Source organism: Vicugna pacos, chromosome 2 (genome assembly GCF_048564905.1).
Source record: "Vicugna pacos chromosome 2, VicPac4, whole genome shotgun sequence".
Lineage (NCBI taxonomy): Eukaryota > Metazoa > Chordata > Mammalia > Artiodactyla > Camelidae > Vicugna > Vicugna pacos.
This window is the reverse complement of record NC_132988.1, coordinates 78521305-78593393: the sequence shown is the minus strand read 5'-3', so window position 1 is coordinate 78593393 and position 72089 is coordinate 78521305. Positions and strand designations below refer to the sequence as shown.

Below are 72089 nucleotides of genomic sequence, written 5' to 3'. Positions count from 1 at the left end.
ATATAGAAATAGTATTTCGTGCCCTGTCACATTGTTAAAAACAGTGCTGTCCAGACTCTTTCAGAAGCATCTTTGCCATCATCAGATACATTCTCAGAATCATTACCACAGTTTGCCAGAGAGTATAATCTTCTCGCTCATCTAAATTGTTTTAATTTACATACTTTTTGAAATGTATGTCTACTGTATGCTCTCCTTGGAAATTCTATTCTAAACCACAGTTTGATAAAAGTCATTTACTCTGTGTGTGTGTTTCAAGTAGGTTTTAAAAGGCTTTTTTTTTTTCAGCATCTAACATGTATTTGGGAGAATATTCCTCAAGAACAGTGATAAATTGTGTTAAATTTTTTGACTTTTTAAAAGTTTTTTATTAATTCAGTAAGATATCCTCTATGAATATTCAGAACTAGTATTGGTTGAGATAATTATAGGATAAAATGCACTCTTTATTAAGAACAACCAGTTATTCAAAATAAAATAATTTAAGGGGTCCTTTACATATATAGGAGATCTTTGAAAAAGATTTCTAAATAAGGTGATTCTTCCCCTTTGAGAATTTTAGAACAATTCTTCACCTGTGTATGTGGGTGTATGTGGAGCTTTGAGAAAGCATACACTCCTGGTTGCGTTTATGCAGGTGGGAGCATGGGATGGCTGATAACAAAGAAATGATCTCCGTATTCTTTATAAATCCTGACCAATACAACCATTGGTCACTGGGCATATTTACCTCACAGTAACATCAGACATTGAGATAACGTATCATGCGACTTTTCCAAATGCTGCATTCTCACACATAATTTGAAGAAAATGCTGACTATATAAAATTTATGATATATCAGTGTTGCTAAAAGCAACATTTCAAGAAAAAAAAATGCAACAAGGCGCCCATCAGAAATCAGGGGTTTAAGGAAAACTGCCAAGTGAGTAAAGTTGTAGAGACACACGACAAGAAATGCCAGGGAAGAAATTGAAACAATGAGGTGAGTTTTTAATAATCATTGTGAAGACTAGTCACACTAATTTTTCAACTTTTTTTTCCCTCGACCTGTTTAACGAGGTTCATTTCTGCCAGAATGAGGGTGACTTTCCCCAGGCAAAAGGCTGCTAGTTGATTGTAAATGAATCAGTGCCCATCAGTTTCTCAGGAAGCAGCACCCCAATCAGATTGGTTATCAGGGGGTTAGATCTCTATCTTGCTGGATCTTTGTGACTCCTTCAGCTTTGGAAGGGAACTGAGCTTTCCAAGCCGAGTTGTTTGGTTTCCTCTGGAAGCACTGCAATGCCTTATTGATCCAGGTGAAGTGCAAAGTTTTCAGAAGAGACAGGCTCCCTGAATATCTAAACCACTATTAAAAAGATAGCTGATTTCAATGAAAACCTTCTGAAACACACACACACACTTCCTTATTAAACAGAGTTCCTCCAGAGTAAATGCCTCTTTTTGTTGGGTTTCGGTCACCGTGTTATGGATATCAGTGACTGTAACATTCACTGGAATACAGAGATGTTGTGAACCACAGTAGTGGCCCACCTCCATGACTGGCTCTTTTGGGTGGTCTCATTTCATGCCATGCCACCAGCTGTCCCTTCTCACTATAAGGACTTCTGGTAAAATCCTTCAACCCTCTTGTTATCTGTTATTTGCTGGTGATTATGATGGTGACTTCATGTGCCAGGGGAAGTTCAATAATCCAGCTTGGGCAATAATCCAGTGGGGCAACATTTTTTATCCTTACTCTGTTACTTATTAGTTGAGTGATACTAAGCTGGTTTCTTTACTTCTCTAAGCCTTGGATGCCTCATCTAAAAACAGCATAATAATGCCTAATCTTCAGGATTATAGTGAGATGTATAAATGTATATTAAATGAGATAAAAACAAGTTCTGAGGTCAGTGCCTGGCCTATGGTATGGGTTCTATAAATGGTAATTTCCACCAAAAAGTCCCAAACCTTTCCTTTATCAACAACAGTAAGTGAATAGTCCCCACTCTCTTCCTGCTAGGCAAAATAATAGAGCTTTACTAGCAAGCTCGACATGAGGCTTTGGGGAAAGGAACATGCTGGCCTGGTCCATGCTCTCATGGTGCTTCGTGAGTCTAGTGTAGAAAGACAGACAGGAAACAAATAATTATCCAACAAATTATTTAATTCCAATTGTCTTGAATGCTATGAAGGAGAACAGAGTGCTGTATATAAAAAGAGAGACTGTCTTGATACGGAAAGCCAGGAGAAACTTCTTTGGGGTACTGCATCCAAGATGGGGACAGAAAGACAACTAGGAGTGAGCTGGAAAGACAGATGACTGTCCTAGGCTGAAGGAGAGGCATTTGTAAAGGCTTTGCAACTTGGAATTTTAGAGAGTTGGGGAGCAGAGATAAGATGAGGGTTTGGAGCTGAGCTGAGGCTGATGTGGTACATGGGTCAGGCCTTGGGGACTATGGCTAAATTTTAGACTCCACTCTGAGAGAGATGGGGGCCAAAAAAGGGAATTAAGCAAGGCTGATAATCCAGGAGTTTGCAACTTTTGGCAAAATCTTGAAATATCTTGGTAAATAGCTATACCCTGAGCCTCCTACCACCTATAACCCCTTTGCAAATGCACTCTCCCTATTATCCTTCTCCACCCTTTGGGGTTGAGAAAGCCTCCAGGACCTTCCCAGAATTGGTTCCTATTGGTTGGTGGCCAATATCATGTAAGTTGCTAAATATATTAAATATTATTTCTGGTTAGAAGCAAGAGTCCCTCCTGCTCGAAATTTTCTCCATTACTTATGAGTTTATAGTTGTGTTCAAAGTTGTTAATGAAAACTGAAAATATTACAATTTAATGTAGTTAAAATATTTAAATGGTCTTAGGGCCATTTATCCATCTTCCCTTTCTTAACTTCCATTGTGAATTGAATTTAACACCAAGGTCTGTGGATTCTATGTCTGAAATGTCTCTTACACTTATCCATTCCCTTCCATTACCACTGATCTCATTTGGTCTCTGTCATCCCTCCCTGGGTTGCTATAATAATCCAGCAGCCCTCTCCCTGGCCAAACCACTTCCAGTGTCTAGACAGTGTCTAATGCATCGTTGGTGCTCAATAAATGTGTTTTGAGTGGATGAATAAACAAACAAATAGATTGTGAGACCATGAGCAAATGACACATACACGAATGGGTAAAAAGTGGAGAAAAAACAGCCAATTACCCTCAATTAGTGCTTCCTGAAGATTTTGGAATGTGCACTGATAAACATTTTTTATTTTATTAGTTATGTGTATATTTTAATATGTTTAAGAAAAATATTGATAGTACACTAAACTTATCTTATGACTTAGAATAAGATTAAATAAAAAGCTGAGTTAAGTTAAAATTGATTAAAATGTTAATAGTAGCTCAGTACCATTCCGATATGGTAAGTGGTGTAGATGTCATGCAGTGACTGAAGTTGGGGAAAAACTGGTGAACACAGTGCTATCAACTAAGTGTCTTTATGACCTCCTCCCTGAAGTAGTGTTGGCTTGGCTGAGTTGTCAGGGTCAAGCAAGGCTTTGAACACAGCCCCGCAGATCATGGTGGGCACCAAGCTCTTCCCATTTAAGTCATGTTTGAAAAAGAAAGAGGGAGGGAAGGAAGGAAGGAAGGAAGGAAGGAAGGAAGGAAGGAAGGAAGGAAGGAAGGAAGAAAGAAAGAAAGAAAGAAAGAAAGAAAGAAAGAAAGAAAGAAAGAAAGAAAGAAAGAAAGGAAGGAAGAAAGGAAGAAAGAAAGAAAGAAAGAAAGAAAGAAAGAAAGAAAGAAAGAAAGAAAGAAAGAAAGACAAAGACAGAAAGACAGACAGGACGTGGAGTGTGGTGAGCAGCCTCAGGTTATTTTGGGACCCTGGGGTGGGAAGGTATAGCTCAGTGGTAGAGTGCATGCCTAGCGTGCACAAGATCCTAAATTCAATCCCCAGCACCTCCACTAAATAAATAAATAAACAAAAACAAACAAACAAACAAACAAACCTAATTATCACATCCCTCAAAAAAAAAGCAAAACAAGAAGCCTGGAAAACCTTTCCACAGATTGAGAAATATAAAACAGGTTGAGTTTTATCCCCTGAAGCTGAGGGCAGTATGAAGTCATGGAAAGAGGATGGATTTTGTAGTTAGACAGATGTGAGTTCAAACACCAGTCTGTCTGTCACTTATTTGCTGTTTGACCTTGGGCAAATATTTGTGCGTCTCTGAGGTTTTTACATTAGTGGAACAGGCAAAGTCATTATGATCTTGGAGAGAATACAAGACTTCATGTAGATATGGGCTAGCATGGTTCCTAGAGCAGAGTTGGCATTTAATAAATGCAACTTTTCTTTTTAAATCCCTTAAATGTAATTTCACTTAAAAATGAAAGTAAAAATAGGGTAAAATACAAACAGATTGTGATTGTACCAGACGTTTTTCTCTGAAAAAACAAACCAAAAAAAAAAAAAAAACTCCACCAAACAATAGGGGAAACATGATGAAAAAGAAAGTAATTTTCAATGGCACTGAACTATTCCCTTGAGTCTTTAAAAATCTCTGATTGAAATGAATGAATATGCAAGTGTCACTTATTGATGGCCTCCTCCCATAAGCAGTGAACTCCTTTGAAATCATGTAGTGGTAATTGTAAAAGAAGTTACGTGCATAAAATTACTTCTCTGGTGCAATAAGGATCATAAATCAGTTCACAGTCAATCCATCTGTGACTTCTTCAGTTGTGCGGATTTCATAGATTACAACAAGAAAATAAGTTGAGGATGAATAACTGAAAGGCAGTGGAGGTGCCCTGGGCCTCTTGCTTACAGCTTGCTTTGTGTTGGAGACTGGATGAGGGTGAAAGAAGGCAATGAGCTTGAGGAGGTGCATTATGACATCAGCATCCTCTCCCTGGCCCTGTTTGGTTTCTGAGGAGAGAGGTTTGATCCTCTACATGGCAGAAAGTGTTCATCACCTGCTGGCCATGCCTCCCACTGCGTTCCTCCTGGATCTAATCATTTAGAAGCTCCTCAAGCTTGAGTGTCAACTATGAAACCCAAAGATAATTTTGTTGAAGATTTTGTCTATAATAGGAAGTTCCACTGGCTTGTCTCTAAGAGAGTAACCAGGAGTAGAGGGGTATCTGCCTTTGTTGACCTTGAAGTTCTTAACTGGCAATGAAACACCACACTTTGTTCTCAGGAGGACCCAACTGCTGCAATGCTTCCAAGTGCTTCCCTCTTGGTGGCGCCTTTAGCTAGTCATGACAGGAATATTGATCAGGAATAACCTAATGAAATATGAGTGCCAGTGGATGTGTTGGGGATAGAGCAGATCTAGTCTGTGAGAGTTATATTGGATAAGAATTGGGCCCATTAGGTGCCTCGTTGAGTATTCAGGGGAGACAATTCTTGCTTTATAAAATATGCTTTGGTTTGCCTTATGGAAAATTTATTGTTCATTCATTTGATGCACTCCTTTAAGAGGTCAACTTTGACTTTCAGTGCTCTCAGAATTTATTCTTTACTCCATTGTTCCTTGCAAACCGTCGTTATTGAATTTCTTTGTGCATTTGAGTTGTCAAATAGCCAATGCACTCTCTAAACTGCTTTATACAATTAACAGGTATTTTGTGATTCGAGCAGGATGAAAAATCAGACTTATTGGTGCTACTTATCAACACAGAGAGGACAAATGAAATTAGCCTCCTCTGTTTTCAGAAATAAAACATGCCAAAGCCAATGCTCCCACACCCATATGGGACAACTAACTGGGAAATGGTCAGATCATTAGGCTGTAATACTGTGAAAATATCTGCTGTCCATGAAAAATGTCCAGGCTCTGCTCCTTTGGTGGTGGGACTGAGAGCTTTTTAACGGGAGTGCATTTTAATAGCTAGCAAAACATGGAAGAAGGATAAAGATCGTTGATGCCATGTCTTAATCAGACATTATTGGATAATGACTAGATAATACATAAATTTTAATTCTAATGACCAAGTAAGGTTATTTTAACTACATAGTTTACCTTGAAGTAGCTTAGAAATCCTTAAAGAAAGTGTTCACAGCATCCAAAACTGATCATAGGACAAATTGTTGCTCAGTGTTGGTTCCTTCACCATTAAATAAGGGTAGCTATTAACACTGGGGTTCAGAATGACTTTCCCAGTTGATGCAGTGTGATGGCACATGACCTGCAGTTCTTATTTTCCAGTTGAGGTCCCTGCTCCAAGTATATTGAGGCAGAGTTGCCCAAAATAAGAGCTCAGTAGAAAATAGTTCAGAGAAAAGTTCCCACTTTTCAGACCGGCAAACGAGGCTTCCTGCAGTCTTGGCCTGGCTACCTTTTCAGATGTGTTGCGTGCTTTCCCTTCTGAGTCTCAGCCTCACTAGAGCATTTCCACTTCCTCAGATTCACCCCATCATTTCACCCATAATATTTCCTTGGCCTGGAATGTTTTGTCTATTTTCTCCTTCAGTTTTACTAAATGAATGCCTCCTTGAAACCTTCTCCCAGCCTCCAGTAGAACTGACCATGTTTTTCTTTGTAAATTAATGTGACCTGCTCTGATTTCTTTGCGTGATCACAGTACTATTCTACATATGATTTATATATCTGTCTCCTACAAACTTATGGAATCTTGAGGCCAGGGATCCTATCTAATTCATCTTTGTATTCTGAGCACCTGTAAAATGCCTGACATTGAATAAATAAATGAACAAAAGAGTGAATGAATGAAAAAATCCAGTGAAGCAAATATTGGCCTTATAACCCAAAGTACAGATGGCAAACACCCAGCCCCAATGCTGTATTTTCCCTTCTCTTATGCAGAACAGACTTTTTGAATTAATTATGGGCCAGTGAACCTAGATCCAGGCAGCCTATGCCTTCTGCATTTAGCTTTTTTCTTGTGTAGTCTTAGTATTTAATAAAATTATTCAGAGCAGTGGTATCCTAACTTTTTTGATTACACAAATGAGTAACCTTATTAGTAAACATAACTGGGGGTGCATCCTCTTTGGATGCTTCTGTGTATCCCTCTGGGCCACATGAGAAGACTGGTCCATATGGGCCACATCACTGGGCTCCTTTAGCCTCTGATTTCCGGTGGGTTTGGCAGGAAATGGAGGATAAGACAGAATGAGGCCAGGACAGTATTTCCCTGGCTCATACCCTGCCCAGTGGCCGTGGGTTAGCTTGCTCCCTGTCCTGAAGGCTACAGCTCCTGCCACGTGGACCTCTCCATACCTCTCCCCTTGGTTCTGGCATCTCTTCCCTCCATTTGTCCCTCCCTGTATTTACTTGTCTGGACTGTATCCTCTCCTGCTGCCTTTACTGAAGCCTGGTTCCCCAAACTGGTGTCAACTGTCCTTCTCTTAAACTTTCTTCAGTTTATTCAGTTTGCAGATAACTTCTATTTCCTGCTGAGCCTGACTGATCTACTGCCAAGGCATGTAATCATTTTTAGTGTGCCACTATATACTAATCACCATCCATATATTAAGTATTATTAATAGAGCCCAATTTCTCTTATTTTTCTGAAGGAGATGAAGTTTCAATATTTTCTTCCCACACCCTGGTTGATCCCTTTTCAGCTTTGGAAACCGTGGATTTAGAAACCAGTTATCCAAGTCTTCCTATCAGATTTCGCGGAATAAGACTCCTCTGAGTGTGGCTTTGAAGGCACAGCAAGAGCGGAGACTGGTTTCTGCAGGATTTACGTACTTAGAGAAAAAACCGTGGCCATGGGATGTGCTCACTGCTGCTGGCGTTTCAGTTCCCCTCAGAGCCTCCGAGCCAGTGCAGCCGCTGCTGGGCAGAGAGCAGTAGCATGGCTCAGTACACAGGCAGCCAGGAAAGTGAGTCTGGAGAACATTAGGCTGGGACCAAATAATGCTTGAATTGCAGTCTTTCATTTTAAAGAGATTTGTTTTTAAATAATGAATGAAGGCATCACAACCCTTTGGCTTTGAGACTTTTAATTCTTCATTCTTTACTATAGAATGCTTCCGGCCCCTGTGGCTCGGCCCAAATCAAAATCCATGTTCTAGCAATGCCTATGGACAGGATCTGCAAGCAATCTGACTGTTACTTATGGTTGATTATATTTTAAAAGGGAATTGGCTCTACCTAGTGCCTCCTGGAAACAATTGAACCGAAGTTTTGTGATTTATATTTATTTTCACAATTGTAGACACTTTCAGACAAGTGTTTACATCTCCTGTGTGTTGGTAACATAACCATAGTTACATCTTGTGTCACCTAAAAAAATTATTTCAGGGCTCTCATATGCACCACAGATTTATCTCCTTCACTCTCCAATCAGTATTATAAATAGATCTGGTCTCCTTAGCAATAGGTCTCGTGAAAGTTTTGAATAAAGCTAAATATTCTATGAGTTTTCATTGTTCAGGGCATAATATCTTGATTTCTAGGGCATTAGGAAAATTTTCTCCTTTATCATGAAGACTATGTTTTCCCCCCTACTTTGATTAAAACCTTAAATAAATATGACATAATGACCAATGGGAATATTAAGAGAGACAGCCTCATTGTTTAGGCTGTTACAATCACCTTGCTCTGACATGGCTTTTAATTTGGGACCGGAAAACTGAGAATCCAGAGTGGTATGTGGTAATGTGGTAGTAAGTAATGAATTAGCAGAGTAAACTGGGCTGAAATCAGGAGTTACTTAATACCGAGCCAAATAGTTGAAACCAGGATGGGTGTGAATTTGGGGAGAAAAAAATAGTTAAAATGATCAGGTAGGGAGAGAAAATTGTTCTGGCTACATATGGAAGAAATCCTGCCTTTTTTTCAGATCTTTAGGGGTCTTTGCTTAGGATTCAGCTGTAGGAAAGTAAGTTGAAGCAGGAACCTGATCTTTTGGTGCCTAACATTAGTAGTAGAGATACTAATAGAGTATTAGAATCTGAAAGGATGCTCTAATACTCAAAAGTGTTTGTTTACCAGTGAATTGACTGAGGACCAGAGATTTGGGGTGACTTCCACATGAAACTGGAGCACCCCACATCTGCTGGTCCCCAGGTTCAGGTAGTTTCCACCAGACCAGATGTCTTCAAAGTGTTATGCTTATGTTTTAGAGATGGAAGGGATCTGGGAAACTGTCTTGATTCAAAGGGTTCCACTTTGCAGTAGGAAAGATGCCCAAGTTATTCATTAAGTGAGCAACAGAACAAGAACAAAACCTAAGTCACAGGATTCCTAGTCTGGTGCTTTTTCCCCATGATATCAGCATTTATCCATATGCCAGATACTGTGTTAGGCACCAAAGCACAGAGACAAACACAGTAAGACCTCTGCCTTTCAAGGGAATTTTCACATATATCCCCGTATAGAAAATGTGGGTCTTCCTTCATTCCCATACATATTCAAGCTAGACAACAGGGGCTGAAAGTGCTTAAAGCACACTGTGGTGCATGATTTGGTGGAAAATAGTGAAGTGCCTTATGTGAACAATACAGTTCAAGTCCTTTAGATGTAAGTTCCATGTTGGCAGAGATTGTTTCTCTCTTATTTTTTTCTGCTGCCCCAGCTTTCCCTGGCACACAGTAAGTGCTCAGTAAATTTTGAATGAATGAATGAATGAATATCTGCCTGGTATTTAGTGTTTAATAAATGTTGAATGGATAAATGAATGAATGTACTGTGCACTGTTCTTAGGGATTATCCGGAATCTGAAATGATAATGCCAGAGGTCATAATTCATGATGCTTGTTTTATGACTGGAGACAAGTTAATTCCATACTGTAGCGGGCCCTGGAAGATTCAAGGCTCCTAAGTTTGAATCCTGGCCCTATCATTGGGTAGAGACTGACAAGAACAAATTTCCCTTTTCTCCTGGGCATGTAGCCAAACTACATTTCCCAACTTCCATTAGAGCTGGACACACCCTTGTGATGAGTTCTGACCAAAGGAATGTGGGCAGAATTATGCATCCCACGTCTAGGTCTGGCCCTAAAAAACATCCCATGCAATACTCTAATCTGCTATCTGTCTGGTGACCAGATGCAGAAATCTAGCAGCGGCCTCTGAGATTCTAGGGAAGCCTGGGTCCCTGAATCGCCCTGGAGGACCACCAACCAGACATCTTTACTGAACTGATATGTGAATACGACCTAAGCCTCTGTGTTAAGCCACTGAGATTTTGAAGTTGTCTCAACAGTTATCCTACCCTGTTCGGTCCTTTTGGACAAACCTGGACACAGCTTAGCCTCTCTGAGCCTAGGTTTTCCTACTTGCCCAATGAGGACCATAATGTAACCTGCCTCTTAGTGTTGTTATGATACTTATCAACGTGAAGCCCTTAGCATAGTGCTGGGAACATGGTAAGCACTTGATATATGTTAGCTATTATGTACTTTTTATCATCTCAAGTTTGATAACCAAAGTATAGCAATTTTAAAGATGTCTGAAAGACCATCCCATATGTTTTTCTCTCCTTATTTCTGGCTACTGAGGCCAACAGATAATCCTCCAGAACCTTGTATCAGTGAGTCTCAAATATTTTTTTAGAAATAGAACTCTTATTTTTCTTTCTAGTATGGTGTTATATATATGGATGCCAGGTAATAAAAGCAAAGCTGTTCTAGTTGTAAGAGATGCCCTAGATCTACTTGTCTAGCCTTTCCTTGGGCCTTTTGTTGGGCACCTCTACAGAATCCCTGAGCTACAGAGGACACAGTTTGAATACTGCTGCCATGGGTGAACACCCTGGGGAAGTGCAGTGTTGTACAGTCACCTAATGCGATGCCCTTATTCCCTCTCCCTACGACTGCCAATCTTCCCACTCCTTCCGTTTTCTCCCACGCCCGCTCTCCATGCCTTTTCCTGGTTCAGTGCAGGTACTGCGTGGCAGTGAGGCGGTGGTAAATATGGACTTCTTTTCCTTTCATTTAAAGTAGATTGGTGGCTCTTTTCAATAGACTATTAGAAGAGTAACTGCTATGTATGATTTAAAAGGACTCTGAACTTTGACTCTCCGCTGTGTGATCTATGGATGGCTTGAAGCCTCGGGGTCAAGGGTTAGAAGTAATGAATTTATGGCTAGATTCTGCCTCCTCTCACTTTGAAAAAAGATGGTATATTTGGAACATTAAATTATAAACATTTTTTCTTCCAGAAATGGTCTTAGAGGAGATGTACTAAATCAATATTTTCCAACCCCAATCAAACTATTGTATTATTTACCAGGGGCTTCAGGAGTGATTGAAGGGAGAAGGACTTAGGGTGAAGAAAAGACCAAAGCTCCAGCCACTGCTGCTGTGTTTAGGATTAGGGGAAGGAAAGGACAGGAGGCGGTAAACTTTTTACATGCTAGGGCTAATGCAAATAGTTAGGAAACACTGCTGATCTTTTAAAGGATCAAAAGACGTGATAGGTAGAAATACTGATGGCTACTCCTCTAAGAGGAGGTATTTCAGAGAAACTGGTCTTTTGGTGATTGTATCATCGTGACCCACGAAAAATGAAAATATCCTACTTACCTTTTTTTTTTTTTTTTTGCACGACCCCAGCCATTGGCTTCTTTATTGAGCACCAGATTTTCATCATAAGTCACCACAGGAGAGAGATTCAGATTCAACCAATCCCAGACCCAGGCCCTGATCCAGGCCCGGGCACACAATCAGAGGAGGGGCCCGGCCCTGCTGAGGTATACATGTGTACAGAAATAGGCACACAGGCTTCAGAGTATCAGTAGCTGATTTTGGAAATCATGGTCTCCCTGGAAGGAGTAAAGGGGAACGTGTCGCTTGACCCCAGAGTAGTGACGTATCCATCCACAGGGTGAGGGCTCAGAGAGATGGCCACCATGTCTTCATGCATGCTGCCCTGCCGAGGCCGGAGATGTCATCCCATAGGCTTCATAGAGCAGCTCAAGAAGCTCGTTCTTCTCATCTTCTGGGAGGAAACTGGACTTTGCTGCGTTGATGTTCAGTCTCTTAAACTCCTCTTCAGTGAAGCCCATGTCCTGCTTGGTCATCTGGTAATCTGTGTCCAGGGTAGACTTGAAGATGAGTGGGTCGTCCGTGTTGAGTGAGTAGTTCGCCTGGTCATTTTTGAACCGAACAACCGCATGCTCCGTGCCCGGCTTCCAGGCGCCGGTGAGGTAGCTGGACCAGGGGCAGACCTCGAAGTGCATGTTTTCCTGCCGCAGTCTGTTGTAAAGGGCCTCGTCCTCCAGGGTGTGGTAGCCGTGGCCCAGCCTCTCTGTCTTGAGCGTGTCCACGGCCTCTCTCACCACCTCCGCCGAGCCCGCCTCCCCGGCATGGACCGTGCGGTGAACGCCGCTCTTCACGGCCTCCTCGTAGGCCTGCACATGTCCTGGGAAGAGGCTGCTGCCTTGGATGGTCTCATCCCCAGCCAGGTCGATGGCCACCACGGTCTGCTGCTGGTACTTCTTACACAGCTCCACCACCTCGGGGGACCAGCTGGGCTGGTGGCGCATGCAGCACAGGATGGACTGCACCTTCACCCCGAAGTCTTGCTCTCCCTCCTGCAGGCCCTGGTCCACTAGGGCCACCACCTCATCCGGGGTGACGTCCCCTTCGGCCTGGTTCCAGGGGATGGGCTCCACCTTGGAGTTGGCCAGCAGGTGTGGGCTGTAGCGCATCTCCACGTACACCACTTACCTGGAATCATTCTCTGGTTCACATAAATATGTGGCACCACATAAATGTGGATATTGAATGAACTCTCAGATTATTCTAGAGAGGTTAACAGGCTAGTACCAATGCCCTTGCGTTTGGAGGCCAAGGCTGAAACAAAGAGAGTGCCTCTAAAAAGTTCATGGTTCTCCAGTGACGTTTCAGATTAGACTTGGAGTCAGGGGTGGCTGTTTTGTAAACAGTCATGCTCAGATGTTCCAACTCTAGGCAGGCCTTTCCTTTCTTACTAAGCTCTTGATTAGCCCACTCAATGCTTCCTTGGGATTATCGGGAAAAATCGGATGATTATCACTCGTCCACACTGGTCCTTATTTAGAAGGCTTTGGTAATCCACTTGCCCATGTGAAAATGCTAACGATAATTTGTGTGTGCGTGTGTGTGTGCGTGCGCGCGCGTGTGCCCAGCTGCTGTAGGTTGTACTAAGCAACATACACATGTTATTTTATCTAATGCTCATTCTGATCTCATGAGACAGTAAAAACAATTTTATAGATGAATCTGAGGCTTTGAGGTGGCCCAGCTATTATGGAGTGAGCCAGGACTTGAACCCAAGTCTGCTGGACTTTGAGATCTCCATTTAATCGCACCTTTGATAGCCACGTTCAGCAACACATAGTCCCCCTGTGTTCCCTCCATCTGCCCTAATACATAGTCTCATGAAACTTCATATCACTTTGTTTAACCACCTGAAATTCCCCTCATCAGAAATATATTAAATACATTTTTTATTAAAATGAAGCTTCTACCAGTCAGGTTAAATGGGAAGCAGTAGAAATGGGTTAAATTACATCCTTTTAAAATTAAGGCTTAACTGAGATCAGAACAAAGAAGGCATGGGAGCTGTGAGCGAGAATTGTGGTTGTGGAAGAAATCACAGCACGGAGGATATTTATGTGACTTGTCAGCCTCAGTGACATGTGGCAGTTGTCTGCTGGGGTGAGTCTGGGTATAAAATGGCAACATCGGGGCTCAGGTGGGGAACTGTGAAAGGACATGAGACGGTAAACAGGGGTGCACAAAAAAGGAGGTAGATGGAACACGAAGACAGACTCCATCCATTCTGCTGTTTTTCCAATGGCCAACTCTGCTCGCCCTGAACAGAGAGAGTGGTAGTCGGGGGGAGGTTGAAATTTTCTCTGAAGGCCATTTTACTATGTAATTCTCATTCTGTCACACAGATTGCCTTACATAGCTGTATACTAATTTTTCCCCATAGCCTACTCATATATCGTTATTCAATGAAGTAATAATGTTAAAAGCAAGACAATCTATAATGCACTTTCAATAAAACTCTGAAAAACAGTCATTGATCCTTCCTTAAGTCGGCTACCTACCCCCAGCTGCCTTATTGCTCTCATTGTAGAGGCGGTTAAATGACCAAAGATACTTAATATGTAAGTTATGAAACATTTCCACTTCCTTATTTACCACTTAATGGTCATTAAAAGAGTAGGAACATCATCCTTTTTCAGGGGATGTAAGATGGATCCTGGCTTGAATAGAGTACTCATTTATCAATAATCAATTACTCAGTTAACCATTAAAGATAATAATCATTTCCACCACACTTACAATAAAATGCTACAAACGTCAATGAATCATTATTTTACCCTAGGGCAGACCTTAAATCAATTTCTTACTACCATTCATTTTACTTCTGCAGTTGTGGTGGACATTCAAAGGGCCGAAACATAAGGAAATCCTCAAACGGCTGAATGGTTGGGAGAGGGGAAGCCTGGGAGGTGTAATCTCTGGGATCTCTGTGGATTTTATCCAGGATAACATCCAAGTGGTTCTGATCCACAGGATTTTGCCTTACTCTTCAGGTTCATTCCCATTGACCACAGGAGTCTTGATTGGGGATTTCCAATTTCAACTTGTTCAAATCCCATGAGTTGCTTTCATGCTTATTTACCAGATTGAGTCTAATATGATGTTGCCTTAAATACACAAAGTGACAGTGGGGATGATGGTGTAATCATGGGGTGGAGATGTAATATCACTCTTCAGAGGCTTCCCATTGCTCTTAAACTAAAGCAAAAGCTCCTTAAGAAGACTGACGGGGCCCTGAACAGTCTTGTCACTGCGTATCTCTCTTGCTTCATCACACACGCCACACTCTGTTTCTCTCTTGTCTTCAGTGAACCTGGCCTTCTTTCAGTTCCTTGTATTCCACGTGATCTCCCCTGCCACAGGGCATTTGCACGCACTCTTCCTTCAGCCTATGAGGCCACCTGCTCCCTGCTCCCACTTTCACCCACTTAACCTCTACTCTGCCTTCAGTTTTAAGTTCAAGTTTTGCTTTCCCAGGGAAGCCTTCCGTGATCTGCCCTAGAATACCATTGTGTGCTCTTAGAATACCATTTCCTTCTCCTTCATAGTGCTTTCCCACTTCCAGTTTTACATGTGATCGAGCAGCTGTTTGACAGATGTAGTCTTGGTCTTTCCCAACAAACTGTGAGCTCGGTTCGGGCAGAGTGGTATCTAGTTGTGCCCACCAGGATGTGCCTAGTTCATAGTGGGCTTTCAATAAATATCTGTTAAACTAATCACAAGCTGATTAAGAAAAGACCCAGGAAGCACACCATTAAAATCAGTGTAGGAGACCTCATCAGCTGCTGTTAGGAGTGCTTCCTGGTTCCTATGGCATGGTAATGACATCATATGTTCATTTAAGGTTATGAAGTTTCAGTGATACAATTATTTCCTAGCTGATTTATTATTTTCCTAACAAGACTCTGGCTTCTCCTATCTTGGTTCTATTTCCTTTCAGGGATCTGTGTTGGTCTCTGTTGTCACCCACAATTTTCTGGCACTTTCTCTTCTATTGATGGAAACAGTTTCCTTGGGGCTTCTGACTGTCCCACAAGCCTGTGCCTCTGAGATCCTCATGAATACCCCTGGGCCATAGATCCCCTCCACGCAATAATCTCTGATCTGAACGAAGATGTGGGCCTTCAATCAAGTCTACCAGTGACTGAGGCATTTCACAGAACTACTTGAATATGGAGAGGGAATGGTAATGTGATTATCTCGAATCTGGTCATTTGAGGAGATGGATCTATTTTCAATACCAGTTTTTATTCCATTCGAGCCCCTGATTAAATTGGAATTATTAATAACCTGCCTGGTCCAACTGACTGAGAAAAGGGCAACTTAGAGTTGAAGGCAGCTCAGGGTATATTGAAAGCTTGTCTGGGTAAAACATATATGCATACACTTTTGATAGTCCTGTGGCATTTTCACGTGAGCCTGAAAATTAGAACTTTTTTTTTAAGGGAAGATAATAGTGGAAATAAATAGCCATGGTGCACAGAGAAATAACTGCAAGAGAAAGTATAAGGGAGAAAGAACACAGGAAGATTTCCACCTAGATTCTGAGGTGGCCCAAGTGGTGTGGCATGGATTTGACTCAGTCTCTCATAATGACAGGAAATGAGGTGATTAGGTATACAGAGCATATGGGGCAGAAAACCACTAGGGTAATTTCTTAGCAATGAAAGCAAGGAAGAGTAGAGTCAATATTCTGGGCAACCATAGACAGTAGATGCTCATTGTTTACTGTGAACTGTTGAGTTTGCTACTTCATCAATTCAGGCCATCTTCATGTCTATTGAGTTGGGTTTAAATCTCAAAACCCTAATTAAGACTCATTAATTAATAACGTATTTATAGAAAATCTCATGTGTGCTCCAGGCATCATTCTAGGTCACCAAGGCAGGCAAGTGACGCGGGACAGCCACCATGCAAATAAAGAATGAAAGTTCACATTTGTTACGTTCACTCTGTGCCTGCCTCAAATCTAGGACTTTACCCAAATTAACCAGTGTGATTCTCCTCAAATCCTGTGATGTAACGAAATTATTATCCCAATTTTTGGAAGAGGAAACTGAGGCAGAGAGCCTTGCTTATTTATAGCTGTTAGGTTGGAGGACCAGGATTCTTATCCAGGCAACCTGACTCCGGCTCTGCATTCATGACGTCTGCACTAATCTCACCATCTAACAAATAAACAGGAACTGTGTCAAATGATGATACCCTCTCTGCAGAGAACTAAAATCAGATGGCGTGACAGAGAGCAGGTTGCGTGGTCAAGGAAGGCCCCTGATGGGCGACGTGAAAATTGAGCTCTGAATAACAAGATGCTGCTTAAGCATTGCAGGTTCTTTATCGTCTCCCTGATGAGCAGTAATTCTTCAAGATTGTTTTAAGACACAAATGAGAAAAAAAGCAATGATGTTTTAAGATGTATTCTTACCTCTGTTTACCTAGAGATGAACAAAGAAGATGTGAAGGAGGCAGGGGAGACTTTCAACCACTTTTCCAGCTCTTGGCTTCCTCAGCCATGTTGCCATCCAGCCAGGCCCACACACGACAGTCTGAGCAGCTGTCCTAGGTTTGCAGGTGGACTGGCTAGTAGGCGTCCCTCACAGAACCCCCAGGAGGAGAGCCGTGAAGCTACTCCCATTGGGTGGCTTCCTGAATGTCCTTATTCCCTCAGTTGTGTATGTGATTTCTGAGGTCCTAGCTTCAAACCTGAACCAGTTTGGGGTCCACCCTGCAGAAAAGAGGTGGGATGGAGTCACTTCCTCATTGGTGTATGGAGACTCCCTTCTCATCTGTCTGCACAGCTCCCTTGGGTTCCTGCATGGACACTGGGTCTTCGAGTGTCAGGTACATTTTCTCTGGGTGCAATTTTAGGCCTCAATTTATGCTGAACATTTCTAGCTAAGACTATCTCTGCCACTAATTTAGGCTGTTTATTGAGGTGAATTTCATGTATATATGAAATATGTAAAAAAATATATATAGTGAGAGTATGTTCTCACTACTATAAATATCTTAATGACTATGATTTTCATAAAGAACAATACTTAAAAATATTTTCACATCATTTCTGAATCTGAAGGGAAGTTAGAGGTGGGAAAACGAGGGGCAAGGATTCTAATGAGTCCTTAAGGATTGTCTACTAAACCCTTTTCTCCAAATGTTTAAAGTTTAGTTCAGTGAATACAGAGACAGTGAATATTACTCTCTAAAGAAAACTCCTGTAAATGAGAAGGTTCATTACTCCCATGCATTCAGTTGCCATTTGGAAAACAATCTCTGATTATAAGCACTGGATAATCAGTGCGATAATGCGTGAGGACTGATGTTGGAAATGAATCACAACTTAGAATTCTGTCAGTCAGGAAAAATCACATTAACATTTCATTATACATCAGACATGATAAAATTCTCTGTGACTTCAGCAGATATGACTGAAAGACCGCTTCTTCCATGAGGTCTTGGTGATACGATGTCTGTGGAAAAAATCTCCAAAAAGTTCCCTGTTGGGACTGTAATCTTATCTCATTCCATCTAGTCCCAAGGGCTTTCATTCTTTTTAACCCATAAATTTAAAATTAAAACGTGTATGATTCAGCTTATTATAATGTCTTGCTCTGGGAGAATTAATATAATTTCTTTCTGCCTCCTTCTGGCATTATATTTTAATGTTAAGAAATCTTAAATAGTTTTCTATTGTATATACATAAAAACTCTTTAATATACTGAATTACACACTCATTTTAAATATCAAACAGTTGTAGAATTAATCCCAAACCTATTTTACATGGTAATAGACCACATGCTTTTAATCACTGCATCTCTTTTAATCAGTGCATAGGCTCCATGAATAATTATATATTGTAGCTACACAGGAGAAATATATAGTATTTTCAATTTACTGGTTGTCTAGGATACCTGTTTGACTTAATTATTAATAAAATATTGCAATGAAATTTAACATCTTTAGATACATTTAACCAGTATACTTATTCAAAAGACTTGATCCTCTTTGAATCTTTCTTTTATTTAATAATAAAAATAGATGGCATTTAGTGGGACCAAGTTGTTTAAATGCTGTCTTAAATAGTTTCTGAAATATACGTAAACAGTTTCTGCTTAATAACTAATTAGTTCATGCCGAGGACGCTTTATGCTAATTCAATTAAGCGATCATCTCTCAACTTACATATGTAGATCTATGATTCAAAATTGGATGGGGGAGCAACTTGACATCATCCAGCAATGTTGAAGACATGCATAGCCTACAGCTTCACAAATTCATTTCCAGATTTATAGCCTAGAGAAGCAATGTACAAACTTTCCAGTCTCAGAAGCCCCTTACACTCTTAAAAATTATTGAGAACCCAAAATAGCTCTTGCTTATTATGTGAGTTACATCTACCATATTAGAATTTAAAGCTGAGGATTTAAAAGACAGATTAATTAATTAATTTAGAAACAAATCTATTACATAGTAATATAAATAACATTTTAAAATAACCGTGTTTGCTAGAACCCAAACACAGAAGAATAGAGTGACATTTCTAAAAATTTTTTTACACATCTCTTTCTGATATGGCATAATGGAAGATAGCTGGATTCTCAGGTCCACGTCTACATTAAGTCTGCTGCAATATGTTGTTTTATTAATGCCTGTGAAGAAAATCTAGCTTCCCGCAGATGTGTAGTTAGAGAAGAAAGTATTATTTTAATAGCTGATAATTATGGATTTTTTTTGATGTCACATCAAAACTCAACATGCATTAATTTCTTAAAGATTAGTGGCAATGTGAAATTTGAAATCATATTAGTAAACATTTTGCATTTGATTGCATTCCAGTGCATTAGCCTGTCTCAGACCTTCAGGGCCTCTTTAATCCACACGTAATTTTATAACATCATGTACTAGTCATTTGGAAGATACTGGTTCCCTGAGTTACATAGATATTCCAAATATTAATACATTTATTATACAATAAGATTAAAGTCCCACAGATCTTATCAGAAAAGTCTTAAGCTATTGGGAAGCTCATGGTGGCAGATACAAATTCTCCAAAATGTTGAATTTCATTTGAAACTTCAAGTTTTAGTATGGGGAACAAACACTGTTAGTTGTTTTCCTCAGAGTCACAAACTCAGTTTGTTCAGATATTTGTGTTGGCCAAATACCTGACTCCGAATTAGTCATTTTTTCAAGTGAAATGATGTTCCGTGGAAAGAGCGCAGGTCTGGTTCTCATGTCAAACAATCACGGAAGTGCTTTTTGTATAGATAAATATCCTACTTCATTTGCAGCAGAAATACTTCATGCTTCTTTACATTTCATCACACAGAATATTGAAAAGATGGGTACTCAAGAGTTGAGATCTAATACATTAATAAATAAAATTAATAATTGAAAAATAAAATTAATAAATTTATAAAATCAAAGTTTCATCAAGACATTTTAAAAAGAAGCTGGCATTAAAAAAATCCCACATTGCATGGTGTAAAGAATATTGTGACAACTAGTAGTGACAACATCCTTGTCACTGTCCTTGCCTTGATTCAGGCTCAGCTGTGTTACCCACCATTGCTTTTGTACCTTCAGTACAAATGTCAACACTGTGACAAAGGCATTAATATCTTCGTGTTATCACGAAAATAATTTTGACCTCATGAACTCTTGGGGACTCCCAGAGGTCTGTGGATCACATTTTGAGAACTACTGCCCTAGAGAAACTCTTGTACGTGTATAAAAGGAGATGTAAACATGATAGTCACTGCAGTATTATGTAATAGCCAAGGAAAAGAGAAAATGATCAAAATAGTCATTGACAGGAGAATGAATGAATCTATGGGAATGAATGAATGAATGAAAATATATATATACAGAGACAGAGAGAGGAGGGAGAGAGAATGTGGTACCATGTTAACAATTTGGTAATCTGGATGAAGGAATTTGGGAATTCCTTTGTGCAGTTCTTGCACATTTTCTATAAGTTTGAAGTATTGCACAGTAAAAAAGATATAAATTGAAAAATAAGCCCAAGCAATCTAGGGATGTGTATCTCATAGCAACACAGGGAAGAGGGCCTGTTGCAGTTGGCAGATCGGCATCATTTGTGTGGTTCTCGGCATTAATGAACACAGAATGAAGTATCTACAGCAGCGGAGGTACAATTCATAAGACTGAACTTTGAAGGGCAAATGTTAAAAAATTGCCATCTCAGATACTGAGGATACACTTCAGTTCATATAGCCTAGACACATGGAGGTGGTCAGCCTAACAGGGACTTTTAGGGATGTCAGTGTGAATCAGCAGAGAGGACACAATGAAAATAATGGCAAAAGAAAAATAACAGTATGTAAAAATTTCACAGCCCAAAGGACTCCACATTTCAGGAACAGATTCATTAAGTGAGACTAGGAACCATTTTGTGGCTATATGAATATGATATTTGCAGCCATGACTTGCAACTCTGCTTAGATTTAAATTTACTGTTTAGTGAATTGTTCATCATTTGTTTCTAGGTATGATTTCATTCTAGGTATCATTCTCAATTTGAAACTTTTTGATACATTTATTCAATTGTGTGCTAAAATATGCCCATCAAATATCACTATCTGGCCAACATGAACTCAACCAACATTTGTATTCAAGACCCTAGATCAAAAGAGTGGACAGACCAAATAAACAACATCCATGACAGAATATTGCCTGGCTATGGCCTAGTTTCTCTGATTGTATTTACTAGATATATTTCTGATGCCTGCTTTCCCCCTTCTCATGGAGGCAGCTCCCCCCTCCACCCAACCTGTGGACTCAATACGTGGAGTAGCAGAGGGGATAGTGGTTTGTACCGTGTGATCTCTCCCACGTGGACTGGGGCTGGGCACCTGACCTCCCAATCTATAATTTCACAATCTGCAGGCAGTAAGCTGTGCTGATCAGATATTGAAATCTCCCTCTCTCTGCACCAATTTGAACTGAACAGGAAAGATACTAAGATTCGAACCAAGTGGTGAATTCAGAGATGATGTGAGACAAAGCCCATAGTGTTTTATGTGTAAATCAAAGCTGTAAAGGAATGGAGACTATCAGAAGACAGAAGAACTCAGGTGGCAAAAAAACAGAGAATAGATCGGATGTGCAGAGAAAAACTGAGACATCATGAAATGGGAAGAAATCGTGTGGTCCTTGAAAAAGCCTCTAGGAAACAGCCTGTCTCCAGAGCTGTCCACATTGCTGATGATTTCTGAGCCTGCTCCAGTTTCAATTCCTTACTGTGTGGGTTTCTGTCTGTACAATCAGATAAGTCTAACGGTGTACCACTGGCCCCAAACAGACTATTGGGTTAAGTTGTGGTTTGAAATTTATATATAAACAACAGTGTATTTCTTACATTCATATATTGTTTAAAGAGCATATGCGCCTCTGATATTTGTATGTTTAAAATAGCAAAATCTTAAAAAAAAAACAACCCAGCTTTTAAAATAGAAATATAGAGTGAAGTGATGATTAGGAGAGATGTGGACCCTCTTACTTTAAAGAGAGACACCAAAAAGGAAGTGGCTGTTTATCTAGTTTCTGGGAAAATAACTAAATCCTGGGTTTTGTTTGTTCAGCTGAATGATTAGAGCAGAGCTCGCTACTGCAGTTGGACCAGGGACTGTCTTCTCAGTCCACTGTAGTCGCTCCACTCCAGATGCTGTCTTGAGCCTCGCAGGAGCTTTAGGCTGGAAAGAGCTTTCCCTTCTTTACAAACAAATTAAACCTGTATTTCAGGTAAAAATGCTCCCAGTAACACTACTGGCAGCCATGTTTTACCTCTAGGCGTTTGAAAGTAGTAACTTCAAACCTGAAATACAGTCTGAAAAGAAAATTGATTTATACAGTGTCACGATTAGTAAGCAATTTCTGTAAATTTTTCTCCAACCCTCTCATCATTGCTTATATAACACAACAGTGAACACTTACATGCTAAACACATTCCCTCTTAACTGATTCAATCTTCCAACAACGCTCTGAGATAGATACTGCTGTTTCCCCTACTTTACAGATGAACGGTAGCTTCCCAAGGCCAGAGTGCTTTTGGGGGTGAGACAGGGACTGAACCCAGGCAGCTGGACTTGCTGCTACCGTCTCTAAAGTACACTGTACTTCATTAACAGATTTATTTGATCCATTCAGGTACTTTTTTTTTTTGGCATTCACTTTTTTTAAATTGAAGTTTAGTTGATTTACAATGTGTTAATTTCCGGTGTACAGCCTAGTGCTTCAGTCATACACACACATATATATCCCTTTTAATATGCTTTTTCATTATAGGCTGTTACAAGATATTAAATATAGTTCCCTGTGCTATACATTTAATAAGACCATGTTTTTTTATTTTATATATGGTAGTTAATATCTGCAAGTTTGCAGCTCCCAATTTATCCTTCCCTCTCCTGCTTTAAGTTTGTTCTCTATGTCTATGAGTCTGTCTCTGTTTGTAAACATCAAGTATTTAACATTTTTGATAGTTCATTTCCTCCTGTTCTTCCACATTCACGTTGTTCTTAAATGTTGCTACCAAAGAATCTCCATTGTGGTGGTTACTTTGTAGACCCCTAAACAGGTAACTACTTAATAAATTATTCTCTCCTAATGAAACAAAATTAAGAATCAAGAAAAAATTATAAATAGTTATTTTTTATTTGACAACTCTTCTGGATTTACAAGGAAAGGCCAAAATTTACCTAACATTGGAAACATGAGATTTTTATGTTACAGACCCATGAGACAGTGTCCAGTCCTTCGTCCAGGAGTTGAGAGTCTTCCCCTCTCACCTGTGAACTCTTGCTACGTGTCTCCCAAGACCTCTTATCTCTTCTCAGTTTCCCACACTGCAAAGCAACAATAATACTAGGATTTAACTACTACCTGTCTCCAAGATAAATTATATAGCTCCATGTCGAGGAACCTTTCTTTTTTTCGTATATGAGGCTCTGCGCAAAAATATTTATCAAGAGTTATTAATGATAATCTCTTGGCACATTTAAGAGAGAGTAACAAAATAACAATATTGTGATCCATTGAATGCATAGTATGTTCCGGTCATTGTGTTAGAGCAGGCAGGTAGCTAGATATGAGCAGAGAAAGGGGGACATGGGCCAAATGGCAGAAAACCATACATTTTGTAAACAGTGGGGGTCCTGGGACAGACCAAGAAAAACAGGAACCTCCGGACTGGTAAGAAACCATACATTGTGGGTTGATGAGTGTCCTGGAGGCAAAGAATGGTGGGATGAGACAGGAATCTCCACCATCCAAATGTAACCTTTTGCTTATTATGACCTCCGTCCGAATGTAACCTTTTGCTTATGATACCTCTATCTGAATGTAACCTTTTGTTCATTATGACTTCACCCAACTTCCCAATCAAGACCAAATAAGGACAAAAAAATTCCCTCCTCCCCATCTGGGAGGGTAGAGCTGGGATGAAGATCAGGAAAGACAAGCCCAAACCCATCCCTGCCAATGAATATTTTGCCCATTCATTTTTACGTCCATATAACCAGCTTGCTAAAGAAACTCAGGGCAGCTACCCACTTGAGTCTGCCCGCTCTTTCCTTGAGAGTGTACCTTCTATCCCTTAATAAATCCTTGCTTTGCTTTCTTGACCTCCATGTCTCGTTTCTGAATTCTTTCTGGGATGAGACAAGAACCTACTTGCTGACAACTGTGCTAAGTGCTTTGACTACCTTATGTCATCGAGTCTTTGCAACACCTCTGTAATGCAGGCATAGCTATCCTCATTTCACAGATAAGGAAACTGATGCTCTGTAAGTATCAATGTCAGGATTCCAAATCCTGTGATCTTCATCATACAGACTATTATTTCTTTCTCCCACTGTCCTTGGTTTTATGTTTTCATCTGGAATTGTTTTCCTTCAACCTAAAATGTTCCTTTAATTTTTCTGATAGTTTAAGAGCAGTTAAAATTCTTGTAGTTCAAATTCTCTCCCACTTTTCTTTTGCTTATTGTTCAAAATGACTGGATTTTGCTTTCAGTTTTGTAGTGCATTCTGCTGGATATAGAATTCTTAGGTTGACAGCTCTCTTTTTTCTTTTTCCAGAACATTAATAATGCCATGATCTTCTGGCTTGTGTTGTTCCTGAGCTGTCTGTGATCACTCTTACCTTTGTTTCCTTGCACAGAGCATGGCTTGAACTTTATTTCTCTTTATTATTTTGTTATGAAGTTCTTCAGTGTGGCTTTCTTTGTGGTTATCCTGCTTAGAAGTCATTGAAATTTTGAATCCATGGGGGTTTGTTGCTTTCATCTAATTTGGGAAAAATTGCCTCTTATTTCTTCAAAAAATTTTTCCCCTAATCATTTCCCCCCTCTCCTTCTAGGGCTCCAGCTGTATGTCTGGCTGCTTTACATCATCTCTGAGGTTCAGTCTCTTTTCCTGCTGAGCTTTAGTTTGGGTAATTTAAACTCCTCTGTCTACAAGTTCATTGACATTTTCTTCTCCTGTGCCTAAATTTCTATTAATGTCACATCATGCATTTTTATTATACAAAATAATTTCTCATTTCATGTGTAGAAGTTTCTCTCCTCATCGTGTTCAATTGTTCCTTGGATCATATTTATTTATCATATCTGCTAAATTTTCTTTGTCTCTGATTCCATCCACTTCTGATTTCATGTTTATTGACTGACATTTCTCCCAGTTTTAGATTCCATGTTCCTGCTTCTGAGGCCGTGTCTAGTAATTTCTGACTGAGGGTTGAAGAGCATGGATTTGACATTGTTGAGTGTCTGGTTTTATTATCTTCTTTTAAAGGGTACTGGGCTTCACTCTGGTGGGCAGTTAAGTCACTTGCTGTTCTGTTTGGCCCTTTTGACGGTTGTTTGAAGTTTTGATAGGGCAGACCTAGGGTAGCTTATGCCGTGGGGCTGGTTTGGTCCTGCTACTAAGGTGTGGCGCTTCTGGGTATGTACTGAACGCCCCGGATGTTCAGTGAGGGCGTTCCACTCTGGCTTGTCAGAACCGTGTCACCTCCCAGGTCTGAATGAGCTCTGGCAGTTGCCTGGCTGCTGACAGCACCTGGTAGTTGTCCATCTGACTTCACGGGGTTTCATCCTGCACACGTATTACTCAATGTTCAGCACCATCCTTCAGAGGACGCTTATATGCATTTCTAAAACTTTTTTCCTGAATAGATCCCTCTTTTCTAGTGCTCTGCCTCACAAATGCTAGCTGCCTCAGCCTCCTGGAACTCTAGGGTCTGTCTTTTCAACTCAAAGAGGTCATGACGGTCTTCTCATCTTCCTCCGCCCGAAAAGTGCCTTCAGGAGGAAGTCCAGGGTAATTGCAGGACTCGGTCGATTTACTCCCTTCTTCTCAACATCACAGTCAGATGCTGACAGTTGTCAATACCTAAAACATATATTTTATCTTGTTCATGTATGCTGTCATATTCTATCATTGTTTATAACAGGAGGGAATATTCAGTCCTAGTTACTCCAACATGATCAGAGGGTTCTTTTTAAGATACACACACACACACACACCCCCATCTCTTTAGGAATAAATCCATTGAGAAAAATAAGTTACTTAAGTAAATGTGTATTTTGTGATTAAAGAGGATATGCAAACAAAAATGAGATGTATCAAATCTTTTCATTATTAATAAATAATAATGGTTGAAGTAAAAACAAACTCTCCTAAGAGCAGAATTTGTCAGGAATCAGAACTGTTTTAGGCATCAACCTATTTTTCCTTGGGTTGTAAATCATTCTGTTTTCAAGGAAGAAGAAAAGCCATCTAAATTCTTTTACATACTAGCAACTTGACATTCCTGCCCATGGGAATCTGATGATAGCTGGGTTTAACAGTGTGAGAAAAATTCTCTTCTTTGGGCATTCTGTTGGAACAGGAAAAATCAGTTTCGGCTTTGTTTTGTTTTTCCACATAGAGTGAGGGTTCAGGATTTTATTTATTTATTCAAGTTTTATTTGTCACTGGCTAGACCTTGGGGGGCATGGTCAGGTGGGAGTTGAGCTACCATATTTAAAAAATACAAAAGTAATAACAAAGGAGCCTATTTTTAAAATTTCAAGCTGAAAAACACTTATCTTCCAACCCGATAGCTGTAATTTTACTTTCACCACAACAGGTCCCTGACTTCTTTTTTCCTAAAGAATTACTGATTTCAACAGATAGCGGTCTCTTGTCCTAAGCTCCCTCCTGGAATGGGAAGGGGAACACACCTTTTTTCACTCGTTCTCATTTGTGTAATCCATCCATTTAAAGGAATCAAAACAATTTTCTGTCTTTCTGGCATGAAGATGGAGCTGCTGGCTTTTCGTCATTAGGATGTGCTGTTGGGACTGTTTTCCTGGGCTTGGAGTGGGTTTGTGCTTGCTCCTACACACGCGTGTGCACACACACACGCATACACAGTTTTCTGGAGTTCCTGGAGGCTGATGGCATATCTTTGGGACACCTCTGGTGTCTGGCAGAAAATCTTGGAGGCCATCTCAGAATTCTACTAAATTTGCATACCAAAATGGACAATAGGATCTCATTTTTCCAAAATATTTTATTCATCTGTTTATGTGTGTGTGTCTGTATCCATGAAAAAAAGATTTTATAAGGCACATTACCAAAGTGTTAACAATTATTATCACTGGACAGGTGAGAGAGTAAATGTTTATTTTCATCTTCTTTCTTGTCTGTATTTGCTAACATTTCTATATAGGTGCATATTTAAAAAAAAGAGTCATTTAAAAAAGATTTAAGTAGTAACATTAAACTGATAACTCTACATGATAAAGCACAAACAGAAAAAAATGCTGATGGTATTTCTTAAGTTATTGACTTTCTTACGAGTTGCATTAACTTGACTTAATGTTTATTTAAGGCAGAGGCACTTAATGCAGGGGTAAATGTACAGCACTTTTCTCTGCTTGCTTTGAGAATACCAAAAATGGAAAGGTAGGGAAATTGATGGGGGCACTCGTTAGGGAGCTCATAGGGAGTGTGCGTCCTCCTAGCGCGTTACTCATTAAAAAAAAGCACAGAAGATTCATGACATTGCTCCTGACAGCACTGAAATTCGTTTTAATGGGGGTATGACCTAAAACAAACCTTTGATACCTGATCAAGATGATGGGCTGTTTATTTATTTCTTCTCCTTCATTTCCAGCAGCAGAGATGATTAATGTACCTACCTTTGTTGTGATGGCCTCTGTGGACAAGGTGCGTCCTTGAAGGACATTCAATGTTTTAAAGTGCTGATCCATCTCATTTCTTCCTTCTAGGCTGTCTGAGGCAGAACACCAATGGGAACCCACAAGGATCACCTCCAACCTGTGTGGAAGGAAAATTTTCACATTGGGAGGCTTAGAGAGTCATTGCTCAAATCTCAGGTAAGAAATGTTTCAGGTGATCGCAGAAGCTGATTCACTGATATAAGCCATGTCCAGGTAAAATGGTGCCCTGCAGTGGTGGGCGGCTGCCTGATGTGTGGAGGCCTCGCACAAAGATAAGGTAAGACAAATAGCAATTGAGTTGTTTGCATTGTTATTATTATTTATTATTGTGATGAAACACATCTAACATGAAATTTACCATCTTAACCATTTTTGAGTATACATTTCAATAATGTTAAGTATTTTCACATTGTTGTGTGACCAATCTCCAGAAATTTTCCACCTTGCAATACTGAAGCTTTATATCCATAAACAACAACTTCCCATTTCTCCCTCCCCCAGCCCCTGGCAGCCATCTTTCTACTTTCTGTTTCTAAGAATTTGACTTCTCTGTCTAACTCATATCGGTGGACTCCTCCATTGACTTTTGGTGACTGGCTCATTTCACTTAGGATGATGTCCTCAAGGTTCATGCATTTTGTGGTATATGTCAGAATGTCCTTCCTTTTTAAGGCTGAACAATATTCCATTATATGTGTATACTATGTTTTGTCTATCCATTCATACATTGATGGACACTTGGGTTGCTTCCATCTTTTGGCTATTGTGAATAATGCTGCTATGAACATGGGTGTGGAAATACCTCTTCCAGATTCCGCTTTCAGTTTTTTTGTGTATATACGCACAGGTGGGATTGTTGGAGTATGTTGTAATTCTATTTTTATTTTTTTGAGGAACTGCCATACTATCCTCCATGGTGCCTGCAGCATTTTACAGTCTCAACAACTTGTTTTGTTATTTTTGTGGTTATGCTTTATTGTACATTTGCCATTACTCAGACTACTGTAGACTATAACTAGATTTTGAGTAACTTGAGAACAGAGATGGTTTCTTAGGACTCTAGGGTATTATGCAGAATTTTACATTCCTATGGCATAATGCTGAAGACAGGACTGAATATTTACTGATCCACCAAGTCTGAAGGCCAGTCGTTCCTTATATGTTGCTAAATACTCCATCACTGGGGGATAAATGTCAGAAACTTGAGAGTAGGATTTTTTGGTGCAGGTATGTCAGGAGATGGAGACCATTATGTAATCCTTTAGGCCAGTTACTCAGTGTCATCATTTTGAAGATGCATCAGAGGTCCCTTTAATGGCAACAATAGAAACAAGATGGGAAAACTGAAGAATCTGGCAGACATTGGGCATCTGGCCATAGGACATGAGATTGATAGTAGGTATATTCAGAAACACCCCACATTATGAGAATAAAAGAGAAAGAGCATTTGTTTTCAGACTTCAATGAACTTAAGGATTTTGAGTTGCCTTTGAGATAAAGATCCCTGGACTCTATTCTCTGAGAGTCCCTTTCAGTTAGGTTCTACCTAAAGCTCAAAACTTGCATTTTAATAATTATTAGAGAAAAATAATTGGAGACAGATGATTCTAAACGAATTTAGATGCTGCCAGTTGATAAAACCAACTTATGACTCCCTGTTAACAGTGAGAAACAAATGGTGTCCTTAATCAGTGACTCTCCTGCACTGGGCTGCACTGTGGTAACCAGTGCTGGCCTGGCTGCTTCATCACTTGGAGGACTGCTGCTTCAAGAGATATCTAGGTCACCATCCCCAGTTCTCGGCTTGTGCTGACTTACGCTCTACAATAACCCATGTGGTGATTCACTCTCTGCCTACAGAAGTTGGCAATTTTGAAGAAGGTCCCCTCTTCCAAATTCTAGGATGATGATTAAATCCAAGATATAGCCAAGTCCTTTAGATGAAAGAACCCAGATGGGGACCTTGGTCATTAATCTAAATGTCATCTGGGCTTCTCTGACTCTTTGAGTTAAAGATAAACTAGATTTAAACACAATATCACAGTCTGTACAAGTCTGGCCCCTTCCTAATGATTAGTGCAAATTCTACAGTGTAATTATTCCAGGTGCCTCTGTCTCTCGGTTCCCTTGAAACCCAGGAGCTCTATCCAAGAAAGTGCAAATATTTTAGCCCCTTTTTGATGTTCAGTAAGGATCCCACTCATGAACTTTCTGAGGTTAATAACTGAAAATCCGTGGAGTGACAGAGAGGCATCGTACTGCTGCACGGCACTCGTCCACCATTTTCTATTTTCCGCACACCATCTTCTGTTGCATTTAGAAAAACTCATGCTCCCAACATGCAGCTCCCTGGGAACTGTAGTAGAGATTGTCATTCTCCCTGGGACTGCTGCCATCTGCCAATGACCACCTCCATAAGAATTTTAGAAAATTTAATTTTTTCTACTTCATTACCAACAAATCTCTGGGGGGGCGAATGTTGTGTTGATGGTGGTTTAATCATTTTCCCAGGACCCAGGGTCCTGAGTCCAAACTACAGAACAAGCACAAAAGCCATATAAAGATCCTGAGGATGGTATGGAGAGGTTATGCCCCCATCATACTCTCTCAGTTTGCCCCAAACTCCCTCTCTTTTGCCCAAAATCAAAAATAGTCTCTCGTGATACAGACTGTAGCTCACAGAATCATATGATGTGTTTAGCCTGAAGTAGGCTGCCCTGAAACTGGGATCAAAGTGGCTGAGTAACCTCCTTGATTTGTTTCTCTTTAGGTTCGTGTTCAAATCTTACTAGTCTGTGTTTTTAACATTCATATGGTAGATCACAATAAGAAACAGAGAGGAAAGAAAGAGAGTGTTTGCCCCAACTGTGGTTTATTTACAGTATTTTTATTGACGCTTTAAGCACTGTAAGTACCCTAATTAGTATCTTTGGACTTGACTCATCCATATGATTACTTGATCTCTCAAGGTGAGGGGGCGGGATGACGGAGGGAGAGTAAACTGGAGAGGAGTCTTAGCTCCTCCTAGAGCCATTAATCAGTTCCATCAAGTTGTCATCACAATCAGTGCCAAATTTGAAATGAAAATAGAAGCAACATTTTTCTAACTAAAAGTTGAGTTTCATTTTTCTCTACAACCCGCCATCTTGAACACTGGATTTGTGGGGAACAGGAATTTATAACTGAGATTTGAACTCTATTTAAAAAAAATTCATTTGAAAAATATAAAAGCTTATGGCAATTTTGTATCAAATGATACAAAATATGAAAAGTCCTAGAACACTAGCAGGATTGGCTGGAAATAAACTTGTCATAAATTAACCTCAGTTTTATACAAGTGGAAACGGCATTTATATCAAAACCAGAGGAAGACTTTCAAAACCAATAGTTTTTGTTATTAGATTGATGTCCTAACGCCATGAATGGCTCATTGTCATTTGATGCTTGTGCCTGCCTGTTTAATTCTTTTTTTCAAGAAACACAAAAGTTCTTTGCTTGAAGTCTATCCTTCTTCACAATTCAACTACTGTTCTCTCCTTCACACCCCTTACTTCGTGATCTGTAATTCTACTGTCGTCAAAATTATTTAAAAATAAAATGTAAAGAAGTCTATCTAGTCAGTCTGAATTAGGGGCTTATTTTTTTTTAAACCAGAAGGAGATTTTAATTCTGTGGATTTATATATATATTTGTTTTTCACTTGTTTTTAAATTGAGGTGTAGTTGATGTACAATATTATCTAAGTTACAGGTGTACCATATAGTGATTCACAGTTTTTAAAGTTTATATTCCATTTACAGATATTATAAAATATTGGCTCTATTGAAGTCTATTTTTATTTAGTTGAGAAAGAGCCAGCATTGGTCACTTGGGTCATTTATTCAGTTGACACATTTCATTAAGCAGCTATTGTGCTTAGTGAAATATTAATTTTATTGAGTAACTATTATGTACCCGCTGTATGTATGTATTTATTTATGTACTCACTGTATTTAGCACTGAATATATAGCAGTAAACAAAACAGACATAGTACCTAGTATGAAAGCCTCTAAGTAAACAAATAGAATAATTAGAAATTGTGAGTAAGCATTAAGTAGAAGACCAGAGAAGGGAACTGTGGTAGGAGATGACAGGGTGTGTATACTTTATGGACAGGGGCATGGAGGCCTATTGAAGGAGGTGACACTGAAGCAGACCTGAAGGGTGGGAAGGACCACGCTGCCTACAGAGATGTGGGGTGGCTTCAAGTGGTTTCCCAAGCAGAGACCCAGAGGGCCAGGAACTGGAAGGCCAGAGAGCTGGCTGAAGCAGTGTGAGTTGCAGGGAGTGGCGGGAGATAAGGGGGTAAGATAGAACTTCGGACACTTAGGACCTTGGAAGCTCATGGGGAGGAGTTCCGAGCAGTGTGGAGTGGAGACAGGACTAGAAGCAGGCAGACCAGCTGGAAGCTCACTAGGTCTGCTGCACCTGACAGGTAGGGTTAAATGAATACTTATTGAACATGTGGGTGTCTCACATGCTCTGTTAGCTTGAGATGCAATCTCTGTATCCCCCCAGTACCTCACAGAGCGCTTGCTATGCACAGGGTTCATGTGAAGGATTCACTGAGGGGCTTGACGGAAGGACCATATAGAATTAAATATTTTATCTGGTGTTTTCTCCGACTTTACTGTATAATCTTACCTGAAGAGAGTTAGGAGCATTTTTCTATGTATTATTCATTTCGGCACATACCCTATAAAACATCTAATGTCTCTAACCTTTTGGGACCGTGGGGCTTCCCCAACCAGTATTTAGAGTAAAATCTCTGTGGTAGCACTTTACCGATTTACCCCCTCAGCTCTTTTTCAGTTCTTGGCTCATGTGAATAAAGAGGCCAGAATGCTCTTCTGGGAATGCATAGCATGGATATATATTTTTTACTATCGCAGCAGAATTGTTTTGAATACACTTCGGTCATGAGGTTAAAGCTCTCCACCAGGAATACTTCAGCAATAATTCTGCTGCCCTCTAGCCGGGCGCTGAAATCCCTCTGGAATGCTGGCATTACCCTTCAAGAACGGTTCTGAAATGACTTTACTCACTTGCCCGGCCTTTCTGTTCTTATTGAAATTCTTCCAGAATGCTCGCAGTAAACTTCCGTCAGATGCCAGAATAACTTTTATGTTTCAGAAAGACTTCTGTAACAATTTATTACACAAGGCAACACAAGCTTACTTTTGGAAAAGCAGGTCAAAATTGTCCTGGTGGATCTCCTGTGGTTGGGTTGTTTCAGCTTTACTGATAACTCTGGACGATTATTTGAAGGGATTGTGAAAGGGCCAGCATAATGTACAGATGGAAGGGTTGGATTTCCTGGTTAGATTCTGCTGCCACCACCACTACTATTGTCATTTTTTTACCCTCCAATTATTATTTTCTGAGAGACTGGGCCTTGAGTCTTGGCTCTAACACTTACACTGAATAAAAGACAGTGAGCTTGGTCAGAAACACAATGTATCCTTGTAAGCTGGCCCCGAATATGAACAGGTAGAAATCAAATTATTTTCAAAACTCAAAAGCTTGGCACTATGTATATTTTTCATTTATCTATGAATTCATTTATTGTGTAAATATTTATTAAACACCTACTGTATGCTGTGCCAGGTACCAGAAATTCATGGGTGGACAAGACAGACATGGAATTTACAGTCTAGCAGGAGCTGTGTTGTTATTCGTCACTGTGTCTGGAGATAACACACTACCCTAAGAACTTGCTAGTTTAAAACAACAAGTATTTGTATAGCTCACAATTCTGCAAGCCAACAGTTGGTGCTGAGCTCCGCTGCATTGTTCTTCTGATCTTGGCTGGTTCATTCATGGTTAAGGTCAGTGCCAAGTTGACTGGGCACTGGCTAGTTTCGCTTGGCCTCAGCTGGGTTGGCTGAGTTGGCAGAGCCCTGCCCCACATGGTTCTCATATTTCGGCAGGCTAGCCCACGCTCGGTCATCTGGGTGTCTGGGCAGGGCTCCAAAAGAGACGGCCAAAGCGTGCAGGGCCTCTCGAGGCCTGGGCTCGGAACTGGCGTCCTCCCTTCCATTGCATTTAACTCCTCACAAGACTTTCAATTTTATTTGCAAATTATACCTCAGTAGAACTGGGGAAAATGTTAATGTTTTACAGTTACATTATTTTTTCTATCACCTCAAGTTGTGGTAACAAATGATTTTTCTATTTTTGATGCAATCATTCTAATTTAAGTTAATCAGCAGATAGTATTCACAATGAATCGTTATCCAAAGGATAATCAACTCTTTGGTTTTGAAGTTCTTTGTAACTAGAGTCTAGTAAATTCAGCATAGCATATTCTAGAAGAGCTTAGTTTTATATTTTGGAACATAAAGCATATTCGTAGTGCTGACCTTGCTAAGAGCTTGACAAAAGTGGCATTCTCTTGAAGAATGCATTATAAAGTCTACCAAAATACAGTAATCTGAAAGGAATTGTTAATGTGTCAATTTAAAGAATCCTGATAAGATTCTATGGACCGAGAATTCCTAAAAGCATAATTTTATATTATTATTATTATTATCATTGACAGGAGGCAGCATTGTTCTACATATGGGAGCAATGGAACATGTAAATGGAAGGTTTTGATCAAGAGTTAGACCTTTTTCACTTTTCAATGTAATTTTTTTCTTAATGGCAAAAGACAGTACACTTGAAATAATGTACATGGCATAACCTTTCTTAATATTGAAAAAAGTCACAGATGGTGGTTGAATTAGTAAGAAGGGAGTATGTCATATATTTATGGCAACCAGGGTGTGTTGGATAGTTTCAAGTTCAAATATTTTGACCAGTGGTTAAACCATGTATTAAAACAAAACTTATGGTTTTAGAAATACCGGTTGCTGGAACAATAATAGAGAAATCACTGAGTCAAAGGCGCAGGTTCAGGTGCAAGCTCTTGGTCCCAGTGGCTGAGATGACTGTGTAGTTTAGTAGAAAAACATGTGTTTTGTGGCCAGATGGGGCTGGTTTCAAAACTTAGGTTTTCTACCTGCCTGTCTTTAGAAAAATTAAGTTTGAAAACTTCCTGAGCAATTATTTCCTTACCTGTAAATTCTGAAAAATTACCCTGACCTCATGAGATTTAAGGAAAAATGCAATAATATGTGTAAACTCTCTGACTCTAAGCCTGGCACGCAGTAAATATTTAATGCTTCAATTTTCTTTTCCAAAATAGAGACATGATACTTACTGTGGAGCACTGCAGCCTAGTGCTTTAAGAACATGGGGTCTGAGTCGGGAGTATCTGAGTTAAACCTCCAGCTGTGCCATGACAAAGCTGTGCATCTTTGGGCAAGTTAGGTCAGGATGAACTGAAGTTTCAGCTTTGGCCTTGGGATTCATCCCTAGTCTGCTGTCTGCTTTCAGCTTTGGCCTTGGATTTTGGACAGGCAATTAGTTAAATGCCAAGTTCAGTGTCATTTTTCAACAGTCAAATAAGTTACCATCAAATTCAGTCAGCAAAATATTATTATTTACATAAACAAAGTATGTCTATCAGATGCATTGCTAGTTTATGTGATAGTTGGGATTATTATTCAGGAGATATTCAATCCTCTCTCCTCCCATGTATATAGAATAGTTATAGAAAGTTCCCAGAACTTCCCTATCAGTATCAGGCTCGGCCATGTGCTGTGCTTTGGATAATGGAATATTAGTGGTTGTGATACAGTCAAAAGCTTGGGATGTGCTTGTGTGATGCTTGCCATCTTCCTCCTCTGCCACCACCATGAAAAGAGCTTCTCCTGAGTATCTGGGGTTCAGAGGCCCCCCTGCAGAGCAGACCTGAGCCCGAGCCACAGTGAGGGGCCACGTCAGTGTGTCTGGCAGCTTGAATCAGTCACTCAGCCCAGATCAGCTGACCTTCAGCTGACCTATAGAGGTATGAACAAAAATAAGTAATTGTGGTTTTAAGCCACTGAATCTTGGGGCAGTTGGTTATATAGCATAGCTGTCTAATACAGCTTGTGAGTATGCACTTTCAAATACTATAGGTAAACATTCAAGAGTTAACTTGGAGTGAAATATTTCTTAAAAGCATTATCTCATAAAACACTATTATTCAGTTGATATGTAAAGGCTTGTTATTGAAGTAAGAGTGTTAGAATAATTAACAATGATTATGAAAGCTGTTGACTTTTTGTACAGAAATCTTTTTTAGAACTTTCAACTATTTAAATAAAGAAACTATTGCATTATGTGTTTTAATAGAGAGTTTCTTAGTGAGATAATTTTAGAAAAAAATATACTCTCTGATCCAACAAATACTTGTAAAAGTTAAAATAACAGTAGAAGGCCAAATAATAGAGATTAGATTAAATCATAATTCCAGTCTTTACTTCTCCAGTAAAGTTGTTTGATGTACTGGAATTTTGTATGTTAAACAAATAACCATTAAGAACTGATTTAAGTTCTAACTACTTAATTCCAGAGAATTATCTAGATAAGCGAGTGTGGTAATCTTAGAATGGCTTGAGCTTTGGGAAAGAAGATTTCTCTGAAATCTCACAAGACATTTGTTTTTAGCATCATCATCTTTATCAGCGCATCTTCATTATCACTGAATCAGTCAGGATAATTTGGCTGATACTTTGGTTGAAACTAATGGGAACAGATTGCCTGCTTAAGTAAAGAGAGTATTTATTGGAAGAATATTGAACAGCTGGCAGGCTGAAGAGGCAATCTCAATCCAGGTATGAAAGGAGCTCTGGCAATTCAAGATGGGAGGCAGAGGTCTAGGAAGAGGGCATTCTCCAGTAGTCTTCCCAGGGTGCTTCTCGTACAATGGCTTAGTTCAAACCATTTTCGGTCTTATTAGTACTTTGTTTAAGATTCAAATTCCAGGGGCTGAACAACTGAATAGCCTACCCAGGAGAGGATAGAGAACCACTCGGGCTCACTGGGGAACTATCCTTTCCACCTAAGATACCAGGAAGTCACTACCAGAATGGGTGGAATGGATCCTCGTCAGCAGAAGGGCACCACCTCACCATTACATTTATTATTGTTACGAATACTACTCGCCATGATCGTCTTTGTCCTCAATTGCTAGAAGGTTGAAGGAGATCAATGCCTGAGACCTAGCTCTAAAGTGTCCTATGAGCACTCAGGGCTAAGATGGAATTTATGGCTGTGCATGAGTCGAACAGCGAGAAGTCCCTGGACAGAAGTAGAGATATTTCAGAAATGGACCAGTTTGGGATTCCTGTTCATGTGTGACGAGACATGGAAAACTAGGACTGTCTTTCCTGATAGAGAACAATCGGTCAGTATACATTCCTGGGTTTCTCCAAAGGGTTTTGTGGCTTCCTCTGGGATCTCTGCCAACAAGATGAGAAGAGTCTCTTTTTTTTTTTTCCTTGTTAGATGAGGTCTGTTTCACCAAACATTTTACCTTGTTCCTAGCCAGTGTCTCCATATTAGTTTCTTATTCCTTCTTTGCAGTACCTGTAAAAATCACTTCAATTTTCTGATCTTTGTTGTCATTTACTTAGGCAGTCAGTGAGTGTGCCCCAGGCACTTTGAATATGGCTATAGAAAAGACAGGACAAAAGAGATGCCCATCCTTTGAAGCTTAATAAGGAAAACATATTAAACAAATACGATGCAAAGTATCACAGTTTTGATTAAAGTGCCATGAAGGAGACATGCAGGGTGTGATGACAGTGTATATACAGTGCGAGCCTAACTTAAACATGGAGGGCCAGGGAAGACTTCATCAGGGCTAGGGGTCAAGGTGAGACGTTAAGGTTGCGTAGGAATTAGCTGGGTTGAGAGTGTGGGTGAAGGCAGTAGAGGAGTGGGGGACAGGAACAAGTACGAGGGCCAGGAGGCGGGAAGAGGCTCAGCCCTCTGGAGAAATCTTAAGAAGACCAGGGTTCCTGGATTACAGTGAGTGGAAGAGATTGTTGAGAAAGGGGGTTTCCTTTCCTTTGTCCCATGATGGAGACAACAGCTTTCAATATTTGAAGGTGTTTCAGCTTACCAAGTCTGCCAGTGTTGACACCTTTTAGGAAGGGGGTGGAGGGAGCGAAGAGAAGTACTGAAAGAAGGGAATGCTGGTTAGTTGTGGTGCGTCTCCTTAAGGGTGTTGGAAACCACCATTCTGCCTGCCTCTTTCCAACTCAGTGTTCCTCCTCTTAAGTTTCGGCGACTAATCAGAGATGCAGATAACATCCAATGTTGGTGCTGTCCTCACCCTTTAAAAACCCATTTGAAGATGGGTTGTTTTTTTTTTCCCTCTGTTGAATGCTTAGAAAATTTTCAGTAAAACAAGTCAGTCCGAGCGGGGAACGCCATGAGTGAGCATAGTTCTTCTGGCCCAGGGTTTCCAGTTTAGCGGGCCAACTCTCACTTGTCATATTGAATCCTTTATTACAACAAAATATTATTTTAAAGCTGCACTAACAGTAATTAGAAGCAATTGAGTTTTATCAACTAACACAAACTGTGGGATTTCGAACTTGGATTTTAGCTGGTATTTTAATGAAGTGTGTGTTAACAACCCCAAATCTTCTGTCAGCCCAGCAGCTGAGTTGCATATACAGACCTCGGGTGGAGGGACCATGTGTTAACACTCAGAGGCGTCAGGCTCCGCGCTGGCTCCGGGCACCCGCGCTTCACAGAGCCCTCTCTCCGGCCCGTTTTATTTTCTCCCTCTCCTCATGAGTATTCTGATAGTCCTCACACTGGTTCCTATACAACTTTGGAATTAAAGTAATTGTTCCCATGCTCACATTTTGATAATAGATATTTAGAGAGGAATAATGATGACTTACAATTGCTCTGTGTTCAACTGTCTCATTCAGCCTGAGATGCTAAAAGGACTCACGCTCCAGAATATTAGAACTTATTTAATAAGAGGTAGGAGGTTGAGAAAAGAAGAGAAAGGAGAAGGATGCTCCCTGATTTGAGAGGAACATTTTCAGTGGAATATATGTCTGGAGGAAGCAGAGTGGCTTCTTTTTTTTAAAGAGAACCCTCTAAATCTTGGCCAAAGTCTTTTCCATTGGACATTTTCAAAGCATAACCAGATTTACTCAAAAAGCTCACACAATCAAAGCCAGGGTCTTACGAATCACCATGGCAGAGTGGAGCCTTTTAAGAGATGACAGGAACCCTCCTCCTGGGACAAAACCTAGACCAGAGAAAAGTGGGTCTAATTTTTGTAAACAGATTTTACCTAATCAGCATACAATTCAGATAAAAGCTAGTAGTTTTAACTTTGTATCATCTCTTCCTGTTCTGACCAATGCCAGAAAATGTACAGAGTTAGTAGACGCCATTTGCCTAAAGAGGATAATACAGTTGTCCACTTTATGTTGGGTTTTATCCCAGAGAGGGAAACTGCCCAGGGCTTCTCTGATGCCCATGGGAAGCTGCTCACCCTTGTGCTTACACAGCCTGCAAGTGTGAGGGTGTTGACCAACAAGGAATGTGATCCGGTGGATACATGCTCCCCCATTTCATATCTGGGCTGACAGACTGGAGACACATTTTATGACTCCTCAGATGGTCCCATGGACTTGAGAACAGGTAGCCTTTCTTGCTGTGGCCAATACAATAATACATCGTTGGGTGGATTTTTCTTCCTTCCCTGTCCACTCACTGTAACACACCTGATCCCTGGAGTTACATTCTTAATAAATTACCTGTCTCAGGCTCTCCTTGCAGGGGACCTCAGGCTGAGACAGTTGGTACCAGGAGAGTTGCCAGAATGCAGACCTTTAGGATGAGACTTTGAGCTGAATCCCTCACCTCATTGTGCAGAAACCCCATTGCTGATGATAAGGGAGTGGTGTAACATGTTGCAGCATCACAGGGACTAAGATGCTCACCTCCAATGGATGGAGATGAAGTGCAGGCTGGTTTAGGCGGTGGCACTTGAGTGTTAGATGGGCTATGGTAATCATGAGGACTGTAGTTAGTTGGCATTTGTTAAATCCTTTAAAAGCCCTGAAAAGAAAATAACAGGTATGATATGGAAAATCAGAGGACCTCTGTGGTGATGCTTAAGGAGACCCATGTCTTCTTCAGCCACTGAAGATCAAGTTCAGGACCTAATTGTAAGGGAGCTGAATGGCAAAGAACACCAAGTGCATGGTTTTCACGAGTCTTACATGACAAAATCAGGACCTTATAGTAAAAGGGCAGGATCTTGACCTTTGACATGGGGATATTTGGGCAGGGAAGCCTGAAAATCTTAGATCTTAGATTCTCCTGAATCCTTCAGTCTGGCAGAAGCTGCCCCTCTCCTCTTACAAGAGGAGAACAGTTGCCCCAGTTTCCCTTTGCCTGGAGACCCTGCAAAGATGTCATGTGAAGCAGGTATCTCACAAGATGCCATTGCCCTGTCCATGATCTGCCCTTGTGCCCCCTCGTTGCCTCCAGACCAAAAAAGAGGGTTAGGTTTTGGCACAGCTCAAACAGGGAAATGGTCTCTATTTTGTGAGGAAGTGTTTGAAACATCAAAGATCTGTATATCCTGGCTTGTGTTCATGGACAGGAACCTAAATAACATTTGTGGGAGCAGATATCTTGTGGGACCAAGGTCAGGGGAAACGGGTATAGGCGAAAGCTGGGGAGAGGATAATGTACTGACTTGGGAGCCCTTGTCCACGACTCAAAGTTCAGGGAACTGGCAAAGGCATGGGGAACTGGTCCTACTGTGACCCTGGATGGCTCCTTGATGCTTGGACATGGTGACAAGGTGAGGACACTGGACTGCCTTAGCAGAATGTGGTAGGAGGAGGGAGTGTTAGAATGGATTGATGTGTGAGAACAGAGCCCACCACCACCCAACTCTGTTTCCACGGAGGACACTGCCTTTACCGAGGCAGAGTGGAATTCCCTGGTCAGAGATCTTTGGCATCTCTGAGAGGCTCACTGGTAGCTTCATTTGCAGGCTACATGAACAATACAAGATGCTACCATGAAATGAAGGCTGGTGAAAACATTTAACCACCTTAAGCATGGTTAATTATCCTATCAGGCGGTAACGCCAGAGTGGCTGGCAGGATAGCCGAACCCAGAGGTCTGGGATGACGGCTAATAGATCATGGCAGGTAATGTGTTTGTTAGATGCCTGGGTATCAATGGACTTGTGTAATTGAAGCTAATTGATAAGTGGTGATCAAAATCCTGGCATCAGTCATGACAGTGGAAAGTTGCAGACACCGTTCCCAGACCATGGGCCATGGACATTTACACTCTGGGAGGTCTCTTGGCAGCCAGCTGTCTTTCCCTTAGAAACATCCCATCTGCAGCTTTTTCCCTTTAAAAGTTGAAAATCATGAAGGGGGATGAGTTTCTTGGGCTCTAACAGCTTACTCAGATCCAGTACAGGCTTTAACTCAGGTTGAAAAGTGAATAGCATCAACTTCACCTGGGAGTTTAATAGAAATGCACAGTCATCATTTTAACAAGATCCTCTAGATTATTCAATTGAGAAGTATTGACTTTGGGAGGGTGTGGGGAGAGGGGAGAGAGAGGAAGAGGAGAAGGGAAGCCAAGAGATCTGCTTCAGCCACTGTGTGGTGTGGGTGTGAGATGACGGTGGAGCAGAGTTAAAATAAACACTGGGGAGATGCTGTAGGTGTGTCTCTGAATGGTTTGGAACAAGGAATTAAAATGACCCAGACGGCAAAAGGTACAGGTAGAAATTTCCCCAAGTCACACAAAAAAGAAAGAAAATGTGAATGCCTTGAAAAACATTGAAAAAAAATTTTAATTACAGAAACCCCAAATTTAATGAGATATATTTTAACCTATCAAAAATTTTTTTAATTGATTCTCATTGTAACCACTCATACATCACTGATGAGGTATAAATTGTTACTATACACATATGTAGAAAACTTTTATGGTCTGTATTAAGATCACGTGAATTTTCAGATATTATGTCCTTAATTTCATATCCAGGAATATTTCCTAAGGCAATTATCTGAAATGTGAACAAGAATTCTTATGTACAAGTTATCATCATTGGTAACTTTTACAGAGTGCTTACTATATACCAGGCAATGTGCTAAACTCTTTACACAGTGTATTTAATTCAATGTTCACAGCAACATAATGCTATAGGTATTTTTTTTATATTATATCCATTAACAAATAATGAAATTGAGGCCCAGAGGTTAATTAATTTCCCAAATTTACAAAGCTAGCAAGACATACAGGTTATCATGTCTCTTTAAGACATTAAAAAGATTGTGTTCATTAGAGTGGAATATTATGCAGCTGTTTAAAATAACAATCATAAAGAGCTTTGATGTAAGGCTATGTAAAAAATGTGAAATAGTACATTTTTGAATATGTAAAAAATGCAAAGGAAAAGTACTGCACGGACTATATTACATGTTATTAACAGAGTTATTCCAGGTGGTGGGATTTGAATGATAATTTTCTGATCTTTGTTGATCTTTCTCTACATTTTTCTTTTTTTTGCTACAAGCTTGCATTATTTTCACAAGGGAAAAAACTAGTAGACATGGTTGTGCTTTTTCCTCCTTTATTCATCTAAAAGATGGGGCTACAGTTTGGAGGTTATAGTAAGCCAGCATGTCACAACTCATGAGGGAGATGTGTGGATTATTGAATCCATATCGTTAACCACTATTGATGAAACTAACCATGGTCCATGCTGTCAAGGTGGTGGGTTGTTCAGGATGTGGAGCTGCTTCTCTGTTCACTGTTACCAACCATTAAAGGCTTTATATATAGATAGATATTGACCTAGGTATAGATATATAGATATAGCCAGATTTATATGTACACACATAGATGCATATACTCTATATGGGTATGTATATACATATACATATGCTATACACATTGTCATTATTGATAACTTATTGAGTGCTTTCTGTCTACCAGGCAATGTGATAAACTCTCTTTCTTTGAAATTACTAATGCCAGTTTCTGACCTCACTGATTTTTCGAAATCTGTTTTTACATTTTGTCCCTTTCCTTACTCCCTTCCTTCCTTCCTTCTCTCTTTCTCTCTTTCCTTCTTTCTTTCTCTCTTTCTCTCTCTCTTTCTTCCTCTCTCTCTCTCTCTTTCTTCCTCTCTTCCTCCCTTTCCCTTCCTCTCTTCCTCCCTTTCCCTTTCTTTCTTTCTCCCTTTCCCTTTCTTTCTTTCTCCCTTTCCCTCTTTCTTCCTTCCTTCCATCCTTCCTTCATTCCTTCCTTCCTTCCATCCTTTCTTTCTTTCTTTCTTTCTTTCTTTCTTTCTTTCTTTCTTTCTTTCTTTCTTTCTTTCTTTCCTTCTTTCCTTCCTTCCTTCCTCCCTCCCTCCCTTCCTTCCTCCCTTCCTTCCTTCCTTCCCTCATTTGCCTGCCTGCCTGTCATTCAACCAATAAAATTCTCTTATACAAAAAACTTCTACTCAACAAATTCTATCACTCAGCTAAAACACAACTTGAGAAAATTCTGTCAGATGAAGAGCCCTTTAGAGAAAAAAACTGACTGAAACAAAGATTTAGAACAAAAGCATTATGAACATGATCTGATGGATTTCAGCACCATCACAAAATATATTATTTAAGTAGGATGCCTTTTTTTTTTGCTTTTCCCCAGTAAAATTATCATGGCCTTTTGTAGAGCACTTCAGAGGCTGTTAACTTCTCCCTCATTTACACACAGCTTCTCTCTCTTTCTGTCGTATTTTGCATCACTTAACCCAGTGGAGTGTTTTCAGACAAAGGCTGCCTGGAAGCTGGGGCCCACTTTGTGGCTCTGTGGCATTCATGGTCTGTATTGTTTTTGAAGACCATCTGCCTGTCATTTGTTTGCTGATTGAGTTAGTGCACCTAATAATTTTTTTTTATTAGGCTGTGCTAGCCGATGTTAAAGAAATTATACACTCAACAGATGGGTCACAAACCTTTCTACCTTAGTGCAGCTACTCCTCGAGTTAGTTAGAAGCAGTCATGAAAGCAGATTATAAACAGAATAATAGCCTTTTTATACATGGTTTTCACAGTGGCTGCTGGCTGTGGTGCCAAACATGATGGTATTAGGGTTTCCCCTCTTTGTCGTGTAGATTTTCCCTGTAAGAACACTTTGAGTAATGAGCAATGTGGAAGTGAAGAGAGGAAGACCAGCCGATGATCATGAGGACCAGAATGTGGGAGACCGTATACGCTGGGGTAGCCGGCATCACATTAGCTCCCTATCCCTTGCGTTATTTGGAAACAAACCTCAGCAAGAGCCAGAGGGGCTTGGTCCTCTCTCTCTAGGCTTTACTTTGTGGGTGGAGAAGGTAGGGGCAGCAAAGTCTACCACAAAAGAAACCCCAAAGAGCCTTACTGTGTACAGGTAGAACAGTGGAGAAACAGGGTCGTCAAAACTGGACATCACGTATAAATCAATAAAAAATGTTAAAAAAAAAACTGGACATCACATAACTGAACAGCAAGACCCAAATCTCCTTGGCTTGACACTGGTCCTCCCTCAGATAACTTCCTGTCTGTGGAAATGCTTCCTCCTAACCTTACCTCATGAGAATTCACCTCACCTTAAAGAAGAAGAGAACCTCCATGTTTAGGATGCTGTTAAGTCAATTGGAAGTATGTTCAAAGAGCATGAGAGCAAATCTCTTCTGGAAGAACCATGATGCAAAGGATTGTTTCACTTACCTCTGAACAATGAAGCTGCGTTTCCCCCCAGGAACATAAACTACAGTGACAGACTTCAGTTTTGCAGGGCAGACTTAATTTGTGAACATTTGTAATAAGTGAGAAAGTCTGCATTATAAAGACCTGCTTATTCTCCTTTGGAAACAAATAGCTTCTGCTTTCGTGAGTGAAAAACAAAACAAAACAAAACAAAACAAAACTGGAGAGCGCAGTAACTGCTTTGTGAATCACTCTTGTAATTATGCATGTGAGTTACTAGCTCACTTTTCCCCCCATAGTCTTTGGCCTTTGCACCATGCTAATTTCAAACCCCAAATAGCAGTGTGCTCGCTTTGATTTTGGTGTAAGGACAGTGTGTGTATTGCTGAGGGTGGTGGGGTGGAAGTGATGGCAGTGTGGATGTGGGTGGGGGAAGATTTGGGAGAGATGGGATCACTTGGCACATGAACAGAAAGAAGGAAGAACAGGAGTTGCTGAGAACCTCCCATCATTCAAAATCAGTGATCCTTTTCGTCTCTCCACTTGATGAACATTAACAAAATATTTTAATACTACTCCCTGGCTTTGTTCAGATTCTGAACCTGTGTGTTAGTGATTTTCCAGAGCTTATCTGATACTGAAGCTTTTCAGAGATTTTGTTTCTTCCTTTTGGGATTACTGAGGAATTCTGGGGAGATCGCACCATGATGGGCAACCTGTGGGGTAGAGGAGAGAGTGTCGCAGGGTCAGTTTTGTGTGATTCTTGGTTACTTGCATTCTCTGCATCTGAAAGGTTTCAGTGAAACCAGATGTCTGCCCAGATGCACTTGCGCTGGAAGAGGTGCAGCCCCTCAACCTCAGGAGGGTTCCTCCTGCCGTATGTCTTCCTGCAACCCACTGATGTTTGAATTCTTATACCTGGAGATTGGTTCTCTAGTCAGTTTTGTCTTTTGTTAAAGTGCACGGCTCTGGGAGTATTTTCACGTATAACCCCATCAGTCCTTTGGGCCTAGAGGTGAATTCCTTTGGGGACATAGCCCTGAATTTTATGAGGGGCGTGTATGATTTCATGAGCACACTGAAGCTTAAGGAAATGGGAGCTAGCCTTAGGGAGGGGAACGAGCCATGGCCCAAGAATGAGAAGGTGCTAAGATTGAGCAGACAACTTGAAAGCCTGCTCTCCCTTCCCATTAAGACCTAAAAGGGATTTTTTTTTTTTTTAATTTGGGAGAGGGACAGTAATTAGGTTTATATTTATTTATTTATTTATTTTAATGGAGGTACTGGGGATTGGGCCCAGGACCTCATACACGCTAAGCATGTGCTCCACCACTAAGCTATACCCTCCTCATGTAGACCTAAAAGGGATTTTTAACTCCAGTTCATCTTTGGGACCTATTGCCAAGTCAGCCCAAAGGAACATTTCAACCACGATCACTTTCTGAATTGGTTATGACTTTCTTTCTTCACAAAATCTGCATCCTGACCTAGTTATACTGGCAGGTGACTCAGAGGCAGATGTGTCCAGAAAGACAGCCAAACACAATAAACTCTTCCCTCCCTTGCTGGCTTCTCCCCAGATGCCTCATCCCGACCAGGGCTGCTCCGGCTGCCTCCCCTTGCAGACACTCAGCAGTCACCACTGCACCAGGACATATCAAGTTAGAGGCCCGCTCCCTTCTCCATCTCCCACCCAGCTCTCCTTTTCAGCTTTATGTTGCAGGGATTTAATTCTGAGCAGGATTTAAATAAAATCAGAATCTGTCTGGGCCGGAGGAGATGTGTTTGCTCGGAAATGGAATTCGTCGTCTGGGTCACTTGCTAGTTAGCCCCGTCTCCCTCCAGTGCTGGGACCCAGGAAAATTATATGCTCACTGCACACCCTCCCAAACCATTCATGCACTTCCCAGGGTGAGAAGTTGGGGGCCGTGTTGGTAGTTGGAGGGAGGAACAAAGCTCCTTTCTCCTTGCCAAATTTGATGACTAACTTGAATGCTTTTTGGCTTTGAAGCATCTCTACATTTTAGGCAAAAATAATTTTTTCAAGTTGACATTAAAAATTAACAATAGCACCTATTTTAGGTGGGGCACATTTGCTTGTAAGGAACCAAGTCCCCCACAAAAAGGCTTAAGGAAAGAAAGGATTTATTAAAAGAGTATCAGGGACTATTGTAGAAGCCAAGAGCAGGGACTGGAGGCAGGGTTAAGGAGAGGTGGAAACCGTCAGGCAGCCCCTCTCTGCAGGTCTCTTACTCTGCTTTTCTCTGCCACGTCTGTTCTCCTTTCATCTCTGCAAACTTGCCTCTTTGCAGTCTTCCTATCCATAATTTATGTGATGCATTACCTTGGCTATTTTTTTTTGCCACACATTCTGGTGCACTATGACTCTGTCCTTGATTCAGCCTGTTGCCTGGTTTCTGTCAGGTAATTATTACCTATCTTTGGAATGAATGAAAGGATGAAGAAATGAATGAATGACTTTGTATGGCCTTTCAGGGTGTGTGCCCATCATCCCCTAACTAGATTTTGAGTGTTGTACTTCAAAATCTTATGAGAGAGGATCTGATGGGCTATAAGTTTGTTCTGTAAGTGTGTCTCACATTAAATGGCTTCTCTGTTCAGTTCAGAGAGTGGTTTGAGAGTGTTTACATATTTTTAAGTTCAGGTAAGAATGGATTCCCATGTTGATGGTCTTAGTATATCACCAAGTGAAAAATCAAAAAAATTTTTGACTCATGTCTTGTCTTCCCAAGAAACTAGTTAAAGTCTTTTTAAATTCAAAACGTCAAGTTTCATATTCCCTGCTTCTCTACTACTTCAGTGCACAATTTTATATTGATTTCTAGCATCTTGTAGAGCTCTTTAACTCATGTGATTTAATTTTATTTTTTATAGCAACCTTGAGGTAAGCCTGAAAGATGTATTTTCCCCCGTTTTGATGATGAAAAAAACTGAGGTTTGGATAAAATAAGCCAGTGGTTCCCAAGCTTGGGCCTTCAGCTCGTGTGGAGTATAATAAACACATAAAAATGGAAAGTCAGGGGCATAAACTACTTTTCATATTTCAAGAAGCCTAGTGGAAATCGTCCACTTACCCTCAGTCAAGCCATTGAGGTAATTGTAACATCAACTTTTGTTGCTTTATGGCTGCTTAATATGGTAATGTGGTCATCTGTAGCAGTCTGGGATATTCATTGGATTAAATATGGATTGCTTAGGAAGGAAAAAATGGGATAAAGGTTGAATTTCCTACTTTGTAAATATTGGGTTGGGCAGGCCTAATCCTTCCGAAGATCATACGATCCGAGCAAGGACCAATTCCTCCCTCTGCTAAAATGGAAGAGAACCTGTCACCGTGTATGAAGAGTACCATGTATGCTTCTCTTAGTAGGAGGAAGGGCTACCAGAATTCCCTGTGTGAACCCAGATCCCAGTGTTTCTGCACGGACTCGGCCATGCCCAGCCATCTTTTTTGTAGCTGGTGTTAACGTCCAAGGACGTGGATAATAACCGCATACTTTTAGAAACAAATGACTGGATTTCTTCCACTCTTATAACAACCAGGCAGCGGTAAAGTAAACCTCACCCCAACAGGAGAAAACACATTTCAAAGGTCCATAGAGACACAGCCACACAGTTATCCTCACTTAACTTCAGCTCTGGGAAACCAGGTACCTTTCACAGGCATGGACTCATTGAAATGGAGATTTCGAGAGAAAGGGCTCAAATAAACATTTTAATTTAAGTGAATCCATTTTCCCCATGCAAAAGTGGGAGGTACAGAAGGATATTAACAAAAATACAAAGCTAAATATAAAAAAGAAGGAATTCTGTTATTTTTGTTAAAGGGTAAAGGCAGAAAGGGAAAAGGTCTCACTTGGCTTGAAGCCATGAAACTTAAGATAAAACTTTTCTTCCCTTTGCAGAAAAAGAAATGCTCATTAACAAAGAAAAATGTCACTCGAATCTGAAGAGCAATGTAGCCATGTTTATCTTTGGCTTGGGATGCTGACATCAAGGATGGCGTTCACATGTTAACCTGGTGCCCTTATCAAAATAGAGGAACACTTTAATCACTGTGTTCCTACTTTTATCTTGGATTAGCCCCATTTTAGCTTTGGTGGACTTGAATTAAAGAAAAAGCAGGCAGAATTTTCACAAGAGTTATGAGCACCTCATACACGACCAAAATCCATTATATAAATCCTGATTTGGGCTCCCTGTCAAAAAATATCTTTAGGACCCTAAAACTATTCCTAAAGCATCTGCATACCATACTTCAAACACTAAAGGTTCTAAGAAGTTATTGGAGGTTTTAAAACAGTCTCAAAACAGTTCTTCATTTATAATATTGGTGTCGACAATTAATAAAATAAATATGCTTGCCAGCCTACCCAGGAAACAGAGTAGAAGACCGATAAATGAACAAGATCAGTAAATTCATCTTCTAGATTTATGAGTTTTTAGGGCAATCTTAAAATGTTTGCAATTATTTTAATTCCCACAAAAGTGACTAGTGCTGTAATAAAACCTGAAAACAGTTGATGTTTTAAGAAATGAGGCATCGCTGCTAAACTTCCTACTACTAATTTAGCACAGATTTCAAGCTGAAATCAAGACAATATGCTTTCTTCAGCTGTGTTTATATGATTTCCAACCTCCCTGGTAATTGTCTTTTGGCTTTCATGTAGAAGTTTTTGGAAGAAAGTTGGCCCAAGGCTAAGTAACTTCATCTACCCTAAAAAAGGTCAGAAAGCACCAAATGGAATAATAGTAACTACATTTATTGTTCAGTAGATACCACTGAAAGAATAAACAAAGGTTAAGTAGCAGAACCTTCAGTAATTTGAACCGGTTCACTCTGTTTGCCACACAAATCTTGCTAACTTGCAAAAGTCTCCTTGTGCAGAAGACAGTTTATTCTCTACGTTTCACATAAGACAGGATGTGTTTAGGTGGCCTGATCAAAAGCCTGAAGGGATACAGCAGAAAAAGAGTTTTGATTTCTGGATTCTCTCTTTACACAACTTCTGCGACACTTTGGCAAATGAATAGACAACCCTTCGTCCCTGGTGACAGTCCATCACTGCGCGTGATTCAGCATTAGGCAGCGTAAGCAGGAATTCCGACCCCCTCCCTGACCCCCCTTTCATTGTCTTGTGGGGGACACAGAGGTTATTGGGAAGAGCCAGGAGGCTATTTTCAAGCGTGTATGATCTCACTGAAGGACCCTAGTTTATTGGTGAGGAGTTGAGTCCGTCAGCCATTATTCTTTCGGAGACTGTGTGTTATTTCACATATTTGTGCCTGTCTCCTTCAGGTGCAGAAGAGGGCTGACAGATACGCTTGCCTCATCTGCACTAGATGGAGAAAAGGGGTAAAGCCGAGTTGTAAAAAGTGTTCAGCTCAGTAATGACTTCTGTGCAGCCTCAGGAGATACTAGTGCTTGTGAGCGAATCTGCCTCTGACATGACTCCTGTGAATGTGGCCTCACCCGAAAGGAGAAGCAAGCATCAGTGGGAGTGCAGCGTGTGCTGCTGGTTTGCCACTGGGAGGACCCTTTACTCCTCTCTGGCCCATTGCTGAAACCTAGGGCTTATTAACCCTTCAGAGGACAGCAGTGGCCTGGCTTGCAAATGCCAAAACCATACCCTCTCCAGAGCGCACATCTACACTGGATTTCATTTTATTCTGTCTACAGAGGAAGGTGCTCTGCTCAGGCCTTGGCTTGGATGGGGCCCCAAAGTGAGAGAAATTTAGCAGCTTGAAAATCACTAGCCATCTTTTTGGCTAGAGCAATCCAAAGAAGATGGGAGGGTTTCAGTGAGGAACATATCAGGAACCAGTGATCAAAAGAAAGCAGCATGTACACCAGAAATTGACACATTGTAACTGATTATACTTCAGTTAAAAAAAAAAAAAAAGACAGCCGGAAAGCCTCCAAATGTATACCCCTTTGGCTTGGAGGAGCAGGGAGTCAGCTGGGGTTGGGCCTACCCGAAACAAACTCTCAGTGATTTCCTAAAAGTGACCATGTGGGGCACAAATCCATCCATGTTTTCAATGAGTGCAGCCAGCGCTGTGGATGTCGGGCGATGGGCAGCGACAGATGGAGGGTTTCCGCGGCGGGCGGCCGGCCTTTATTCCCGTCTGAAGGCTCCCTCTTGTGTGAGTGTCGACCGGCCATCTCCACTTAAACAATCCCTTTGCAGTGAATGGTTGTAGGACACATAACACCTCCTTTGTCTGTGAGCCTCTGCAAAGCTATCTGCTGTCTGCCCTCTGCCTGTGCATTTTTACGGTGACGATCAACATAATTCCTCGCTCCAGAGACACCTCAACTTGGTTGAAAGAGTGGCCTTTATCCATTGAAAACTAGGTTTTCTTGACTAATTGAAAACCAAAGGGAGTCAGAGTGAATTGTTTCAGCCTTTAACAATGAATTTAGGCTATTTATGGTGTTAGAAAGTCAGAAATTTCATCTTTATAACTTTGGAAAGTCCTAGTAAAAAAATGAAAAGATAACAGAAAGGGTGAACGTAGAGAAAACAGAGTTTGGGCAAAACTCGAGGGGTTCTTTAGGTGTGCAGTTTTGTTTGTTTGTTTGTTTGTGGTTTTTTTTTTGGCATCTGAATTGAAAGCTGTCTTTACTGTCTTTGTCACACTTTCCTTAGGAGAGGTTTGGACGTGTCTCATTCTGTTCTGCCTCTTCACGTGGCTGAGACCTCAGGCAGGTTCTGAATGAGCATGGGTGTGCTGGGCCCCTGAGTGATAATGTTTCAGGTGACAAGTTAAGGTAGGGATGCATCAGAGATGCCCATCCCCCACTGCTTCAGTTCTGTCCCACTAAGGTCCTGCCACAGAGGTACCCCACAGCCAGAACAGCACATGTCACCTCTCTTGGAAGTGGATTTTATCAGAATAACCTGCAATCTGCTTGATTTTTAAATACCAAAGAGAATGCTAGTGAAGGAGGACCTACTATGTATCTGAAACCAACATCTTCCAAGGAGATTAAATGGAAATAATCCACTCAACAGCCTGATATGAGAGTTTTCTCCTCATTTTCACAGATGAGGAAAGAAGCTCAGAAATTCAAGGGCCTTAATCCTAGATGTGAAAGTATAAATATCAAACGGCCCTTAGAATCCCAAATCTTCCCCTCCCACCTTAAATCATTTTTCAAAACCCAAAAGCCATGAACAAATGAACAAGTAAATAAATTCATAAACAAATACATTTAATTCAGTGGTGCTGTGCATTTCTCAGCTTTATTTTTATATTAAGTGAAGTAAAGTTAATGTGAATCTTAAATTGAGGAAAAAGGAAACACTTAAAAAGCTCACTGCCCCTCACCAGCAAGCTTTAAGGAGGAATGACTTATTTCCAATCAAATTCAGTGACTTTAAGTGAATTTTGGCAATAATCGATGGTCATGTAAGAATTACTTCAGTCAGGATAAAAAATATTTCCATCTCTGCCCCTTTGCAGCTGATCCTCTGATCTCCAGCCCCAGGCAAATACTATTCTTCATTCCTTTGCTCTAGCTTTGTCAGCAGTCTTTTCCAGTTTCTCTTTCCTGCCTCAGGACCTTTGCACATGCTTTTCTGTCTGTGAGACGGCCTTTCTCACATCGCACACTTCTCTCTCCTTGGCTAACGTCCACTCACCTTTTATATTTCAGCTTAAGTGCCGCTTCTTTAGAGAACCTTCCATGATCCCGTTTCCCCACCATATCCAAACTAAAAGATGTCTCATTTTATTTTCACTTATAGCACTTCTATCTTTCCCTCAATGTCACATTATATATATATATATATATATATATATATATATATATATATATAAATATATGTATATAAACACACACACACATACTATGGAGGTATTTATTTGATTTCTTTGTCTCTATCACTATACTTTGTTTCATGAATGCATGGAAAATATCTGTTTTGTTCATCGTTGTATTTTCACTTTATTGATAATCATCACTTCACTCATACATTAGCTATATTCTTGGAACATAGCTGGTAGACCTCACATATTTTTTAAATGAATTACTTGGATATCTAGTTTTATCTATATAAAAATTCTGTAAAGCCTTTCATGGTGCCAGTGGAAAATCCACCTCCTTGTCACCCTCTGCTGTTTATCTGAGTTCTACCTACTCTGTACCTGGGGTGCTCAAGCTGCATCTCAGCCCCAAAGCTCTGAGGTTCAGTTCACCTGAGAGTTTTAGCCAACACAACTAAGAAGGAAAATTCCGCCATTAGCCAGCATACACGAGCCACAGGTTAATATGTAACCACTTCACCAACTGGCAGGAGATGGGGCAGGAAGATAAGGGACAGGCAAAAAGTCTCCTTGACTTTTTGTTTGTTTGTTTTTTGTCTCCTTGACTTTGCTTGCCCAAGGTATGATTTTTGGCTGCTCATTTAGACTAGAAGTCTGAGCATGGCTGTTGGGGGTGGGCAGGAGAGGAGGAAATAGTGTGGAGTGCTGTGGCTTAGGATTCTAGGTGTGCTGCTGTCAGACCACTGTTTGGTGATGATGACAGTGATGCTGGTGTTGGTGGAGATGATGGAAACATTGATGGTAGTGAAAAGAACAATTACACTAACACGTGTGCACTTGACATGCTGGAAACCCTTCTCCATCCATTACATCCGTGTGTTTTATCATCTCCCACCCCTACAAACTGGGTGCTCTGACTTCCATTTTCATGACCCAGGTCAGAACCCCATAGAGAACCAAGCAGGCAGTAAAGTAGAGGTGAGAGGTGGATGACCGTGGGAGTCAGGCCTCCTCTACCCTGGGACTGGCTGCAGAGAGCTTACCTCTCTGGGCTGACAACAGCTTGCCCTTTGGCTGTGGTCAGAGAATTGGGATCACCGCGATCATCTTTATAATTACTGTCACCCGGGAGCTTTTACGAATCCCTAGAGCTGAGTCTAAAAGGGAAAGTGCTTGGGGGAGTTGTAGCTGTAAAACTGTGCCCAGGACCTAAGTCAGCTCGGGGGTGACCTCTGCATTGTAACTCATGTGAGGGCTTTGGTCCTGGAGGAGACTGGAGTCTTTTACAACAGAGAGCTGGGCCTAGGGAGCTCATCTGACCCCATGTTGTCTGCGAGGTTAACTACGGCACTGGTACTGTGAGCAGTAGCTCAGACCCCTGAAACAACCGTGGACCCAAGTGATGCCATTTCCTTCACCTGCCCATTGGAGGTTCCTTCCCACTGAGGAGGTTACAGCCCCAAATGACCAGTTTCTCAGTATGTTACAAAAGTGAACCAACTCCTTTTCCATTTCATAGAGGATTCCTTTAGTTGTTAGCAGCTGCCATTTGCTTGGTCATTTCATCCAAGCTCAAGGCTGAAAATACCATCTATACACTGATGCCTCCCAAATTTGGGTCTCCAGTCTAGACCTCCCCACTGAGTGCATCCCGCTGCCTCTCTGACATCTCTGCTTGGAAGTCAAATGGTCATTTGAAGACCAACATCCAAACCTGGGCTACTAATAACTATTCCCAAACCTGTCGTCTTCCCCGTCCGGTTAATGACCATCCTATTTCCAGCTACTCAGGCCCCAAATCTCTCTCTCACACCACACATTTGATCTCGCAGCAAACGCTAATAGGTCTTCCATCAAAATATATCCAGAATCTGAGCACTTTTCACTACCCCCACTGCTATGAGTTTTGTCCAAGCTGCCATCGTTTTCTCATCCAGTTTGTTATAATAGCTTCATGATGGAACTCCCCACTTCTACCCTTGCCCACTTTGAGTCAGTTTTCAATAGAGCATTCAGGACATACCTGTCAAAATATATCAGCTTACAGCAATCCTCTGCTCTGAACCCTCTGATGATTTCTCATCTCAGAGTGAAAGCAATGTCCTCCCAGAGATGCACATAAAAGTTCTATCCAAGCTTGTCCTTATTACCCCGAGCATAGCCTGCCTTTCCACCTTCCACCAACATGCCTCCCCTTGGCTGGCCCTTTTCCTTGCTCTTCTTTGAACTCCTACCTCAGGGTTTGGTATTTGCCATTCACACAGGCTGGAGTGCTTGCCTCCCGGGTACCTCTGTGGTTTGCTCCTTCACCTCCTCTGGTATAAAATACGGAGTTGCAGTTTCAGATGAGGGACCTGAATGATAAGGGGCTAAGTGCAGGCAGAAATGGTGAGTTGTGGCTGAGGGACCATTGATCTATAAGGAAAGAGTGTTCCAGGCAGAGGGCACAGCAAGTGCTAAAGCCTTGAGTTAGGACAATGCTTGGCTTGTTTAGAGAAAAGCAAGTTGACCATTGTGGCAAAGGGGGCAGTGATAGGAGATGAGGTCAGATTTGGGGGCCAAATCTGGGAGCCTCTGGAAACACTTCGGCTTTCATTCTGAGTGAGATGGGTGTTTTGCTGGTCAGTGACATGGTCTGATTTAACATTTTTAGGAGAATTCTTTTGATTTCTATGTGCAGAAGAATAAACTGTAGGATCAGTATTGGGAGCCAGGAGACCAGACAAGATAATTAATATAGTCCAGAAGAGAAATTATGGCAGCTTGGATCACAGTTTAATATTAGAAATGATAAAAGGATTCGCTTGGATTCCGCCACCAGAATTTCCTAATGGATGAGATGGTGAGATAGGAGGGGAAAGGTGATGCAAGGAAGACTCCATATTTGACAGTGTGCCGTCATCTTTTGCCCAGACTTCCATAATCACACCTCACTGTTCCATCTGTACATATTCTTGTCCCCTCTTCAGCCTGTTTCTACCCTTGTCCCCTCAACCATCTGTTCTCACACTCCAGCAGAATGATCTTCTCAAAGTGCAAAACCAGGCAGTAAATTACCATTGACTGTAGGAAGAAGGCAGAAGTCTCCCCCAAGTTCACATATCTGAGGCCCCTCCTACCTGTCTGGTCTCATCTTGTGCCTGGCCCCCCTACTTATTGTCTGCCCTCCACACACGCTGACTTTTGTCCCCCATCTCATCACGATTCCTTCCACCGAAGGGACTTTGTGCACGAGTTTCTTTTGCCTGCAATGTCTTTTCCTCTCCTCTTCACTGAATTAATTCTTACTTATGCTTCCTGTCTTAGCTTAATCATCATTTCTTCAGGAAATCTTCTCTGACCCTCCTGACAAGGTCAAAAACTCCCTCTCAGAGAACCATATTCTGCTCCTTATTAAGGAAAGATCACAGTTTCAGTTTGTCCATTTAATTTATTTTTGCTTCTGCTTCAGACTGCACTACAAGGGAGCAAGGACTATATATTTTTTCTCTCACCATTCCGTCCCCAGCACCTAGCATGGTACTAGGACATAGTACATTTGTTGCATGAGTGAATAAATGAATAGCTTCTGTACTAAAATGGGATCATTTCTTTTTAATATTTCTTGAGACACTGATTCGCTTGCCCTCATTTTTCTTTATCCATGACCAGCTGTACTGCTCAAGCTCCCAGCTCTAGTCTACAGAGGGGCCCCACTCCTTTATTTGCTATTTTGTTGCAGGTCTCACTCATGTCAAGTGTATGGACATGAATGACCATGAGATACTGAGCAGAAGACTTTGGCAATACATTCAGGTGGCTTTTGAAAGGACTGTGTAGTGATTTACATTTTCTAAAAAGCTTTCATAATTTAATCCTCTCAGCAATCCTGTGAGATAGAGAGACAGGAATTATACCCATGGTAATAGAAAGAAAAAAAAGATGAATGAAGACATCTTTATTGAGTAAACTGGTAGAAGCTTCCCTGCTTCTGAGCAAGGGAAGAAAATTGTTTGATGTGAAAATTAAAGCATTTCTTACTGCTCTGTCTGCTATTGTTGTCACATGTGGCCTTTGGGCACGTGAGATGTGGCTAATTCTAATTGAGATTCATTGTAAGTATAAAACACACACATCAGATTTGGAAGACTTAGCATGAAATATTGATTACATTGAAATGGTAATATTTTTGGATATACTGGATCAAATAAAATGTATTATTTCAACAGATTGAATAATGACCCCCTAAGTACCAAGCCCTACTTCTTGGAACCTGTAAATGTTACCTTATTTGGAAAAAGACTTTTGTAGACGTGATTAAGTCAAAGCTTAAGTTAAGGATCTTGAGATGGGGAGATTGTCCTGAATGATTCAGGTGGGTGCTAAATGGAATCACACAAGCCCTTATGAGAGAAGGTAGAGGTAGTTAGACACACACACGAGGGAAGGTGGTGTGAAGATGGAGGCAGAGATTGGAGTGATGTGGCCCCAAGCCAAGGAGTACCAGCAGCCACCAGCAGCTGGAAGAGGAAAGGGACGATTCTTTCTAGAGCCTCCAGAGGGAGTACAGCCCAAATCCACCTTGATTTCAGCTCAGCGATACTGATTTTGGCCTCCAGAACTCCAAGAGAGTAAATGTGTTGTCTTAAGCCACCAAGTTTGTGGTGATTTCTTACAGCAGCCCCAGGAACCTAACACATTATTAAAATTAATTTTACCTGTTCCATTTCACTTTTTTAAAAAAGTGGCTACTAGTTAATTAAGAGTATTACATATGTGGCTTGCATTCTATTTTTCTTGGACAGTGCCGCCTTAAACTATTTGAAGGATAATTATAAAGATGGCTGTCTCTAGAACTGTAGCAGATAGAATAAAAGCTAACGGGGTTTAGCATGCAAAGCGGGTTTAAATATACGAAGAAGCATAAGCAAGGTTTAATTGCTATTAAATATTGAACCTGGCCAGCAGAGGCCATGGCTAGCAGTCTCAGAAAGTCAGAGCTGTAGCCACATGTCAGCCAAACTTGCTCCAGAACTGTATGGGAAAATGGGACTGGGGTTAGGAGGCTTGGAGCCTTGTTCCCACTTTGAATCATGCTCAATTGTTGAAATTATGAGGTGAAGTATTTTCAATAATCAAATTTGTATTCCACCATTTCTACTTCTGTCTGGGAAATTCCACCTTTTTCATGGTGCTGAATTAGCAGATCAAGAATAACGAAGCCAAGAACAAACTAAAGCTACTTAGAGGCATAATGTAAAGAGTGGAAGGATTAGGGTCAGATAGAACCAGGGCATGTCAAACTACTTGCAATAGTGGGATCTCTGGGTGAAGAACTGATTTCCCTGAGCCTCAATTTTATCATCTATAAAATGGATCTAATAGTATATGCCTTGCATGTTGTTCTAAGGATTGGAAATAATATATGTAAAGTATTTGTCACATAAGAGCAACATAGTAAACAGGAATTTTTGTTATTTTTATTAAGGCTTTTCACACTGATGTTGGTCAATGAATGGAGTTGATCATTTCAAATTGGACTTCACCAAGATGGCATTATATTTTCTAGTGCAGTCCTAAAAGATAAAGGAATGCTGTAAAAGTTGTAAATCAGCAGTTTCTGGATTTGTAAGAGACTCACATTGCAGCTGACTTGGCAAAAAGTACAAAAGATTGAAACTAAGTGTTTTATCTATGGAATTTAAGTTTTTGATCTGCCTGCAGTAGTCCATGTTCTATAGGAGTGAAGGTCTTTGAGTCTGTTTAGGAAGAGGAGATGATAGCTAATGTCTATTAGAAGTTACCATTAAGGCACTTTTCCAGTACTTTAATAAGAAGATTAATTCCTCTAATCCTTATAGCAACCCTATGTGGTAGATACTACTAATATCATTTCCATTTAACAGATGAAGAAATTGAGACACAGGCTGATGAAATACTTTGCCTAATGTAAACAGTTATTTAAGACTGATATGGGTATTTGAACTCAGGCTACCTGGCTTTAATACTGTACTTCTTATAACAATGTATTATATATATATATATTGCTTTTCATAGAATATAGAGCTTTCTAGACAGACCAAGGCATTTGCAAGTACTCATTGCTGATAGCTTCATTTCATCCACATATTGATAATACATTCAGAACACATTTATTGGACACCTACTATTTGCAACATATTGTGAAAGACACTAAAGGAATACAAATACAAACGAGACAGCATCTGGCCTCAAGGAGTTCACAATGTAATGAGGAAGGTGGTTATGTTAGCAATAAACTATGAGGCAAAGAAAATCAAAGTGAATGTGAACCAGAGGTATAAGCAACTGTTGTTGGAGAAGAGTCTCTCCCAGGGGCTCCAAGTGCCATGTGTGCACCTTTATTGCACATATCACGCTCGAATGCAATCATCTGTCCAATTCTCAGTCTTCCTCACTAGACTGGGACAATGGGGACGGTGTTTTATCCATCTTTGTTTCGAGGCATCTATCCTTTGATCCTGGGCATCTATCAAATTCCCTGGCATCTAACAGGTTCTCAGTAATTGTCTATGGAACGCATGAATAAATGGAGAAATAGGTGCGGAGGAAAAAGAGGTCAAATCGGACTGGGAGAATCCAGCAAAGCTTGGCTGGCACTTTGGCTTTTGAACTTGACCTTGGAAGATAGGAGGATTTTGATGGATGAAAAGGTGATAACTTGAGGAAAGGCTGGACGTAAGATTGATGAGACAGAAGGAACAGTTATATAAAGTTACAGATAAAGAGAAACTTGTGTATTTTTCAGAGACAGGAGTCTGTGGTTTGCTGATCAATGCCAAGGTTAAGGGTAGAACTGATATAATTCTCCAGATAATTCAAACTAAGCCTCAAACACTTGATATGAGGAAGAAGAATTTGATGGATGCTTGAATTGTTCTAAATATTCAGCCCCAAATCATTGACTGGGTATTTATCGCATGTCCAACATTTCACAGATATTAGTTGATCCTCGCAGCACCATGTACCTGCTTATTTTACAGATGAAAATGCTGAGGTTCAGTGCAGATGAGGGACCTGCCCACCCAGGTAATTAGAGGTGGAGCCAGGATTGGAAACCCAATTCCTGGGTCCAGGGCCCTTGTGGTCTTCTCTAGCACACAGCCCTCATGCAGTTCACGTACGTTCATCCAACTTATGTGAATATTTGCTTTATCTTTCATTTCTTCTTTCACATGTGCCTAAAATCTGCTTTGGTTAGTAAAGGCTCAAAAATGCTGAGGCTGAAGTTGAATACAGGAAACAAGGTTTCTTTGTGTATTCTTTCAGCAAAGCAGGAGGCTGCAGCTCATTGGAACTCATCTTCCTACATACTCAAGTGCCTCCAGAGAATTGGGAGAGCTGGGCATGAATATGTAGACACGCAGGAAATGAGCAAGGCAGATGTTGCGCCGATCTCTGCTGGGCCATTTTAGATCATAGCGGCTAATATACAGCACCTTTTTTGGCTGCCAACATTTTTTTTTTTTTGGTCCCTGTTTATCAACCTCCTCTCCTCCCTCTCCTCTACTGCCAGACCCCTGCATTTACATTTTTCCGTTCCTAGGAAAAGCATACTTTTGATTTTTTTTTTTTACAGAGCAAGTTAATTCAAGCCAATCCAAAGAATGTATCCAGTTGGCAGAAGAACTCATTGTTTTCAAAATGCCGTGACATGTGAACGTTAAGATCCCTCTGTCCCCATCCCATCACCACCTCTACCATCCCTCACAGGCTTCCTTGGTGGCCTTGCACTGTGGGTAACTCGATGGCAGATTTTTTTTTTTTCCTGAAATTGGTTAATGCATTCTCTTTGGTTATCTGAGTCCAGTTCCAGGGAAGTGTTGGCATGGGTAGCTTAACCTTTGTTTTCCCTCCCTCTATATACTGGATGGCACTACTGAGGTCCTGCCAGGGGGTCATGTTCTCAGACTTTTTTATACCAGCAACGATGAAGCAGCCCATTCAAGGTGTATGCTTAGATTCAGCTGGGGTCATTCATCCATCCATCTATTCGTTCATTCTTCAAGTGTTTACTGATTAATAGCTGTGTTCTGGGCGCTGTATTAAGCAACAGGGTTACAGTGGTGAATAAGACTGATGTGGTCCTGCCTTCATGGAGCCTGTATTCAAGTGGGGAGACAGATAGTAACAAGCAAACCATTAACAACATTACTACAGATTGGCACAGCTGCGGGGACACCATACCAAGAAGGATGGGATAGAAAGGCACTGTGGAGGCCCCGTTAGAGAGCTGGCCAGTGCAGACTCTTCTTAGCGGGTGAGCAGTGGGTTTAAGTTTGAAGGGAGAGAATAAATCAACCATGAGGAACGTGTGGGCGGGAACACATTCTAGAGCATCACATGGGAAGTTCTGGTGGTGGCAAAAGTGAAGGAGGAAGAAGAGACAAAGAACATGATGTACCTCCCTGATTCAGGAGAGACTGAAACTTTTTCCAAGATTCCCCTTTTGTAGAATTACTTGAAGCATGATCTGCATCTGTTGATAACCACTGCATTTTCACACTTTTTCTCTCATTTCACTTTGAATATTTTGTAAGGTGGTTGTTGATGTACTTGGTGATATTTATGTTACCAAGAAAGCAGTCTGAAATGTAAGCAGACTAGCTACCTGCAATCTCCCTGCCTTGACGTGAATTCTCATTTAATATTCAGAGGATATAACATTTGCTTAATGCACACCAGATTTGCTTCTAAACCAATAACCTGGGACCCCCAAATCCTTATTATACCTTCTTATCCTTCTTATTCTGTTTTCCTAAAGAAACTGTATTTGAAGGAGAATTTATCCTTGAGATGTCATTAAATCTACCATTATGTGATTACTCCTAAGATTGTGAATGTATTATAGGCAACTGTTTCTAGTATATACTGTTCTTATGGAAAACCAGTCTGCAAAGTGGTAGATTTCACCAGTCGTGTTTAAAATTAGCAGTGAAGATACGCAGAAGCTCAGAGTTCTGAATACATGGAGCTGTGAGCCATCAGAAACCCTTAACTGCTGAGAAGTCAGCACTTTCATTGGAAGAGACCTGAACTCTGGTTCCCTTTGTGTGACCACGGTGTCACCACCTCAGTGTCCCAGAGCTGCTGCATATCATTATGTAACAATCATAAACAACCCATAAAGCAAGGTCTTTTTTCTATTAACAGCTACTCTGAATCACTTCATGATTATTTGGAAGGTTGAGTGACCATGAATAAGCCACACCAAGACCTACCGCCCAGAGACCTTCTCAGTCTTCTGTGTTGTCTTAGCCTTTTCTATTACTTGATTTTCTTAAAAACATAATTCTAGTAGAATTTATCTTTGAAAGTCTTAAATTTAACCATGAAGCATAACCAAATTTTTGGATAAATAATGTGGGAGGTAAAAAAGGAATGCACATTTGTGTTGTTAGATTTCTGATTTATCCCAACGTTGAACAACATGCATGTAACTCTACTGCCTCCCAAACCCCAACTAAATGATTAGTGAAAAAGAAAGTAGGAGACGAGATGAGAAAACCACAGCTGAAGACAAAATTTTGAAGGATGGCAAATCAATGGGCATATGGAAATTAAATTATTTTGCTCAGTTACATATTTTAGCTTCCTGAACTGTACATCAACAGACAAGAAAAAGATTACAGTGATCTTTTTTCCCCCTTAGGAATCCCAAACAGTTTGCAATATTGTCCATTGAAAATTGAGCTGCAAAAAGCTTGAGGATTTTTAATTTCAGAATATCAAAATGTTTAAGGCAATTACAAAAGCCTTATTACAATTACAAAAGTTATAATTTTGACTATTTGGGGGTAGATATGAGCAAGGTGAGAGCTCGGATTCAAATTTAATATGAGAAGCCAGAAAGAACATACCAGGGCAGTTGTGTGGTTAAGAGGTTAAGCTTGGTGTGTGTAGTTGCACTGAGTATTGATTCAATAGTAAGAAGAACTTTTTAACAATTGGAGCTTTCCTAAAATGGAGTGGCTGCCTTCCGGAGTAGTGCGTGTGAGTGTCCAAACATTGGATGTATTAGGAGGCATTGCTGTGATCAATGGGAAACAAGACTAGATGACCTATAATGTCCATTGTGTAATTCTAATGTAAGTGGTAAAATACTCAAAATTTTCTAGTTTCTAATTCCTATTACAGATAGTTTATCTCATATCATGCTTTTACTTGACCATGTGGTTAAGAATCCCAAGATCATAATATAGGACATCTTTATGGTGTGGTACCCCTAAAATACTCTGTATATGAGTTACATGGTGTGGTGTCTATGGGGTGGTGCTCCTGATTCTATATTCTCACAGCTGTTTTTCTTCTTCCATTTATTTCCCCTCTCAATAACTCAGACCTGAGAGACATCTTCCATTCTTCCTATGTCCCATGCCAACATCAATCCGTAAGTAAGTCCTGTTTTTTTTTTTTAACTTCTAAATTAGATCTCACATCCATTTCTTTCCACCTCCATTCAAACTGCCATCAGCATAAATACAATCATCCCCTCCAACTCCTGGGTTCCAAATAATCTTACAATAAATTTTAGTTTAAAAGGCTCCACATGAACTGGCTCTTCCTTTTCTTGTCAGCCTCCTCTCAACGTTCCTCTCCCTCTTTGTCACTCTGCTTTAGCCACACTGGCCTTTTTTCTTTTTCTTTTTTCTTTCTTTTCATTGAAGCACAGTCAGTTGCAATGTGTCAATTTCTGGTGCACAGCACTGTCCCAGCCATATATATATCCCCTTCCTGCTCTTGGCCCTGGTGTTTTCTTTTCCCTGTGTCTAGAATGTTCACTGCTCGGCTTCTTTGTAGCATTCCCATCTCTTCACTTGACCATTTTCATCCTTTAGGTCTTAGCTCAGATGTCACCACTTCTGAGAAGCCTTCCCTGGCCACCTATTTTCCAGAACCTCCCTCAGCTACTCTCACTCTTTATTTCCTTCATGACAAAATGTGTGTGCGAGTTGCTCGTTAACGTGCTTGTTTATTTGACTAATTTTCTATCTCTACCACTTGAATGTGAACTTTAGGAAAACAATGATCTTGTCCATCTCGTGTAATCCTAGATTTAACTGGCATATGATATGAACACAATACACATGTATATGATGTTTATATTTAGTCACAGATCATTTTCCAAACTTAATTCATAATCCTTGCTGGGTCTTTAATTCTCAGTAGTGATGTATTTCTGAAACATTCTCTACTGTCTTCCAAAAGAGAAGCTTTCACCAAAATTCAGCCTTGAATGTTTCCAAATTCTTTTGGGCTGGGTAAGAAAATAGAGAATGAGGCACAAAGAAAAGGCCCTGGGCTGCTAATAACTATACATCTGAAATATAAGTCATTTTAAAGATCTCAGAGGCCCAGAAGCCCCCCGTCTGGATTCTCTTTTCAGTATTCTTTCTGATCTGATGGATTTTACCCTCATTGCTTAATTTTCATCATTATCATTACTTGTCGTCTTTGGACAGAGAATCGTATCAGCACAGCAGTTTGTACAAGCTGCTGTCTACTGTCAAATTTGTTAATGTCCTTATTACAGCATATAAAACCTTCGTCCTCTGCTGAGCTATCAAAGGCCTACTATCCGTCAACATGTCAACCAGAACAAAGTGACAAAGTCTTCATTCTTGTCTTGCAACTTGAAAAGCCATTTAATATTGAACAATCCACTCAGCCTGTATGCTTTGTTTAGAATCTTATTCTTTCACTCCATTTTTTCATATAACCCCTTCTGTGCCTCTAGATATATAGAAACCTAAATATGTTCTCCAAAGATGAGACCCGGGGGAGTGAATGCCAATCAGTCCTTCCCTTGATTTGCTTAAGCATTCCCTTGGAGATTCTGATTTACAAATAATTTCCATAATCATACATAGATAATGTAAGGGCAAACTTTGGTCTAGTCCCCATGCAAATAATTTAACACTACTACATCTTATGAGGTTGTTATTAAATAAAGTTTCATAGGCAGACTTTTGAGAAATAGACATTCTAAACATTAGCCTTCATGTGTCCCTAAGTTTTTTTTTAAAAGAAATGCCTCTAAAAAAACTTGAAAAAAAAAAGAAAGAAAACATAAAAGAAATGCCTCTCATGTCTGAGCAAACACTCGATACAAGGAAATCTTGATATCTTTAATCTCATCAAGGATCAAATCGGGGTTTTTTTGGAATTTTCAGTTTATTGAATATTTATGCATGTTTTAAGCTTTAATATTAACTTAATAATAATAAATTACAAAACATATTAAATACTTTGTAAAATAGAGTATACTGAATATAGATTAATCTTTATTTGTGACTTGCAGTCATTAGTAACATTAACTCTTAAACTTCTTGTTATAACACAATGGTGCTCTCAGGAACCACTGAGGAATTTGGGACTGTTTGCCTCGATAACAGATGGGCATCAGGGTGTGCCTTTGTCTGCCTTTGTAATTTTTTGCATCCATTACCACTGGGCTGCATCCCCCCATCGCTGACGTTAGGACTTTTAGTAGCGTTCTTCTTCCCCCTGTTATTTAGCTGCTTCTGCTTCTATCTTACAAGAGTTTCCATACTTGTTAGAGAGGAGTCAGACCACATGTACAGAGATACTTGAGGCAGAGCTTGGGAGCCTCAATGAAAGGACAGTACATAGACTCTCATAGGTTGTCTGTGAAGATGAAATGAAATCTCGTATGTAAGTGCTCAGCCATGGAGGGTACTCAGTAACTGTTAAGACTTCTTTCTTGCCTTCATCTCTGCTTCCTTGACTTTCTTTTTGGCATCAAGTAGAAATCTTTCCTATCTTGAGCCCTTAGTGAGGTCATTGATCAAAATGAGAGAGGCTCTTTCCTTGGAAGTGGTAAGAATTATCTCCATCAAATGGCATCAGAGGGTGAAGAGAAGCAACTCTGTCCAGTGCCTTCCTTCAGGAACCTGCCCTGAGTCCCCTTCTTAGCCTTGTCCCAGGAACAGGTTAGGGGATGGGGGAGAGAGGAGGAGGAGGAGCTTGTTCCCTTCTTGCTGTGCCTCCACCTATAAAAGCCTAGATCTCTGTGGTAAAGATGTGAGGAGGGGGGGAGTTCCCCATGCAAGTTTTTAGTACATATACATTATGACTACTGTTCATTGCACTGTGAAAATGCAGTGAATGGAATCTTGTTAAACAGTAATCTACTTATTAATTCAATAAATACTAAGTGTCAGGCACTGAACATTTTCCAACAAATAGAAGAAGGTAGTCCAAGACCTCAGACAGCAAGTCAACATGGAAGTATGATATATGCTGGAAGACAGGAAGATGTAGTGTGTTGTGGAAACCCAAAGGAGCACCTGAACCAGACCACAATGGTGAGGGGGTATGTGTGTGTAGGTAGAGGGAGGTGGTTAGAAGTGTGACTCCTGATTTGAATCTGAAAGAGTGAGTAGGAATTATCCAGGCAAAAGAGAGCTGGAATATTACAGAAAAGAATTAGTTTTGGATTCAGAATAGGGTTCAGAAGTTCTCAAGTTGAACACATAATCTTTTGATACACTTTATATTTTGTTTGCTTGATAATATTTTGCTATTGCCTTTGAGTTTTTCTTTCCTTGTGTTTTACCTTTGCTTATTTTATTTGTGAGAGGTTCCTTTAGAAAATGCTAGACTTTCTTAGTTGCACTAGGGAAGTTCTTAAAAATTAAAAAATGAAAGAGATTAATCCACTTTTGGGCCATAGACTGACTGATAGCGTAGGGATTGGTGATGCTGCAAGAGAACTCACGTGAGAGACTCACAAGACAGGAGAAAACTCAGGAAACTTGTGAGCAGCCCTAATTTACAGTCCATTTCCACAGCTGTCAAATGGGAACAGCATATCTAGCAAGGAAGTAAGAAGGTAGCTTTGTAGACAGACGGCTCTCGTTTTCACCCTAGCACTGCGATTTACTTTGTGATCTTGGACCCATCATTTAACATCTCTTTCCCTCAGCTTCCTTATATATGAAATGTGAAAGAAAAAAACTCAATACCTATTTTTAAGATTTACTATGAGGGTTAGATGAGTCAGTATTTGTAAATATTTATCTAGCACTAAAAAAAATCAAATATTATTATTACTATCATCAATATGACTTTAAAAACAGCTACTGTATGTAAAGAGCACAGCCCAGTGCCTGGCACATGGTGATAACTATTGCCTTCCTTCTCTTCCCGCTCCTCCACTTTTTCTCCCAGTTTCTCATTATCATCTGTTTCAAATGGGTATTTTCAGCCAATATTTTGTCCTTTCTTTGCTAAAAGAACCTTAATCCTGGGTCAGTGTTATAGTTTAATCCCGAATTGTTCTCTGATTTTTTTGTGGAGTGTCTATCTTTCCTTTCTGACTAACCTGAGGAGAGGAACCAGGCTTAATACCAATAGTACAATGCTGAGAACGTATCAGGTGTTCTGTAAATTTTTGTTGAATGGATTATCAAATAATTGGTAATGACTGAATAATCTTGATTGTTTGAGAATGGGAAAATAATCTATCATTGGTGAAGGTCCTCTAATTTTTTATGTGCTGAGTATTCACCCAAGAGTTAAGAATGCTTCAGGACTTGATGGAAGATTTCCAGGTCGATAGTGTTAGTTTTTATCTACTCCTGACAGAAACACTTTTCTTCTCTTTAAAATAAAATATTTTCATCACTTCTAATATTCTTATTTAAAAAAAAATATTTGCCTTCTTCATTTTAATTGATCAAGCACTCAGAAAATAGGGTCTTTGGAAACACTGAAATTTTCCCTATACTGTACGTGTTTCAGTGAGTTCTTACTTGTGATTTGGTAAACCCAGAGAAGTTATCACTAAATGTAAGTGATTTATAGCTTTTTCTCTCATATAACTCTCCCTACTTTAATACCATGTATCTATTTTCTTCTTATAAAGTGCAATTCTGTCAAAAAAGGTATCTGGAAGTACTTCGCAATTCATCTGCTTAATCCTTCATAGAATTAGGCCCACATCAGTCATTCCTACTCCCATTTTCTGTATGAAAAGCAGAACCGATGACCGACATGGAAAACCTGCAGAGTTAGGTGCCGAAACACTTCCTTGTACTTCATCCTTTTTCTTTACCAGATTTCGAAACTCAGTCTTGTGCTTTGACACTTTCCATTTTCATTACTTCATCCTGATTCAACTTAGGTTTATAGCTGGTTTTCCTTTCCACCAGCTTCTGTTTTATTAGTAGGTTGAGAATGATTGCCTCCAAGCATCTGAGGCATTAAATCACTCAGCTCTTGCCCAGCAGTTCCCCACGTGTGTCTTGCCCCTTATTTATTCAATACAACAAAATTACCCACAAATACACAAAAGTCATCCAAGGAACTCATGATCAGTGAATTTGCCCAAATACAGTCATTGCTTCTTCCCATCCTGATCACCTTTCTTTGTGGTTCCTTGGCTCTTAGTTTTGACTTCCTGATCTTTCCATTTTTCAAATCCACTCTTAAGGACCTATTTAGTCTCCCCTCCCTGCTTTGGGTTTGCTTTCCCTTATGTGAGCCATTTGGATCTTGACCTTGTGCACATCGAGGACTTTGATTGTCTGCAAGTTTGGGTTGAAGATATCCTCCCCTAGCTCTTCCCAGAAAACCCCACCAGCCTGGTTCACCACTGATTATCTCCTCCTACCCACGTGGGAGAAAAAGGATTTAGACGTTTACTTCATTCTTCCTAGCTGAATGTTTATGCAGTTAAGTAGTCAACACCACTTCACTAGTCATAACCCTTTGAGACATAGCTGAAAAAATTCATTATAATTTATTTTCTTTTCTAATTTTTGTCTTTTATACAAGCTCAAAGTTATGCCCACATATACAAATAGTTTAAGTGGTTCAATAAATTAATAAAATCAGGCAAATGAGTAGAAAGATAATCATGCTGTTTGTAGGACATTAAAGTGATAAAACAATTGATGCCTTACTGACTAAAAATAAAGCTAGTTCTTCACTTAGCTCTATCTAAAGTCTAATCATTTGGTAAGATAGTCATAGGCATGTAAATTAGCTCATAACTTAACAATACAGCTTTTTCAAGGCTGTCTTCCCAATAGCTGATAGACTTAAATTTTGAAATCAGTGTAGTATTTATGTGTTTTTCATTTGTATTGAATTTTGATAGAGGAGGGCTTACTATTCCTATGGAATTTATTGTACAATGCAGAGTGATAAGCAGTTCAAATATAATGGCAGAATTTTCTTAAATAATATTTAATTGGAAAAAATAGTTGAGGGGCTATGAAAATACATGCTAAGATTTTTTTCCAATAATGTTAGAACATAATCTTTTTAGGGGGTACATATTAAAGTATCATTGTGTCTTATATACAGAGATTACAGATAGAAGGATAGATACAGGATTTTTTCCCTCCCTGAGCTAATTCTCATCAGATAATAATTTCAGAAACTAGCATTTTATAAGTCACTTGCTCTATCCCAGGAAAACATAAACTATGTGCTAATGCAGATGTTTGGAGGGGGAAATGTTATATCTTTTCTGAGTGAGAGGGAGAAAGTGACCTCCATGAGATTTAAAGGATAGCATGTGACAGTAGGTGCTGCAATTAGAAGTCATTGTGGTCTTCGCAGTAACGAACTGTTATTGAACGACACTCTCAGGAAAACATTAACAAAGCAGTATTTGGGTGAGTGACTTGATCTATCTAGGAAGGGGTAGATGGAGGGTAGGGGAGAGGAGATATAGCTCCAATGACTAGGAAAAATAGCCTGAAGTGGCTGGTTCAGACACAGGTGGCCAACATCTTTTATCAAAGGAAATCAAATGATTATCATCTGCAATATGAGAGTTAAGAGTACTATCCTTTTACATCTTGGCTTAGGAACTTACGAACTATACCCATTTGAATTCAGTCTACCTTTACTATCTTTGAATTCATATAGCATTCTTGGGAAGTATTTATGGGTGTGATTAATGATGGACTAGTCTGACAGATATAAATTTAAATAGTATGTGAAAGCCAATACAATTAATTAAAAAAGTAGAAACTTTCATCAAAATTCACTGAGTACCCTTCAAGGGCTATGATTTTGGATAAGAAGTGGTAGGGTAGAGAAGTACCAATTAACTAAATAGAAGGGATAACATGACGAAATTCCATCAAGCAGGCGTACTTTCACAGTTTGTCTCTGGGGCTGGTCTTCTGATTTTGGAAGGACTTGACAAAGAGAAGGAAACTTTGCTTAAGTTTGATTCTGAGAACATGCCTGATACTTTGTGATTTTCTTGGTATCAATGCATTTTATTGATTTTCATTCTTATTATGGATGTCATTGGAGTATTATTATTTTCTTTTATATTAATACAGAGTGTTCACTACTGTTGAGAAAGAAATGTTCACATGTGTCACTCTTAGACTATACGTGAAGGTATAATTTATCTCCTGGTCCACCAGATGTCTACTATTGTTTGTGAAGTCATGTCTCTTGGTAGTGGTTAAAGTATAACTACTTTTCCTTGGATATTCCATAGATTCTTCATCTGCCAAAATTCTTCTTCTGTGTGACAATCAATCTTTTTAGTAGTAATTTTTGGTTTGGTTGTTATAATTTAATATAATTGTATAAAACTTCCTGCTTAATTACTGTCCACCTGTCTATTATTTAAGAGCAACTGAAGTTATTATTAATTCCAATTATTTGACATAAGAAAGTGGGCCTAAAGTGTATAACCTTATTTATTATTTGGGCTCCTTATTTTTAACCATTTTTGTCTTACAAACCACTTGGAGAAGCTGATGAAATCCTGAATTAACCTGTCCAGAAAAGTACATGTGTGTTGATGTATGCAGAACTTCAAATATAGTTTCCAGGGGTTTGTGGTTCATTGAAACCCAACCATGGCTCAGTGGACTCCAGTTTAAGAACCCCTGCTTGGTGTGCTTGAGGTTCTACCTATATCCCCGCCACACTCAAAATTCCCAGGCGACAGCTTCTTACTATACGTTCGTGTGACTCTACAGGGGAGTGCTCGCCCACATGGAGGACAGGTCAGGTGCCTGGATGTTAACACCCTAGAATACATCTCAACCAGTGATGGATAAATACCCCAGTTTCATCACCCATCAAGCAGGACAGCTTGGAGGCATTTTCTACACCATCTTCCAAGGGTCCTCAGCAGCAAGGGACCCCTTTCGACCACAGTGGTAACCTGCTCACTAACATGCTGATACTGGCTTTCTTCCCTTCCGTGTCCCACTCCCCTCCCCTCCAATGGATCCTTCCCTATATCAGCTTTCAAATAACCTACTTGTAATGAAATCTTAATTACAGTCTTCTTTTGTGGGAACCAAACTCTTCCAGTTCTCAGTGCCATTATAATAAATCACCCTAAAACTTAGTGGCATAAAACAAGAACTTATTATTTTATTATGCCCCTGTAGTCGCTGGGTTAGGAATTCAAGTAGGGCACAGCAGGGATGGTTTGTCTCCACTTGATGATGTCCTCAGGTGGGAACACGCAAAGGCTGGGGATAACAGGTGAGGTCTGGAATCACCTGAAGGCTCCTCCAGCACATATCTGAGGGCTGAGCTGGGGTGACTCAATGCCTGAGCTCAGCTCAGAGTGGCAACAACCTGAGAACTTACAGGCAGCTTCTCCAGCATGGAAGTGTCAAGGTGGTCACTCTTCTTACATGGTGGCTGGCTTTCCCCAAGGTGAGTTTCCCAAGAGAACCAGGTAGAAGCTCTGTGGCCCTTTTGGATCTAGCCTTTGAACTTGTACAGCATCACCTTGGCTACATTCTTTTGATTACAAACTCATCACTAAGTTGGCCCAGGTTGATGGAAAGTGTATCAGAATTTGCATATATACTTAAAAACTTCCACACAAATTAAGACAGAGTTATTGTGCAAGGAGGAGGATTTGGTTCCTAATGAAAGCAGTCTCCCTTAGAAAGCTTTAGTAAGTAAATATGGAAAACTACATTAGCAACCTTTGTTATTCTACTATTCTACCAGGTTGTTCATTTCTATTAGCACAGGTGCAGCTGTAAGTCAGCCAAGAACTGATACATCAGATTCCTTTTTAATTTAATCTAATTTAAAATGCACTGGAAATTATTTTTTGATGAGAATAATAGAGTGAATTTACTTATATAGGATTTTCTTGAAGCTGATCATACATGTAATTGCGTTTTTGAACATCAGTTGTAATTTGGTACTTTAATAAATATGCATCTGATCTTGAATTCTAAGTTTAAATTAGGCAGAGAAAGCAAAAGAAGGAAATACCAGACATTACTTTGTGAAGGATAAAAGGTAACATGCAGAGGTCTATGTGTATTTAACAGTACTAAGTTCATGTTAACAGGAGCTTAGAAAATTGCTTCCTCTCTTGATAGGAAAATAAAAGGGTAAATCATAATATCATATAGTATCTGATCTGAAATGAGACCTAAAAGTTCTTTTAGTTCCAACTCTCCACTCCTTTTCAGAGGAAGTCTTGAGAGATTATGTATGTAGATTTTTAAATACATAATTTAGGTTCAGAAATTTTGCTTAGTTTGCTATCTACAATAATTAAAATAGCCAAATAAAATAAAACTATAGAAAAAGTAAAATGATTGGTAATTGTCAGGGGTTCAGGGGGAGGAATGAAGGATAAATAGGTGAAGCACATAGGATTTTTTAATTGAAGCACAGTCAGTGAAATTACTCTGTATGACACTGTAATGGTGGATACAAAACATAATGCATTTGTCAAAATCTGTAGATGTGTACAACACAAAGACTGAACCTTAATGTATGCTGCTATGGACTGAGCTGTGTTCATATGCTGAGACCCAAGCCACCAGCGTAACTATATAGAGATAGGAGCCTCCAG

The 72089-nt window shown here is 40.2% G+C and overlaps 1 long non-coding RNA gene and 1 pseudogene across 2 annotated transcripts; one reads left to right on the top strand and one right to left on the bottom strand.

Annotated features, from left to right (window-relative positions):
- Positions 1 to 11662: 11662 nt before the first annotated feature.
- Positions 11663 to 13316, bottom strand: LOC102541261 (adenosine deaminase pseudogene; annotated as a pseudogene). The gene is made up of 2 exons (XR_001460278.3): positions 13268 to 13316; positions 11663 to 12639 (listed from the first exon to the last, which is right to left on the bottom strand). The product of XR_001460278.3 is annotated as an adenosine deaminase pseudogene (transcript).
- Positions 13317 to 23976: 10660 nt separating this feature from the next.
- LOC140687080 (uncharacterized) lies at positions 23977 to 62624 on the top strand. The gene is made up of 3 exons (XR_012061156.1): positions 23977 to 24320; positions 27812 to 27919; positions 62584 to 62624. It is a non-coding gene; the product is annotated as an uncharacterized lncRNA (long non-coding RNA).
- The last annotated feature ends 9465 nt before the right edge of the window (positions 62625 to 72089 follow it).